The sequence below is a fragment of the Eublepharis macularius genome, chromosome 1, assembly GCF_028583425.1.
Source record: "Eublepharis macularius isolate TG4126 chromosome 1, MPM_Emac_v1.0, whole genome shotgun sequence".
Taxonomy (NCBI): domain Eukaryota; kingdom Metazoa; phylum Chordata; class Lepidosauria; order Squamata; family Eublepharidae; genus Eublepharis; species Eublepharis macularius.
Genome location: NC_072790.1, coordinates 237500923 through 237571584, shown reverse-complemented (window position 1 = coordinate 237571584; position 70662 = coordinate 237500923). Strand labels below are relative to the sequence as shown.

Sequence of the window (70662 nt, the reverse complement as noted above, 5' to 3'; positions counted from 1 at the left end):
CTGGTGGGAAGGCAGGGGGCTGGGCAGGGAGAGTGAGGACCCCCAGGAGGGGAGTAGACCCGATGGAAGAGACACAGGAAGCAAAGGCAGTCAGCCAGCAGCCTTACCAGACAGGGAGAAGAGGCAGTCAAGGCAGCACAGAGTCACGCCCCAGCTTGCAGGCCAGCTAAAAGGCAGTAGCCTGGTCCAGCAGAAGCCGGAGCAGAACAATCCCAGGTGAAACCGCTTGAGGCAATCTGCAAGAAAAGCTTGGCAGCCAGCCAAGGAGGCACAGGTGTACCTGCCCCAATCAGCCAGCAGAGCAAGCCCAGGTGCAACTGCCTGAGTAGGCCAGGGCTGTGGATAGAGTGCAGGAGGGAGGCGTGGCTGGCAGGTGGAGCAGGGAAGAGATGAAAGAATAAAAGAGAAGTCCACCCACAGGGTGTGGTGGGTTGTGTAGGGGCATGGTGGAGTTTGGGGAGGGGAAGGACCCTGTCAGGTTGAGCAGACCTGTGAGTGGACTGAGAGGGAGCGAGAGTGATTTATGCCCCCCCTCCTTCCACAGAGCAAGAGCCTGCACTGTTCCTGATGGCTTCCCAGAATCAATATCAGGTGTGCCGGTGCCCAGCATAGTGGTGCTCATGGCGGAGGCTGACAATGAGTATTTCGTATACCTTCCACAGAACCTCAATCGGTTGAGACTTCTAAGCCGTGTTTTGACAGGAGCCATCCTTCTCACCAGACTGAGTGAGGTGGCCATATCTTTTTCTATGCTATTCCCCAGCCAGTCTTTAGAAGAGCATGTGTGTTATCTCTCTTGTGCTAGATTTGTGGTGCTACTATATTATCCTATATCTTGGAGTGCCAAATTTTCAGTTGTTGATTGGTTTATTTTTGACTGAGGTTGGGGATGATTTAGATTTTCCACCTCAGACCGGAAATGTCTTGGGACAATCCAGTACCATTTATGTGGAGCTTCTCTAGTTCCCAAATTGAAATATACCCTATGGCATTTTTATTGAAATGTCCTTGATATTGACTGTACTAATCTCACACTATGTAAGTCTCAGTGAGAAAGACAGGCAATTGATAGATAGATAGATAGATAGATAGATAGATAGATAGATAGATAGATAGATAGATAGATAGATAGATAGATAGATAGATAGATATGGTGAGCAGGTAGTTTAGAATTGCTCTTATTTATTTATTTATTTATTTATAGTCTGCCTTTCTCACTGAGACACAATTTAATTTATTACATTTATATTCCGCCCTCCCTGCTGCAGTGGGCTCAGGTGGATTACATAGTGGAGATTAGTACAATCAGTCGCAACTTGGGCAGGCATTTCCATACAGTGAAGGACGTGTCCATAAACAATATCATAGAGTAAATGCATAAAAGTTTACAAAGACATAGCATTAGCAAGGATCCAATATGAGGCTGAAGAATTGCTGAAACGGAACATAATCAATTCGAGGACTGACATTAGACAACATGAAGCTCAGGTAGTATATAGGAGTACATATTTAAAGCAACAGATAATACATAAGGCAACATAATGGTGAAGTCTATGTTTCCTAACGCATTAGTGAAACTTTGGAGACCCCAGTTCTACCATGCCGTCCACTTATCTGAGTAAAAGCCTTTTTAAATACTTTTTAAAATACTTTAAATACTTTAAAGAAGACGCTATCTCAGACGCCAACCAGTGGATCTCTCCGTCGTGTCTGTATCTCCCAATGTTCACATTTGTACCTACAGGAGTTGGCTGCATAGGAGCACGCTGCATAGGATCAAGCAGAGATCTATTCACCTGCCAGTCTCTTTCAGAGTTCAATAGTTGGAGAGGGCTAGAAAATGTTTCTGCATTTTGCTGGCGTTTTCCTACTGTCTCTGCACAGTAAGTATTACAGGATAATCTCTTGATTGCTTATCTTCTGTAAAGCCTTGAGAAGCGTCTTCACATCAAAGAGAAGATCGAATCTGACTTTCAGGATATTAAAGTGAATTGTGATGTACTTTTAGAAAACTGCCAAATAAATGAGAAAACTGTGTAGCATTTGGGACAGTACATTAGAGGGATCAAAGAGGCCGAGATGCTTAATCTTGGTAATGTCAATTGAGATCTCAGTACTGTAAATGAATTCATATCTTGGAGCCACGTTCTCGCTTTGGATGATGCCAAAGATTATAGTGAGTAGATCTCAGTATCCATCTTTCTTTCCCCCGACAATAGTTTAATAAAGTTGATTCCTCTCTATGGAAAATTTCCCACAATCGGTATTGATCTGTTTATCTGTTAAACATTTGGAAAGTCAGATTGTTTGACTCTTGCTTTTATTGTTAATTTTGTTAACTATACTGAATTAGATCCTAACAAGCTGCTTGGCTTACTGAAATACGAGCCTTCCCCAAGCGTAAAGAAGTCTTCTTCAAGGCTTTGTCCTTAGCTGAACGGAGTGGTAAGAACAGGTCCCCTTTTAGTTTCATATGTTCACAGCCCCGCTCCCCACTCGCATACAAACATTTCACCTTGCCGAAGTCTCTTTTCAACCCGTTGCATTTTAAACCGATCATCAGTGTTTCTCTTTATTTCAAAAAAAGCATTTTAATAGAATGTTGTGTCTCCACAGTGGATCTGGTTGTATTTTCTCTACAACAGCGGTGGCTTGAATCAGTATAAAAACTGCAGGTTTAGGATTGCTGTGTCAGTTTCTGGAGAGTTGATTACAGAATATATGTTTGTGTAAGGGAGCCCGTGGGCTGGCATTTTGTGTCCGTGGACATACCTTTTGCCTGCTGGCCCAGATGATAGTTCTTCCTTACTTAGCTTCCAGAGACCCAACTTTTCCCTACAGGAGCAGAATCAGAAAACAGGGACTGCCCAGGAGACATAGGAATAAATGTAGATCTCACAACCTTTGTACTGATCATGCAGCTATCCATCAGCTATCTCAATGGTTTTGAGAACACTGCATGTTAAAACTCTGAGAGCCCTGCTACAAGTGTCATTTTACACGTGAAGGATAAAGGATCATTTTCGCAAGTCTTTCTGGGAACTGAAGTTCCTCTCCCCCACCCCTTTTCCTTTTGTTCCTTCCCCTCGCTGCCAGTCACAAGCCTGCTCTCAATGATCTTTGGGGCAGGCAGCTGCAACTTTCTCAGCTTTTTCCGGAGCATCCCCCCCCACCCGCAGCAAGATGATTTGATGTTGCCGTACACTCTCTCTGTCTCTTCAGGCAGCGAGGGGAAGGAACAGAAGGAAAAGGGGTGTGGGAGAGGAACTTCAGTTCCCAGAAAGACTTGCAAAAATGATCCTTTATCCTTCACGTGTAAAACTTCACTTGTAGCAAGGCTCTGAGAGTCTCTCTACATGTTACTAAGTACCTAGGGATGCTCAAGTGCAGGAATATATTCTAGTCCTCATTTCATGGGCAGGCTGTTCTTACTCATCAGTGTACGTGAATGCTTTCACGGGTGCTCCCTTTTTGAATCTGCCTCTGCAAGTGAGGGCCAAGCTACACATTACGAATGACACTTGAACGACAAGTGGATTGAGTGGAGGGCAAGTGAACAGGGAGAAATACACTTGCCGTTCAAGTGTCATTCGTCGTGTGTAGCTTGGCCCTGATTCCGGAGGGCAAAGCACCAATTCGCTCTGTTTTTGCTGCGAGAAATTTGCATTTCTCTAAGGTGTGAGAAAGTGTCGAGATCTGCATTTCAATGAATGGATGTGGGGGAAACTGGGATTCTTTTAGCAGTTGAGGAGGAACTGATAAGAAATGTGAATGTATTCACATGGAGCAAACTGAAGTGTTGACTGTGCATGGAAAGTTGGAGGGGGGAACACGTGGAATGAAGTTCATATGAGCATCCCTAGGTACCTAGCAACACCGAGAGCCAAGCTACAAGTGATGAATTACACTTGCATGGCAAGTGAACACTCACGTGTATTCCTCCCTGTTCACTTGCCATTCACTTGCGCTTCCCTTGATCAAGTGGAGTGCAAGTGAACGGCAAGTGAACAGGGAGGAATACACGTGAGTCTGTTCACTTGCCGTGCAAGTGTAAATCGTCACTTGTAGCTTGGCTCGTAGAGAGACTCATGGCGTATGTGGGATGCAGAGACAGGATGCCCTGCGCATGTGTAATTCTTCCTTATGGTTACTGATATACCAGCCCATTAAGATTTCTTTTGGCTTTCCTGTGCAGCTGCTGAATCACAAGGGAACAGAAAAATCATGCCATATGTGGAGGAGATCTTGGTGTCTCCTGGAAGAGATGTAAGGATCCCCTGCAGCCTTCCGGCTGAGCAATCTACCTTACTGCCTGCGGTGCCGTGGTACAAGGAGGAACACAACCAAAGCCTGCGCTTGATATACCAGAGGACTTCATATTCGGAGCCAGGTGGAAAGTACTCAAGCCTGTCAGACTCTCCGACAGATCGTTCTCTGACCATCAGCAATGTGCAAAGAAATGACTCGGGAATGTACTGCTGTGGCTGTCTCATCTACGCATCTTTTGAAATCTATCAAAGGACCAGGCTAATTGTTACAAGTGAGTACCCCAAATATATTTATTTTACTCCATAAAGTCTCAGGAACACCACAGATTATAATCTACGCCATCATTATCTGGGTTATCCTATTTTGTACTCCACTTGCTGATTGACTGAGGGCCAAGCTACAAGTGATGAATGGCACTTGCCTGGCAAGTGAACCGACTCACGTGTATTCCTCCCTGTTCACTTGCGCTCCACTTGATCAAGTAGAGCGCAAGTGAATGGCAAGTGAACAGGGAGGAACACACGCGAGTCTGTTCACTTGCCAAGCAAGTGTCATTCATCACTTGTAGCTTGGCTCTGAATGATCTTTGCCCAGCTCCACCACATTATTTACCAGGAATGCCGATTCTGTGAACCTAGGCAGATCATGAGAGGGAGCGAGGGCAGCAAGGGTTATATCAGTGCTTAGTTCTCACAGGCCCTTCTTACATGCCCAGGGTAAGGCCAATTGCCACCTTGGGGTCAGGTAGCCATTTTCCCCAGGTCAGTTTGGCTAGGGATCCTGATGGTGTTTTGCCATCTTCTGGGCATGGAGTAAGGTGCGTGTGTGTGGGTGGGGGGGAAGTATTTGTGAACTTCCTGCTTTGTGCAGGGGGGGTTGGACTAGGTGACCCTAGAGATCCCTTCCAACCCTATGATTCTATGATACTATTCTATGATTCTGTACCCATCCAGTGGCCTTCTGCTGCTGCTGTCCTTCCCTTAGGTGCCATGACGCCAGGGCCACTCACTGCGACTTCAGAAGTTCTCCAAAGATAGCGAGTGGGCCAAGGAACACCAGGAGGAATTTCATCTTCCCCAGAAAGCCTTCTGGCTTTGGGGGCTTCTCTGATTAAAAAGGCTAACCCAGAGTTAAATGACCAGGAGGTAGCGGGTGTGTTTAGCACGCTCGCGCTTGCACATGCAAAGTCTTTCCAGATAAGTACTCCATGTGGAAGGATCGATCTGGGGGGCTCGTTTAGTTCTGCTCACCATTTTTTCTTCTTCGTTCAACTCTTGTGTTAATAAAGGGAGGACAACAACCTGTCCAGTCTTCCACTTTTACCATTAAAAATAAGGTGGGGGCGCTGCCATTTCCCCTCTACTTCCCTTCCCGTGAAGGAAAAGCCATCATCTACCCTGCCTTTCTGTGTGCTTTTACACACAGCACAAGGACAGACTCACAGCTGGTGGGTTTTAACAGTAGGCCCCAGAGCCAAGCTACAAGTGATGAATGACACTTGCCTGGCAAGTGAGCAGGCTCACATGTATTCCTCCCTGTTCACTTGCCATTGACTTGCGTTGCAAGTGTCATTTGTCACTTGTAGCTTGGCTCCCTGACTGCTGCAAAGCAGATTAGGGTGAGGAGGATTCACCCACCCCTCAACATGGAAACAAAACTATAAGGCACAGGGAAATATGGCATAACAACAGGGCTTAAAGGTAATTTATCAGTTTTTGATATCATAAAGAAACAATGTTTTTAAACAATTCTGCGTAGGGTTGCCAGGCCCCCTCAATCTGGCCTGGCTCTTACCGGGGGGGGGGGGTGCACACGCGCTCCTCCAAGCATGATGATGTCATGCAGCCCCCTGGCTTGTGCCATTGGGGGCTGCTGCGGAGCGCGGGAACGCTCCTGCACTTCGCAGCAGCCTAAAACGGGCCTGATCCGCGCCAAAATGTGTGCGAATTAGGCCCGTTTTGGTGTGGATCGGGCCCGTTTTGGGCTCCTGCGGAGTGCGGGAGCATTCCTGCGCTCCGCAGCAGCCCCCAACGGGTCCGATCCGCGCCAAAACAGGCCCAATCCGCGCCCATTTTGGCGCAGATCGGGTCCATTGTGGGCCCCTGCAGAGCACAGGAAAGCTCCCGCACTCCGCAGTGGCCCCGATCCAGGCCAAAACAGGCATCCTGGTGCCGGCTTTGCACGGGGGGGGCGCAGCACCACAGGGGGGCACACATGGAAGGTGCGCCCCCCCCACTGGCCAGGTAAGTAGGGGCAGGGGTGGGAGGGTGGGGGCAGGGGATCCCCCTCCCCCACCCCCACCAGGGGTCTGGCAGCCCTAATTCTGCTGCAGGCTTTCAATAAAGGGCCTTTATAATAACAACAACAACATTCGATTTATATACAGCCCTTCAGGACAATTTAATGCCCACTCAGAATGATTGACAAGGTATGTCATTATGAGCCCCACAACAAAAACCCTGTGAGGTGGGTGGGGCTGAGAGAGCTTCAAAGAGCTGTGACTGACCCAAGGTCACCAATGGGCTTCAAGCGGAGGAGTGGGGAATCAAACCCGGCTCTCCAGATTAGTGTCCTGCCGCTCCTAACTACTAAACTGGCTCTCTGCTTCCATCCCAAGGAAATCAGTACATTATTTTTAGGCTGCTCAGTCTGTATTTTATGCTTCTTATGCCCTGACTTCTTTTAATGCAGCAAAAAGACCAGCGATGTACTAATTAAGGACATTAAAGATAGAAATTAATACAATTTATTACAAACTGATGTAGCGAATAATACAATATGACCCTTCTCTATAATGTATATAAATATACCCAACAGTTCTCCGCACCATAAGAGAAGGAATTCTAAGAGTGCTTCAAAAAGAAGTACATACAGGATATCAAAGTGCAAGTGCTAAAGTGCTAATTACCGAAAGGTAAATATATTGCACATAAGATATATATATTGCACATAAAATATATAAAGTGCATAGAGAGCAACATTTAACAATGAAAATCCTCAGAACATATTTCAATATCATCCAAGAGTCATAAATAATGAAACACAGAAAAGTTCAAAAGCACTCTTTCTCAAATGGTATCGAGGAGAACGTGAAGCTTGTGGGAACTTCTCAAGTGGCTGTGGAAAGTCGTAGATTAACGGGATATCTAGATCCTTATTGGCCCGTTTCTCTCCTTGGTTTTGTGCTTTTAATGTCATTGTCCGTGTTTTTATGGTTTTGTTTATTTTTTCACTGTCAGCCGCCTCGAACAGCTGTCTAGAGAGGCAGCATATAAATTTTCTAAATAAGTAAATCACCCTAAATGAAGCAGGACATCATTAGAGTCCGTACAGGTTAAAAATATGATCCATTGGAGGAGGCAGTCTTTACATGTTTTCCTCATGCCATCTCATGAAGTGTATGTTAAGTGTCGGAGTACCTCATATTGTTCTGGTTTGGTCTGGCTTTCACTGACCTATGATAATCTGAGCTAGTTATAGTTTTAAGTGTGTAGTATTTAATTTCTCAAATTAAATACTTTACTATTTGATTTGCAGTTGGGTTTGTTTCACCCACACTAAATAACTATTGATTTTCCTTCCAGTAAGCAACTTGTGGTTCAATTCCAACCTTAAATATTCTTTTAGACATTTCTCAGCCAACCTTTTCTGTCCTGGTTCCTTCTGTCTCGATGGAGGATCAGCTTAACTACAGCCTCCCCCTCCTCTGCCTCATCTTTGACCCAAACCCTGCTTGGGAAACTGTCTCCTGGGATATTGATGGAGAAACATCTCGGGTCCAGAAGGACGTTGACGTCATAGAGGAGAACGGAGTTTTCAGCATCTGGAGTTTAAAGATGGTTCCTGCCAAGACATGGGCCCAGCGGACAGCTGGTAGCTGCTCAGTCCAGCAGGACAGAGCCACAAACACAGGTAGGCTGCAATGGCGAAGTGAAGTGGATCCATCTACTGGTGAATGTTATATATCTATTTATTTAGAACATTTTTATGTTGCCTTCCCCCCGACTTAGGGCCTTCAAGACAGCGAATAATCAAAACCATTATAAGAGATTTTTAAAACAACAATTACATAAAGCAAATTGTTCCAGGGTGTGAGCTTTTGAGAATCAAAGCTTCCTTCATCAGATATGAAGAGCAGAAAACAGTTATCCTACTACATAATTCTGTAAATGGGTTTCCGACGACTCACTGGGATTCAACAGTGCAGGTGCATTAGTGCGCCTTTAGCGAGAGAAGAGGGGAGTCACTCTGTGGGCCAATGGGGCCGGAACGAATCACTGCCAGGTGCAGGAGCTGGAGCCGACCCCCTCACGCGCTCTCTGCCCACCATGCCCTTCCCTCACCCCAGATCAGGACACTGGGTCAATGCCCAGCCCCACCACCCCGCCTTTCTTCCCCCACCCCAGATCAAGCCTCTGGGGAGGGGGCAATCCCCAGCCTGGCCACTTTACCCTCCTCCCCACCCCCAGATAGGGGCTCTGGGGAGAGGGCAACGGCCAGCTAGGCCGTTTCCATGCGGCTTACAGCTGCTCGTAACAACATGGAAGATCACGCAAAAACGCAGAAGATCGCATTTTCTCACGCGAGATTTGCGTGATGGCACATGACGTCGCGCAAATCTCGTGTGAGAAAACGCGATCTTCAGCGGATTTTGCGCAATCTTCTGGGTTGTTACGAGCAGCAGTATGCCGTGTGGAAATGGTCCTGGGCTCCCCTGCCCTCCTTTCCCCAACCCAGATCGGGTTGGTGGGGAGGCAGTAATGGCCATCCTGGCCCCTCCGGCCCTTTCTAGAGCCCGTTGCCATCACTGGAAGTGTGTCGTTAGCATAACTTGATTTGCATATGCCACACCTCCTGACATCACCTATCCTGGCTGTTTTGGACCCAATCCTGGCCATTCAGGGCCAAAATTGAGCCCAAAATGGCAAAAACGGGCTGAAAATGGCCGAAAAGTGGTCTAAAATGATCATGATCGGGCCACTGCTGAGCGGGAGAGTGATCCACCACCCGTCGGAGGCCTGATCCAGGCTGTTTCAGCCCCAATCCAGGCCGAAACAGGCCCAAAATGGCCGAGAGTCAGGTGGGCGGGGCCACCTGACATGTGACCTCTTTGGGGAACTGCCGGAAAAACAGGGTTTCTCACCTGTAACTGTTGATCGTCGAGTCTCTTCTGTGCAGACACACATTGGGACTGCGCAGGCGCAGGCCAGCCGCGGAAAAGATTTTTCTAGCTCTAAGAGATGTGAGGGGGACGTTCGGATCCACCGCGCATGCGCGCCGGTGTTCCCGCCAATTTTGAATGCATATATATCCGAACGTCCCCGGCATTCCCTCAGTTCACCTGAGCCGCCGGAGAAACAATGGAAGAAACCAAGCACTCACAGCGGGGCAGGCGGGAGGGAATGTGTGTCTGCACAGAAGAGACTCGACGATCAACAGTTACAGGTGAGAAACCCTGTTTATCGTCTTCGTCCTTCTGTGCAGCCCCACATTGGGAGAGTAACTAGCATCTCACCAATGGGGGCGGGTGTGAGTGTCTACTTGAACAAGGACTGCAGGACAGCTGTGCCCACAGCCGAGTCACGTCGTGCATGCACATCCACAGAATAGTGCTTGATGAAAGTGTCTGCAGTGGACCATGTCGCAGCTTGGCAGACGTCCCGGAGCGGCACTCCTCGTAGGAAGGCAGCAGAAGCAGCTTGCGCTCGAGTGGAATGAGCGGTAACCAACAAGGGACACTGGACTCCAGCATGCTGATAGCAAAGTTTAATCGTAGACACAATCCAGCGAGAGATGGACTGGGCAGAAGCAGGTGAGCCCTTGCGAGGGCCAGAGTAACACACAAACAGGGCAGGAGACTTCCTGAAACATTTGGTGCGGTGCAAATAAAACAATAAAGCACGCTTTACATCCAATGTGTGTAGTGCTCGTTCCCCTGGGGATGAAGGTGTTGGAAAAAAGGAAGGGAGGAACACCTTTTGCTGTAGGTGAAACCTTGAGACTACCTTGGGCAGAAACTCCATGCTAGTGTGGAGCATGACAGTACCAGGGAAAAACTGCAGGAAGGGAGGGTCACACCGCAGGGCAGACAGCTCCCCAACACGCCTAGAGGACGTGATTGCTACCAGGAAAGCCACCTTCTGAGTGAGCAAAGGTAGGGGACAAGAAGATAGAGGCTCAAAGGGCTGGAGCATCAGCCGGGAGAGAACCAGGGAGAGACTCCATTGCGGAATGGGATGGGCCCTAGGAGGGAAGGTCTTGAACAGGCCCTTCAGGAACTGCTTGGAAAGCCAGTGAGTAAAAACTGTCTTCCCATCAATCTGCTCATGGAAGGCAGAGATTGCAGCCATGTGGACCTTAACACTGGAAAACGCAAGGCCCTGGGAGCAGAGTTCCAGGAGGTAGTCCAGGATGACAGGAAGCGGGCAACTAAAGGGAGAAACCCCCTTCAGGGCCAACCACCGGGAAAAACGTGACCACTTCCTCTGATAGGACAACCTGGTGGACGGTTTCCGGGCATTCAAGATCACCCCAAGCACTCCAGAAGAGAGGCTCACTCCCGGGTGCCCAGAAGCCAGGCAGTCAGATTCAGTACAGCCACATCGTGATGCCACACCCCGTCCCTGGTTAAGAGGTCCGGGGCGTGAGGCAGGGAGAGGCATCGCCCCTGGGACAGGGAAAGTAAAAGGGGGAACCAATCCTGGCGAGGCCACCGAGGGGCAACGAGGATACAGTGGGTTCGGAAGGCCCTGACCCTGGAAAGAACCTTGTACAGGAGCGGGAAGGGCGGGAAGGCATAAAAGAGCCCTGGGGACCAAGGTATTTGGAAGGCATCCCCTAGGGAGTGGCGGCCAATGCCGGCCCGGGAGCAGAACAGCGGGGCCTGTTTGTTGCGGGCAGTGGCGAAGAGGTCGACCAACGGCGTGCCCCATGTGCGGAAAACCTGGTCGAGGTAAACCCTGTTTAGGGACCACTCGTGCTGAGGCAAAAACACCCTGCTCAGCGCATCCGCCGAGGTGTTGAGATCCCCGGCAATGTGCACGGCTCTGGGAAGGACGTTGTTGACCATGGCCCAATTCCATAGAGTCGTTGCCTCCTTGCAGAGCTTGAGCGAGACCGTCCCTCCCTGCTTGTTGAGGTAGTAGCAGGCCGTGGTATTGTCCGACAGGACCTGAACCCTCCTGTTCCGAATGGCATCTGCAAAAGAAGCGAGGGAGTAACGGATCGCCCTAAGCTCAAGAAGGTTGATATGCATGGATGCCTCAGATGGGGACCAGATGCCCTGAGCCGAAAGCTGTCCACAGCGCCCCCCCCATCCCAAGTTGGAGGCATCGGTATAAACCGTGACCTCAGGTAGGAAGGGGCCGAAAGGACAACCTTCAGACAGGTTCCCAGGGACAGTCCACCAGGCCAGAGAGCGCAGCACCACCCTGGGGATGGAAAACCTCTGGTGCTGACCCATGGTGAGGGGGTTGTACCTCCGGACAAACCAGTTTTGCAGAGGCCTCATACGCAGGCGCGCAAAGAAAACCACCCCTGTGGTGGAGGCCATAAGGCCCAACAGAGTCTGAACCAAAAGGGCAGTCTGATACCGGCAATGCATAAAATGCCGGGCCAAAGCGGAAAGCCTGGCCAACCGGTCTGGGGGCAGGTAGGCTCTACCCAGCAGGGAATTGAAATGGACCCCAATAAACCTAATGGCCATGCCTGGGGTCAGGATAGACTTATCCCCATTAACCACCAAGCCCAGCCTAGCCAGCACGGACAAAGTGAGGGCAATATGGGCCTGGAGAGAGTCAGGCGAGGGTCCCACCAGGAGCCAGTCATCCAGGTACGGGTAGATAAAGCAACCCTGGGACCGCAGGTATGCCACTACGGTGGCCATGCACTTTGTGAACACTCTGGGTGCAGAGGCTAGCCCGAAGGGCAACACTGTATATTCATACACAGAATTCCCATACACAAACCGCAGGTATTTCCTGTGGCCCTCAAATATAGAAATGTGGAAGTAGGCATCCTTCAGGTCTAGAATGGCCAGCCAGACGCCCACTTCCAGGAGTTCCATGACTCGCGCCAGGGTCAGCATGCGAAACTTCTCAGCCTTCAAATAACCATTGAGGCCTCGAAGGTCTAAGATAGGCCGGGAACCTCCACCCTTCTTATCCACAAGGAAGTATCTGGAATAAAATCCCCATGGGGAAGTAGAGACATTGACCACCCGGACAGCACCTTTGGTAACCAACTCCATAACATTATTGTGTAACACAACATCACAACATGGAGAACAACGGGGAGGGAGAGAGAGAGGGGGTGCATCCGTAAACATTAACTTGTAACCATGGGCCACAATGGACAGGACCCAAGCGTCAGAAGTAACACGTTGCCAACAGGGCAAAAAAGGTCGAAGCCTGTCCAGAAACTGGGCAGCAGAGGAAGCACCCTCGAAGGCCAACGGGGGAGCGTCCAGGCGTAGTCAGAAGACCGAGGGCTTCTGCGCCGAGGTCGAAGGCTTGGGCGAAGAGGGCTGTTGCCTGCCCTTGGACCGGCCGGAGCGCCTGGAAGGGTGACGCTGCTGGGCAGAGTAGGATCGGTGACCGTAGGACTGGCCCGAGAAGAAGCGCCCTTGACGCTGCTGGTAAGGCTGGTAAGGGGTCTGGTAGGATCGGAACCGACCATAGCGATACCTCGGACCCGACGACTGGGCTGAGGGGGCGACCCCGAGGGACTTGGCCGTCTGCTGATTCTTCTTCATCAGGGAGAGGGACTCATCCGTCTTCTCCGAGAAGAGCTGGGGCCCCTCGAACGGGAAGTCCTCCACCTTCGCCTTCTTCTCTGGAGGCAGGGCCGTGGACCGGAGCCAGGCGTGCCGACGCAGGACCACCGAAGTTGCCATCGCTCGCGCTGCAGAGTCGGCGGCGTCCTTGCCAGCTGTCATTTGCTGTTTTGACAGCTTCACGGCCTCGGCTTGGAGGGCCTTAACCAGGTGGCGGCGATCCTCCGGGAGGTCGGAGAGGTAAGAGGACAGCCTCTTCCACAGGAATAGATTATAGGATCCCATTATGGCCTGGAAGTTGGCAATACGGAATCCCAGAGACGCGGATGAGTAGAGTTTCCTGCCCACGCCATCCAGCTTTCTGCCTTCTCGGTCCGCCGGGGCCGACGAGGAACCGGAACGGAACCGAGCCTGACCCTCCTCAGCCACGATCGACGAGGGTTTCGGGTGATTGAAGAGGTACGGGCAATCATCTTGCTTTAAACGGTAGTACCGTTCCACCTTCTTTGCCGTCGCGGACAGGGACGCCGGCGTCTGCCAGAGCGCGAGAGCGTTATCAACAAAATCCTCCACAGGGGGAAACGCCACCGACGCGGGGGACCCGGAATACAGCGCCTCCAGCAGCTTACTCTTGGGCTTGGAGGTCGTGGAGGAGACGTCTATCTCCAGCGCGGCGGCCATCCGCACCATTTGTTCGGAGAATAGCCTGTAATCGTCATTCGGGGACGATGAGCGGGGCCCACCCACGGTGTCATCCGGGGAAGGATCCGAGGCCGCGTCTGAAGAGCACTCCGACGGTGACGCCAGACCTTCATCATCCTCGGAATCCGAAAACTCCGGCGAGGTTTGCGTCGGAACCGAAGACCGGTGAGCGGTCGGGGCCGACGGATAAGTTGCAGGAACCGGCGGTCGCAGAGGCAAGCCCGGAGGTGGAGGAGCGGGTGCTGGGAGCCCGACTGGCTGAGCCGGAACGGAGACCATCGGAACCGACGGATGTTGCAGGAAGGGCAGCGACTGCTGGAACCACGCCACAAAATCCTGCCAGGAGGTCATGTTCCCAACCCCCGCGACCGGTTGGCAAGGGGGCAGAGGAGCAGGCACCGGGGCAGGCCAGCGAAGAGGCATCGGAACCGACGAGGTAGACGGCAGTGGAACGGAGGCCTCTGAAGGCGCCGGGGCGGACGGCAGGGAGCGCTCAAAAGATTGGAACGGTTCCGGGAAAGGCGGAAACGGCATAAATTCCTCGGGAACCGACGGAGGAGGCGTGCAAGGAGGCGACGGGGTGTGGAGACTCACCACATCGTCGGGTATCAGGACTGGTTCGGCCGGAGAACCAGGCAGCACAGTCGGAGCTGGGGACAATGCACGGCCCTTGGCCCTCGACTTCGCCTTGGCCTTCTTGGACGGGGGCTCCGAAACAGCCTCCGGAACCGAAGGCTTGGAGGAGGACTTCGGCTTGGGAGCGGAACGCTTCTTGGCCTTCCGGCTCGAAGGACGATCCCCGGAACCGGAATCAGGTCGGGCCTCCGGAACGGTTTGCCCCGTCGGTTCCGAGGGGAGCGGCTCTGGCGACTTACGAGACGGCGCCGGTGACGGAGCGGCGGAGCGCGGCCTATCTCCCGAAGAGCCCGATGGCTTGGGGGGGAGAAGGTTGGCATCCCACAAGAAGGCACGGAGCCTGGCCTTCCGATCACTCCTTGCCTTCGGAGTGAAGGACATACAAATGGAGCAGCGCTCGACAACATGCCCCTCGCCCAGGCAGATGAGGCAGAGCTCATGGCCGTCCGAATGGGTCATCTTAGTGCCGCATTCATGACACTTTTTAAACAAAGATGTCTGCGACATAATGAACGGTATCTCCCGACAGATGACAAGGGGAAAATACCGACCAGCAGAAGAAACGATCCAAAACTCCGAAGAGACGCTGGAAACGAACGCTAGACAATAAGAACCTTTTCGACGGCGGCGAAAAAGGAACTGAGGGAATGCCGGGGACGTTCGGATATATATGCATTCAAAATTGGCGGGAACACCGGCGCGCATGCGCGGTGGATCCGAACGTCCCCCTCACATCTCTTAGAGCTAGAAAAATCTTTTCCGCGGCTGGCCTGCGCCTGCGCAGTCCCAATGTGGGGCTGCACAGAAGGACGAAGACGATCTGCACGTTCCCCCTCGAAATGAGCCCTGGCCATTGGCTCTGTGGAGGATGGAGTCCTGAATCAGGAGTCAGGACTGTAAAGGTATGGACATTTCTCACTAAGCTGGAACCTTCTAAGTTCGAGAGCCTGCCTGCCTGCCTGCAGAAGGTCAACCTCGGGCATGTACAGAGGGAGGGACGGAGGAATTGCGCTTTTACACATTTCTCCTGGGATGCCTTGCTCAACTCTGTCACAGTGCTTAAATGTATGAGTGTGAACATCTTTTCCCACCAGCTTGTGTTGTCAACAGAAATGGAGCAAGGGAAGGGCTGTGGCTGAGTGGAAGAGCCTCTGTTTTGTACGCAGAAGGTCTCAGGTTCAATCCCCGGCATTTCCAGTTAAAAGGACTGGGCCGTAGGTGATGGGAAAGATGACAACCTGAGACCCTGTAGAGCTGCTGCCAGCCTGAGTAAACAATGCTGACCTTGATGGACCAATGGGCTGATTCAGTATAAGGCAGCTTCATGTATGTTCACGTGTGGTCATAGAGTGGATTTAAGGAGGAGTGTTAAGTGTTTTGGAAGATGAGAGAGAGTAATGATTTTAATAACAGCATTCTGGATAAAAGTCAGATGGCTAAGATTCAGGGTTGCCAGGCCCCTGACAGAGACAGATGATTCCCTATCGCCTGCTCCCATGTCCCATTACTGCAGCCAGCAGGAGACAATTAAGCTTTAAAAAAAAAATCATCATTGGGTGATGGCATGACATCATTTCCGGGAAAAACGCAGCTGTGACATTAGTCCTCACTAGGAATCAATGGAAACTCTGTAGTTTTACCTAGTTTTTACCTAGAGTTTCTAGCAATTCCTAGAGAGGCGTGATGTCACTTCTGTGTTTTTCCTAGAAGTGATGTCATGCAACCAGTGCCCCCCTGTCCCTGCCTCCAATGTATCCCACTGGTTTCCAGGCTGTACTGAATTGTGGCATTAGAAGGCTAGAAGGGAGATGGTATCACCTTTATGCTTTCTGCATTCTCCCCCTCTTTGCAGAAACTTATAGCACATCAACTGGGAGCGTTCGGCCAGGACCTACCGAGAGTTCAGAGAGCACTGACTCCCTGCCACTCTGTTCTTCTCTAGATTAGTCCATCAGCGAATCCAGTTGCCCGCAGCAGTTCCTCACTCTCTTTTCCCTCTTTTACAGGAAACTGTCTTCTTCTCGAGGTACATTATTATCGTATCCCCTGTATTCTCATCCTCCTTTTCATCCCACTACTGGTCCTGTTCTGCCAAAAGCATCTTGCCCGAGGTGAAGTATTATTATTTGCAAGACCTTTGTGTGTTTTACTCCACTATGACCAAGATCTAGCTGAGTTCCCCCCCCCCTCTGTTTTCTTGCTTTTCTCTTTACAGGGAATGTGGATCAATCAGAAAACCCCTGAGGGAGATCCCTCAAGTTCTTGGCATCCTTGGAACCTGACATTTCAAAAAAGCGTGTCATCTTTTGTTTTGCTAAACGGCAATATCCAAGAAGGAGGGGGCAACGCATTAAACCTGAGCACTTCCTGGCTCAACGCCTTTTCAGACTTCACGATCAAGTGTACTAGGAACCTACCAAGCATGCCTAATGGGAGCGCATGTTATCAACGATCCTTCCATTATGCGCAGTCACCATGCTGCATCAACAGGGGTAATATGAATATTTACCATGTTTACCAAATTGCTCATCCTGGTGGATAACCTCCTGCCCCTACTGATTCTCCCCCACACTTAACCCAGTCTTAAAGCAGGACAAAAGTATACATGGGGGCGGGGGAAACACTGTTAACAAGATGACTTCACTTCCGGCTGCTGCAGCTGCATCCTCTATGATCTTTACCATAGAGATTGAAAGAATTCCTAGAGCGTTGCAGGAGAGGAGGTGACATCACATCCACGTGATCATCTGGACGTGACTTGCTGTGTCAGTCATGCTGGCCCTTCCCATGCTCCATCCCCCAACCCTAACGCACAGCCTCAAAACACATGAATGTAAACCCTGGAAAATCCAGTACTTTGTTCGTGAATGTCAAAGCTGTCTGAATGCAGGTGATGTTTTTTGGATCAATATTATCCTGTGTCCACATCTCCCTATTACATATAATAAAGACTAATTTGCGCCTCCCATTTTTTGTGCGTGAGTCACTGTGAAGGGGATAGCTATGAACGGGACCCCTCCCCCTCAGAATTTAAGAAGCAGCATTCCAGTTGATGTAGCCGTTCATTTTCATGGAACAAGCAGTTCTGGGAGGGTCCGATTCTCCCCACTGTGGTTCTAAAGATATTGTGAAACCAGTTCAGACGACCGTAAGCAAATGTGCTACACATGTGACCAAACGCTTCCGTGGCCTCCTGTTTTCTGCTGTCTCCAAATGTGGCCAGACTGAAGCAGCCCTTTCAATCCCTGAAAACCATTTTGAAGGCCCCACCCCATTTGTCACAACTTCCTTTCGAAAGGCAAAAAGCCATTAGAATTTCCATTAGGGTCTCATTTCCCCCACCCCCCCCACCCCTCTGTATTTGTCACAGGGAACTCTCTGTTGCTTTCCCAAATGGATGACTAAGAGCCAAGCTACAAGTGAGGAATGACACTTGCCTGGCAAGTGAACAGACTCGCATGTATTCCTCCCTGTTCACTTGCCATTCACTTGCGCGCCACTGGATCAAGTGAAGAACAAGTGAATGGTAAGTGAACAGGGAGGAATACACGTGAGTCTCTTCACTTGCCAGGTGAGTGTCATTCATCACTTATAGCTTGGCTGTCATTCAACCCAGTCTGGCAGATAGAAATGCCAGAGGTCTTCTCACCTAAAGCAACATTAAAAGTGCATTTTGAGCTTCCTTCTCAGGTGAAACAATCTGGGGAATTCTGCAGGAAATCAGAAGAGTTTTATTAAGACTCACAAAATATATTGGGCCTGGAAGAGCCCTACATTCTCTACCTTGACAGCAGGGGTCTTATAAAGCAAAATTCAGAACATATTTGGGAGATCCTTCAGTAGAATATGTGCAGGATTTACAGAAAAGCTCACAGATGTCACTTTGCAAGACAAATAAGACCTCTTGCAAGTTTTTTGTGTTTTTTGCACTACCCGTTTTGTGTCAGGTCACCCAGCCCAGGTGATTCCTCCTGCGATGGACGCCTACTGTTTTTCTGGGAAGGCTCCTGTGCTTTAAACAGCTTGATGACAAACAGAATTGTATCAGGTAAATTAGCCCCTGCAGGATGTCTGCCTCTCACGAAGCTGTTAAGGGCAGAAAAATCCTGACAGAAAAAAAGATAGCAATTTGTTTGCTAAGTAATAGGAATCGTGGCAATATGGACATATTTGGAAAGCATTTTCGGTCACCCAGCCCCCCTATCAAACGTCTTGTTCACCACAAAACTTTCCTCCTGTGGCTCAGAAAGTTATAAATATCATTATGAGCACACTTCTTTCTCTCTCTCTGTGGTTTTGCTCTCCTGTGTGAGAGAGACACAAGCTCACAAAAACTGGCAACGCTTTTGTCAGAAATGCCCAAACGCCTCAGTGACCTCTGGTTCCGGCCTTTGCAAACTGTGGCAGGCTGCTTCAGTCCTTTCATCCTCTAAAATGTATTAAATATGCTGTCGGGGAAAGAAAACAGAGTGGGTTTGTTTCTTCACTATGCAGTTTGCGATCAGTAACATCATATTTCTTCTGCCCCCAAATTTATCACCCCATCCAGCAAACACCTTTTTAAAAAGTGTTCTAGTTTGCATTCATTTCTCTCTTTCTGTCCGGAAACGTCTTCATTGGGTATTTAAACTTCACCAGAAGAGAAATCTCAAGAGCCTTTGGGGCATCTCTTTTCCGACGAAACATCTGAGGCATTCTGAGACAAGTCTAAAAATGCTTTTTCTACTGTTTTATTTACTAGTACCCTATTATATATTTGAGTATTACTTTTTATGGTTTTATTTACCTGTATAAAGAGCTTTACCATCAGGATAGTTAAAACACATCAATATTTGGTACAATCTGAATTAGTGTTTAGTATGACATAGCATTTAGTACAAACTCATTCCATGCAACTATACAAAATCTCTAACTAGTTTCCATCTTTTGAATGAAAAGGGTTTAGAGTTCCTTCCCCCTTCTTACATGTATTTCTTCCATATACACAGTCAGCCTAATCAGTTTATATAGATCTTTCAGTCTTTTTGTGCTGGCGGTTTCTTTTCCAGTATTGCGTGTGGACCAATTGATGGAGTGAAGTTTCTCTAGTAACGGGATTCACACATCTGTAGCACCAGATAAGGTCGTCAGATCTATCTACCTAGTGCCATTTTATCTCGTCCTTCCCCTACAAGGAACTCAGGGTGGCACACATGGTCCTCCCCCCCCCAACCCATTTCACAGTACATTTCACAGCTGAGAGCCAAGCTACAAGTGACGAATTACAACTGAACGGCAAGTGAACAGACTGACGTGTATTCCTCCCTGTTCACTTGCCATTCACTTGCGCTCCACTTGACCACATATTGATCAAGTGGAGCGCAAGTGAATGGCAAGTGAACAGGGAGGGATACACGTCAGTCTGTTCACTTGGCAGGCAAGTAAAATTTGTTACTTGTAGCTTGGCTCTGAGTGGAGAGCGTTAAACCTGGGTCTTCCTAGACCTAGTAACACTAACCAATAAACCACAGAGATGGAAAAGAAGGGAGGGCTTTGTTTGCTTTTAACAGCTGTGCGCATGTAGCTTAACTCTCTTCTGCGAGCCAAACAGCATCTGTTACAATTCCCCTTCCAGCACAACTTTTAAAAGGTACATGAAGCCAGTGCTTCTTTATACCCAGATACTCAAAGTCAGGACTCAAATCCAGAGCAAGTCCTGAATGTTACGGGTGGGGCTTTCACGTAAGGATTTAACACCCTCCTGAATCTATCGATTTGGCTTCAGTGGGGTTAGAAGAGTGTAAATCTGCTCAGGATGGTATTGTTTGCCAGTACCAAACACTGGCCAGAGTAGGAAATTCTCCGTGCAGTCCTGAACATGGCAACAGCCGTCAACATCCATTGACAGCAAGGCAGCCCCACTGTACATAAGGAGTGCCCTGGAAAGAAAAAAATGGACAGAGAAAAAGGCCCCCCGCCCTCAGCCTGCATTGGCCCCATCCTGCCCCGCCTCAACCCATCAGAGGAAGGAGGCGGAGCCTACCCAGCCTGCCCTGTGCCATGTGGCTTGCCCAGGTGTCTTTTCTCCTGCGCCAAGCACTTCCTTCGCCACACAGCATGGTGTGGAGGAGAGCTGGGCACATCCTTCACCAGATGAGACAATGCCATGCTGGGCACGTCCTTGGCAGCACTGGGCAAGGCAAGGCCAGGCACGCACTGTGCTGGCTGTGTCCTTCACCATCCTGGGCGAGGGGCCAGCCACAGTCTTCACTGGATGGAGTGAGGCCAGGTGCCTTCTTACACGTGCCTGGAGGTGACGGCTGCTGGCTCAGGATGGATGTGGGGCATGCCTGCCCCTTGCTTGAGAGAGGCCAGTGTTGCCCCAGTGGGAGGTGCAGGCACCAAAGCCACCAGCCCACCAGGGCTTTTCCGGGTGGATTTACTGGCCGATCTGCTGGTAGTGCATCACCTCACATCTAAAGAAGACAATCCCTCTTCGTAGTTTAAGTGGATAGCCATGTTGGTCGGCACTCTGCAGCAGAACATCAAGATTTGAGTCCAGTGGCACCTTAGAGACCACCAAGATTTTCGGGAGCTAAACTTTCGAGAGTCAAAGTTCCCTTCTTCTGATACCTGAAGAAGGGAAGTATCTTCAGCATCTGAAGAAGGGAGCTCTGACTCTCAAAAGCCTACACTCTGAAAATCTTTTGAGTCTCTAAGGTGCCACTGGACTCAAATTCTGCTGTCTTTCTCCCTAGGCAACCAGGGCTCTAGGGGAAAATGTGTAGTCCTCTCATCTACCTACAGTTCCCAAGGTTCTTTGGGCAAACCATGATGGGTATCAATAGAAATCTTCAGTATCAAAACTTTCAGCAGGCTATGCCTGGTAACCAACGGCTGCGTCTACTTCGGCTTCGCCAGCTGCACAAGCCCTCCTGATTTCTGTGGCAGGAGCTTGGGGTTGTTATGGATCACTCTGAGACTTAACAGAGACCAAATGAGTCCTTTGTACATCTCATTAAATCAGGAAAACTGCAGCCGTAAGTTCGCATTTGGGGCTCAGCTCTGGGCAAAAGGAAGGAAAGAAGAAGGAGCTCTTCCATCGTAAAAAGTACTTCATGATGCTTACCATTTATTTTCCACATTACAGAAGCGAGGTGGTGGCCTTTATTCCATCATTACAATAGGAAGATTGAGGCTGGGAAACTGAATGTTGTCTGGAGGCAGCACTGGGGGCTGGATCTGAGGGCCAAGCTAGAAGTGACGACTTGAATGGCAAGTGAACAGACTCACGTGTATTCCTCCCTGTTCACTTGCACTGCACTCGATCACTCCACTTGAGTGGAGTGCAAGTGGAGCGTAAGTGAACAGGGAGGAATACACGTGAGTCTGTTCACTTGCCATTCAAGTGTAATCCGTCACTTCTAGCTTGGCCCTGAGCCTCCCAACCAGGGGCCATTTTGTAAAAAAAGAGCTGGAGGGACTCATTAGCATAACTCATTAGCATATGCCACACCCCTTGCCATCACCGGAAGTGTGTTGTTAGCATAACTGATTTGCATATGCCACACCCCCTGACATCACCTATCCTGGCTGTTTTGGACCCAATCCTGGCCGTTCAGGGCTGAAAGTGGGCCCAAAATGGCAAAAAGGGGCTGAAAATGGCTGAAAAGGGGCCCAAAATGGTCAGGATCGGGCTGCTGCTGAGTGGGAGACTGATTCACCACCCGCCAGAGGCCCGATCCAGGCCGTTTCGGCCCCAATCCAGGATGAAACAGGCCCCAAATGGCCGAGAGTCAGATGAGTGGGGCCACCTCACATGTGACCTCTTTGGGGAACTGCCAGAACTGCATTCTTGCTCGTTCCCCCTCGAAATGAGCCCTGCTTGCAACACTTACTGGTCCAACAATTACTGGGCAGTAGTTTGTTGTAGATTCTTCACATCTTTAAATCACGCTGTTCTGATGCCGCCTTCCTCCCCTGTTCCCATCTCGAGTCCTGGAAGGAAAATCCAGCTGGGCGTAGCAAATGCTTTCCTGCTTCAAAAAACGGGGAAGGGGGGAAATTCAGATTACTTATATTGGCAACTTGTCCTGTACTAGAAGTGTGGGTTGGATGGCAATCGGCCTAAATATAAAATGTAAGTATACAGCAATATACAGAATATACTTAAAATCAAGGCTCCACCTAGCATATGTTGGTTTGATGCTGGCCATGAATACATTCTACATTTCCTTCAAAATGCATGGAGTACTGTACAATTATTTATTATTTAATTTTATTTATGTCACTTATAGTCCGCTTTTCTCACTGAGACTCAAGGCGGATTACATAGTGTGAGATTAATAAGTCAATATCAAGGACATTTCCATAAACAATGCCATCGTTTACAAAGACATAGCATTAGCAAAAATCCAATACAGAGCTGAAGAAACAGAGCATAAGCAATTCTAAGACTGACATTAGATAACATAGGACTACCCAGTAGGATCGTACTTGAAGCACAGAAAGCGCGTAGGAGCACATGCTTAAAACAACAGATAGGAGGTAAGGCAACATAGTGGTGAAGTCTTTGGTCCCTAATTCGTTAGAGAAGCATCTCTTTGAGACCCCCACCCTACAATACAGCCCTCCTATCTGAGTAAAAAGCCCTTTTGAATAATTCAGTTTTACATCATTTGTGGAAGGTCAGTTGGGGCTCTTCTGATCTCCTCGGGCAGGCCGTTCCACAGGGCAGGGGCCACCACAGAAAAAGCCATGTACAGGCTGCTGTTGATTTCGCCCATGCGCAGGGTGGCACCTGAAGGAGACCCTGTTCAGATCCCAACGAATACATATGATTTTTTCCATTTTATCCTCACGTTAATTTTTTGATACAGACTACACTGAGAGATAGTAACCAGGTCGAAGCCGTTTCATGGCTGAGTAGAAGTTCAAATCCTGATCTCGCCAAACTGTCCACCATTATCCTCAAGAGCTTTAAATTAGTTTTCTTTTTTTAAAATGAAAAAATAATGCACCCAGGTTTACAGAAAGATGGGATTTTGTATTCTAATGCCCTGTGAATAAGAGCTCTAATTTCATACAAATCTGTTTGATTTAGGCCTTCCCGTTTTTCTGTAATTGACTCTGGGAATTCAAAGGCAGCAAAGGAGCAGGATTAGAGTATCAGATTAGGACTGGAAAGATCCGGGTTTGAATCTCCACTCCACCATGGAAACTGGATGCGTGACCTTGGACCTGTCACCCACTTTCAGCCTAACCTACCTTGCAGGGTTGTTCTGAGACTCAAATGGGAGAATATTGTAAACTGGGCCATTTCCACACGGCTCCCCGCTGCTCGTAACAACCCGGAATATTGCGAAAAAAAGCGGAAGGTTGCGTTTTCTCGCGCGAGATTTGCGCGACATTACGTGACATCATGCAAATCTCGCATGAGAACATGCGATCTTCCACGGTTTTTTTGCAATATTCCGGGTTGTTACGAGCAGCGGGGAGCCGTGTGGAAACGGCCCTGCGTTGGGTCTCCAAGGGAAAGGAAAGTGGGGTATAAATAAGTAATTTCTTTCTCATACAAGAGGATAGTGTGATAATATCTGATAGTGTAGAGTCTGCTATAAAACATCATACATCAAACATACAGTGCTTTCCCCCATAGCTATTGTTTTTTTTCCTTATAAGCGAGTTTCATATAGAAATTCACCAGTTAAAATTCAGAGGCTAACAGTGCGATCCTAAGGAGAATTACTCAAGTCTAAGCTCATTGATTTTAATGGGCTTAGACTGGAGTAACTCTGCTCAGGACTGCACTGTTCACCAACTAAGATTTCTTTAGTCGGGGAATAGAGATAGCTGGGCCGCCCATTTAAATCCACCATCTGCTATTTTTAATGGAATCCTGTGCAGAGAAAGCATTATCTTTCCACATGCACCCAAACAGCACACAAAAATATCCCTTGAAAGAGCGCCCTTAATAGCTAGAGATGTTTTCCAAAAAGGGGTGGGGCAGGGAAGAATCGTACCTGCAGCCCCTTGGAAGACGGATGTTCAGAGACGTCGGGCGGGTTTCCTTGAGAAGCAGAGAACAGCAAAGAGAACAAAATGTAAATAAGAGGGGTACTCTCTTTCTTCCAGTTTCCACCCCTTAGCTGAACATGATGGTGAAGAAGTGTACAATCTGCTCCGCAGACCCATGTTGTTGAGCATCCTCTTGATAAGTCCACAGATGTGGATCACAGGAGTCCATCTCAGGGACCCTACAGAGTTGATTCAAGGGAAAGTGATGTCCTCTCAACAGCCCGACTCTGACCTTGAGGCTGAGGGCTCAAGACCAGAAACGAAAGCTTACTGGCTGCCCCCAGTTACTTCTGGTCCTTTGGTGTGCCCCACTTTGGAACACTTAGTACCTAAACCAGATTATGAGCCAGGGAGCAGCATACATCCCCCTTGCAGGGCAGATATCCCAGAGTCTGTATGTGTGTGTAGGGTTGCCAACTCTGGGTTGGAAAATTCCTGGAGATTTGGGGGAAGCAGGCTTTGGGTAGAGGAAGGATCTCAGTGGGCTATACTGCCATGGAGTCCGCCCTCCAAAGCAGCCATTTCCTCCAGGGGAACTGATCTTCGGGACATCAGTTGTCATTCCAGGAGATCTCCAGGTCCTATCTAAAGATTGGCAACCCTAGATGTGAGGCTTGGGATGATCCAAAGTTTATTTTGGAAAGCAGAACTGTATAAGTATCATCAGTATTTCTTTCAGATGGGTAGCCATGTTGGTCTGTAGTAGAAGAGCAATATTTGAGTCCAGTGGCTCCTTAAAGACCAACTAGATTTCCAGAGCATGAGCTTTCAGGAGTCAGAGCTGAAGTTAGATGGATGGCAACCTGAGAAAAGGCCTTCTTGGGCCCTTTTAACACTTACGGTTTAAACTGCCATTTATGACCATTCGCCCTGATCACAGGGGCTTCGGCATTTCATCTCTTCATTTCACACTGTCCACTGCAGTTTCGATTTGGCATCTGTGCTTCAATTCAGACCCACTTTGAAGCCTCGGTGCAGTTTTGGGCTTTCGAGGCTTTGTGATTCATGTCACACTTTTTTCTTTTTAACCTTGAGCATGCTTAATAACGTTGCAATGTTGGGACCCATCCCCCCCCCTTTTGCTGATTGGGCTGTCCCCTGCCCACTGGAGAGGCAATTGGTGGTAGAGTTCTGGGAGAAAACATGTACCACTCTCATTTATTTATTTAAGCCAAGCCAGGAAAGGGTTAAAATGCTGCTGCTTCATCCCCTCCCGGCAAGCTATGGCTTTGTTTCCAAAAGGCTGTGCAAAATGCTTGGGGTTTTTTTCTCTTTGGCAAAGCCTGAAACATGCCTGGGAGTGATGGGAAAAGCAGCCATTTAACCCTTTCCTAGCTTTTAAACCCAGCGGGAAAGTACAGTAACGTTACAATGTTAAAATGTTACAATCCATTCTTGTCTTTGAAAAAAGAAGAGCGTGTGTGCATACGCCAAGGGAGGAAGGGAAAAGCAGCCATTTAACCCTTTCCTGGCTTGTAAAGTCAGAAGGGAATTAGCAGCAAGCTTAGGAATCATTCCTGGCTTTGGAAAAAAAGAGTGTGGGTGCATCCCCGGGAGGAAGGAAACCAACGGAGAAGCAGCCTTATGACTCTTACCTCACTTCACTAAAAAAAATGGTGGACAAGGAGTTCAGACAGTTGAGGAGGTTGGGAGTAGTTAATTATGCACAAACCGATCAGCTCCCAGAGAAAAGGAGAGGGGGGAAGACGAGAAGCAGAAGGGGAATATAGAGTTCACACCGACATTAATTGGGCCAGACGCGACTTGGCAGCAGCTTCAAAACAACACTGTGGTATGTCTGCAAGGGGCAAAATCAGGGATGCTGCAGACAAACATCAGTTCTGCATCCCATGACTACCTCGCAAGTGTGAACATCCCACAAACCTAGGAAGCCGAAAAGGGGCTGAAAGTCCCAGCGTGAAAGGTATGTTGGTTGTGACACCCAAATTATGGAATTCCATCCTCAGGGACTTTTGTCTATGCCCCTCAATCATTGTCTTCTGCCCCATGGTGAAGACTTACCTGTTTTGTTGGGCGTTCCCTCACCAACCCTCTTTCTCATTTATGAGGTATAATTTTTTGCTGCTCCTCATGCCTGTCAATGCTCGTATCTCGAAAGCTCAGACCATGGGAATCTAGTTGCTCTTTAAGGTGCTACTGGACCCAAGTCTCGGTCATCAACATTTGTTGTTGTCTTGGAGGTCAGTAACAGAGAACAGGAAACCATCTTTATCCCCAGTGGCACCTTTCCCAATTCTCCAGGCCCCAGGATACCTACGGCCTGCAGAGTTTTGTCTTCCTGGCCTCCCAATCTGGGCCAGCAGGACCAATGGTGGGGTCCCTTCTGCCCCTCCCTGGTGTTTCACTGTTGTGATTAAAAGTATTAAAAGGAGAAGCATTCTGTGCGCGAGTGACCTCTGCATAAAGAGACACAGAGAAAGGAATTGGCATCATATCTTTCTTATGGGGTAATTTAATTTAATTTAATTTAATTTAATTTAATTTAATTTAATTTAATTTAATTTATTATATTTATATTCCGCCCTCCCCGCTTTCGCAGGCTCAGGGCGGATAACAAATACAAACATGTTTAAAAACATTTAAAAACATTAAATAATACATTTAAAAACATTTAAAAACATTAAATATAATTATGGGTTACCTGGATTGGAAGAGGACAGGCGACTCCAGAGGATGCTCGGGAAGAGTGCCAGCAGCGCCACCAGGCCCAGGACAACCACAGGCAGCTTGTAGTTCAAGCACGTCTGCTGCTTAAGCTCTGCTGCTGCAGGAGGCAAAGAACCCGAGAATCTGCATCTTGGCTAAATTCCCTTTCTCTTTGTAACCACCCCAGATGGCAGGCATCCGTGCTTTATACACTCGTGCCAGGACTTATGGTTGCCACCCTCTGGATGGGGCCTGGAGTTCTCCTGGAATTTCAGCTTGTCTCCAGACTACAGAGATCAGTCCTCCTGGAGACAACGGCTGATTCGTAGGGCGGACTCTGTGGCGTCACATCCCGGCTGAGTTCCCTTCCCAAACTCTGACAGGCACATGGTGGTTGAGGTGGGCGAGCCACCCAAGCGGCCTCCTGCCATAGGGGACCGTACGCCCACCTGGTTTTGCTGTTTATTTGTCAGCTGGCCACCCTGCCCCAAGCTGGAGGGTTGTGCAATTTGTGTGCTTCTGTTTTTTAAAACAAATTGGATATTGGTGTTTTTATACTGTTCTATGCTACCATGTTTTTTATTTACATGATACATATGGTTGTAATCCAGATAATCCAAACTATGTTATTCCCCATTGCTGTGTAGGGAGGTAAACGCTGGACAGAGAAGAAAGCTGATGGGAAGAAAATTGATTCATTTGAAATGTGGTGCTGGAGGAGAATGTTGTGGATACCAAAGACCAATAAGTGGGTTCTAGATCAAATAAAGCCTGAATTCTCCCTAGAAGCTAAAATGACAAAACTGAGGCTATCGTACTTTGGCCACGTTATGAGAAGACAAGATTCTCATGAAAAGTCAATAATGCTAGGAAAAGTGGAAGGCAGTAGGAAAAGAGGAAAACCCAAAATGAGATGGCTGGACTCAGTAAAAGGAGCCAAATCCTCCAGTTTGCAGGATCTGAGCAAGTCTGTTAATGAGAGGACGTTTTGGAGGTCTTTCATTCATAGGGTCGCCATAGGTCAGAGGCGACTTGACAGCACATAACACACCCAATCTGCTCTGAGCCAGCTTGCGGGGTGAGTGGACTATAAATCTAATTAAATAAATATGAAGGGTGAAAATAATAACCACCGGATATAGATGCAACAATCACTCACTTGTGGGGAATGTGGCATTCTTTTTTACGCTGGAGCCAGAAGCGTTGAACCTGACTTCGCATGTGAAGAGCTCCTCTCTCTGTGAGTTCATTGGGATGTGAAGGAGACTGACGAAGGTTAGGGAGCCACTGCTGTTTTGCACCAAAAGAGTCAGGCCCTCTTGCCGGAGACCTCCAGGGACGTGCCAGGACACCTGGACCCAGTTCGAAACTTCCTGGACCACACAAGCAAGCTGGATGCTTTGCAGAGATGGGGGCGCTCGAGGTGCAGGCGGTAGCAGAAGCATCACCCGGCTGCTTGGGGTATAACCATCTGAGAAGAATGAAGCAGAGCTTTATTTAATTATTAAAAGAAATTATTTCCCAGCCTTCCTTGAACTCAAAGCAGTTTTCAATAACAAACTTTAAAAATGCAGTAAATAATCAGAGGGGAAAATGACAGCAATACAAAATCGCAAAGGGTTGCTCTTTACTTACCGAGATTCCCTGATTCTAACAAAACTCCCTCTGAAAGAGGACTGTCTTGCAGGGCTCCCCAAAGGCCTGGTGCATGTCCACTGGCCAGCTGTTCCAAAAATGTGGGGCAATACATGAAAAAGCCCGTTTTCCAGAGGACGTGTTGCTCGCTGCAATGGGGGAAACAGGCAGGACGTGGGCTCTAGCAGAGCCAAGAAAATCTGAACCAGAGGGGCCGTCCTTCAAAACTGAGGGTCCCTCCCTGGCAGGATTCCATCACGGTGACTATTTGATAGCACATATTCCTGTGTGCCCTCATGGCAACTCCGTATTCTGGGCTTAATATCCAGGCAGGGTTGGCCAAAACCTTCAGCCCATCTCTTGCTAATGAAGACATGCTCCAGATGTCACAAAGAGGAGGAAGATAAGAGTGCTTTGGGTCCTTTTTAATTAGAGGACTCCAGGTTCTTCAATCTTCTAAGGATGTGAATACTAACAAGCAGGTGGAGAGCGGATAGCCAAGAGCTAAGTAAGTCTTGTATATTTTATCTTGTCTTGTATATTTTATCTTCTGTTGTAACCCACCCTGAGCCCGCTTGCGGGGAGGGCGGGATATAAATATAATAAATAGTATTAATAATGATGATAAGTCAACCCTTGGAACATTTGTTTATATTTTTGCCTGGAATTTATTTGAGGCTCTATATAGACTCTTCTCCCTCTTCTAAGAAATCCTGATCAAAATTAAAAGTGAGGGTCCTTGATCATGAAGGGCTTTGGTAGATAGAACAATTCATAGGTTTCTAGAACAGCCATTCAGACTTGAATCAGCAGTCTATTCATATCAAAACGCTGGAAAACTTTGGCCAGGCACAGAGTACTTCTCAGGCTCAAAAAGTCTGAGGACCCCATCTTAGACTGTCTTCTTTCCTGATTATAGATTTCTCTAACAATGAAGATTATCCATTTATTTCCAGAAGCCATGAGTAGACTTTATCCTAAAGTCGCTTCCCTGTTTTCAATAGCACACAGCCAGTTCATGCTAACATTTAAAACTCATTCCAGGAATGCTGGTGTTTTTCAGAGACTTACCAAGATTACCTTAATAAGAAAATTAGTAAGAGCAGATAAACTTTCACCAAAAATCAGGGCTGGGTCCAGACAAAGTTGGCAATCTCTACCTATCCCCCCTTCCTGCTGCAGACCCCAGAAGAAGGAAAGTTCCACTCTACCACTCGAAAATTTTAGCCTGGATGCAACCCACATTTTTCACACTGCTACCAATCACCCTGGCAATTTATTTACTTCTTTGAAAGATCTTTATCCCACCTTCCTGCTACAATTGCTTTCCGGGTGGCTTACAAATCACCTTTTTACATGATACAGGGCGTCAACAGTAGTACAATGAAACACAAGCAAATTGAGAACAACATAGACTAGCAAAGCAGCTCTTGCCTTTAACATCTGAAAGAGAACGAAATCTGGAAAAGAATGATTAGAGCGCCGGATAGATATGCTCAGGGAAGGATTTCCTCAACACGGGGGCCACCACAGAAAAGTCCCTCTCTCTTTTAGTAACTTACCCAAGCCCCAGTTGGGGAGGGAATACCCAGAGAAGGGCTTTGGATGAAGATCTCAGCTGAGGACAGGTTGACATGGGAGGAGATGGCTGTTCCATGTGCAGCAGGCTGTTCCATGTGCAGCAGGCTGTTCCCTGTGCAGCTGCAGAGGGGGTCCTGGATGTTTTTAGGAGGTACATTCTTTGTTCATGTGGGATATTGGGGTAAATGTTGCATGTGCCCAGGCCGCACCCTAGAACTTCCTGCAATGTGCAGAGCTTCTGTAGCACATGTGCACAAGCTTCTTGGCAGACCGACTGATGTGTAAAAGGTTTCCCTGAAGGGAGATGACATTAATAACAACAATATTTGATTTATATACCGCCCTTCAGGACAACTTAACACCCACTCAGAGTGGTTTACAAAGTGTGTTGTTATTATTATTATCCTCACAAGAATCATCCTGTGAGGTGGGTGGGGCTGAGGGAGCTCTGAGAGAGCCGTGACTGACCCAAGGTCACCCAGCTGGCTTCAAGTGGAGGAGTGGAGAATCAAACCCGATTGTCCAGATTAGAGTCCTGCCGCTCTTCATCACTACATCAAACTGGCTCCAGTTAAAATGTTGGTTTAACTCAAGAGGGAAAGTAATGAAATATCCTCCCACCAAGTTTGCCTATAGCCTCAAATTCAAGGGTAATATCGACACAAGAACCTGAAAACTAGTTTTGTACCAAGCAGGTGATCTACAAACAGTGAACACATGGCAAAACTGTGGGCGTGTTGACGTTTAGCACGCAGCTCCGTCCACTTGTACATGACCACTTGCCAGACTGCAACCTCCTGAGTTCTCCAGCCATCTATTTGATCGTCTTCCCAATCACAGCATTCTGGGATCCCAGAAAAGAGAGAGAGCACCTGATTGAGACTTGACTTGATTTCCTACTTTCCAAGGTGCTTTCAAACCTTTCTGCTTTGAGAGTGATACAGTGCAATCTACCACGGTCAATCATGCTTTCTGATGCACACCTCTGCCCTGCTTCCTTACCTCCAACAATCAGGGAAGAAGACACCCCAATGATGAAAGACCAGTTGACAAGTCTTCGACCACAAAAATAAAGGCCAGAGTCGTAAATCTGAGCCTGGGAGATTTCTAATACAAAACTTTGTCCTTCGGCCTTGCATGCAAATCTCCCTACAGCTTCATTAACTACGCAATTCTTGATTAAAAGAGGAGTTTCATTCTCTCTTCTTTTGTACCAATGGATCAGAAATCCTCTGAGTTCAGTTTTTTCTTTAGAAACACATGGTATCTGGGCCGTGTCCCCAACATTCACAAACTGGAAGCGCTGGGTCTGATCCTGGAATAACTCTGCTTGTGTCACTGTGGAAACAAAACACACAACGTTTGTAGCTGCGGTTTTTCACCTTTCCCCCTGTCAGTTCTAAGGATGGCAGTCCATGGTAGATAGACCCCCAAACCCCTCACAGCAAGTTCATGGGTACATCCATAGATGGGAAAGGTTGGCAGGAATGATTATACAGGCAAAGGCACTATTGATATAGGGAGTACTATTCCCCCCTCCCTTGGAGCAGATTGCATTTAGGCGCAAAAGTCTAAGAAGGTGCGTGAGAACACAATAGCTTAGTCTGGAGAGAAACGGCAGAAAATTACAAGGAAGTCAAAGTCTTTCTCTCTCCCCTGGGAAACAGTTACATTTCTGAGTCCAGCTGCAAGGCCAGCACCATATAGTTTCAGAGATAACAGGCTGGTTACTTTCCCTGTGAAATTAGCATTAGTACTTTCGTTTTCAGGCAGGCCAAGAATGGCCTGACTACGTGGCTATGTTCCAAAGCACAGCTATGTGAGCATGGCATGAAATCATACAGTAAATCAATACAGTGAACAGATCAGATCAATACATTAGATCAGAGAACACATCAATGGCATGGGTGTGTGCACACATGACACTCCCTTCCGGCCAGTAGCTCACTCAGGTGATGTGCAGAGACCTGCTATTTTGTAAAGAACCCAGGCCCAAGTGGGTCTGTTTGAGACACAGACTTGCACAAAGGTTTGAGAAACAGGCTTTAGAAGCTGCCATTTTACTGAAAAACCACAAATTATTGGCTTTGGAAGGATATAAAAAATTTTTTGGATGGCATGCATATTTGTGGTATGATAAGATTAAAATGGATGCTATGTTTTTGCATCATTTTGTGAGACGGAGTTTATTTAGAGTGTGGCAAAAATATAAAAGATATTTCGAGGAAGAGACTCCATTGTGGATTATACCAGCTGAAGTCGTAAACCCGAATGTGGAACATGGTGGAGAGGAGTGCATGACGTATAAAGAAATTTTAAGAGTGGAACAAAATACATATATTATGAAAACTAACAAAGTTTTATCATTTCAGTATGGTTGGTTTCAGTATAGACAAATTAAAGACATATGATGCAGATCGAAGGAAAGTAGGATTTAGGGTTAAAAATTCAGAGTTAGAGGAGTGTTTACTTCAAGAAGGGGAAAAGTTGATATCTAAAATATATAAGATTTTGTTGAGATGGTATACAGAAGATGAGGTGGTTAAATTGTAATAAAGATATTATGATGGAAGCTTGGGAACGATTGTGGAAAAATACAGTAAAAATTTCAACATGTACCACTATAAAAGAAAATGTTTATAAAATGATTTACAGATGGTATCTTACACCAAAAAAGCTAGCTAATGGTAATAGCCAAATGTCAGATAAATGTTGGAAATGTAAGAAACATGAAGGTTCCTTCTATCATACGTGGTGGACGTGTGAAAAGGCAAAGCAGTTTTGGGGGAATATTGTGGATGTTATGTCAGATATTTTGCAGAAAAATGTTGTTAAAAACCCAGAACTGTTACTGTTATGTATGAACTTACAAGAATTTGATAGTATGGACAGAACAATGGTGTTTTATATGGTGACAGCAGCTAGGATGTTATATGCACAACTTTGGAAGACACAAGAGATACCATCAGTGGAAGATTGGATCCAGAAGTTATTGAACATGGCAGAAATGGACAAATTAACAAGGAAACTTAAAGAACAAGATATAGAAGAATTTATTATGAACTGAGCAAATCTTAAGAACTATATGGAAAGAAAAGGGGACATGAAGGGGAAAATCTGGTCTTTGGATAACTTGTAAAGGGGGAAGGTAATTCTTTGCCGGTAGTTGAAATATTTAAACAATAGATAATGATAGATAAGGGATTTTTATTGTTAAATATAGTTTAATAGAAGAGATAGCAGATAGACTGCAATTTAAATAGGGGGGGTTGGAAAACTGTTGGAAGTCTATTATAAAAAGGGGGGGAATGGGTGGGGGAACCAAAATGGGATGGAGATGTTAATTGAATGTTATGAGTGATATATGTTAACCCATCCAATAAAAACTTTTTTAAAAAATAGAAGCTACCATTGAAAGACTGAGAGCTTCTTTTTAAAAGTGGGAAATCTCTGTTTAAAAAATAACAGCGGCCATTGGTGGCCCCCTAAAGTGGTAGTGCTCCAAAGTCCCATTCATTTTGCCTTCCCTGAAAGATAAGAAGGAAGGCAAAAGAGAGAGCTTCCTCCAACGAGCTTCACAGCTAAGCAAAACTTTGAATGTGAATCTCCCAGGTCAGCCCTTGTGACATCACAGTCGCTCGCTCACAGCACAATCCATAAAAGAGTCACACCATTTGATGTGCTTTGAAATCAACAGGCTTGTGGAATGAGTATTTTCTTACATGTATCTGTTTCCATTATGGTCACCTAATAATAGTGGGGACTGATGGGATACATTGCTGACGTAGAATATTCCAGTAAGCATTTCAATAACCTTAGCTATCTTCACTTAGTATATTTACATATTATTCATGCTTGCATATTAATCACATGTGTCCTGAGACTGTTACAATAAGCACATATATGTACATACATACATATATGTACATACACCTATATGTAGTAGAGCCAGGATTTTTCTTCTGGGAAAAGAGGCAGCAGAACTCGCAAGAGGGAAATGAGGGAGAAACACACGGAATTGTATTGTCGAAGGCTTTCACGGCCGGAGAACGATGGTTGTTGTGGGTTTTCCGGGCTGTATTGCCGTGGTCTTGGCATTGTAGTTCCTGACGTTTCGCCAGCAGCTGTGGCTGGCATCTTCAGAGGTGTAGCACCAAAAGACAGAGATCTCTCAGTTGTCCCACAGCAACCAACACACGGAATTCTTTGAAATAATATTATTTCCATGCGCTATTGCCGAGCATTTTCAAGAGCTGCTGGAACTCTGTTCCACCGAGTTCCCTCTGAAAAAAAAAGCCCTGAGTAGATCCAAAGTGTATAAGCATCTGATTCTAGCTTTCAGCATGCACGTCTCTCTACCCCTCACTCATGCAGAGGGGTCGTTGTTAGAGACCCTCCCCGACATTCCTCTAAAACTGTTGATCTGACATGAGAAAGTCAAAGCAGTTTTGCGGTTTGGATTCTGGCTATAGCTAACTGATAATGGGAAGCTGGAAGGAGCAAATTGTAACTTCATATTACCCAGGCCAGCAATAGATTAGGGAAAACATGCTCAGCAAAACATCCTCAGTAATTCAAAGCAAGTTATGGCCATGGGAGAACCCGTCCCTCTTTCTACACAAACAGGTTTATGGTGGGTAAGCAAAATTGATTGTTTTGAGAAACGCTCCGCCCTGCCCTTGAGAAACTGACAGTCTTCCAAAGAACAGATATTAGAGGTGCCGGTGAAGATGGGAACGTTCTTTGAAACAGTAAATAACTACTAATGTGTGAATGGACAGCCCCAAGGTTTAATTGACCAACTGAATTCTGCTAGCCTATTGATATGTTTAAATTTTTCAACCAATTATCTATCTTTCATTGAGAAAATCGCTAATGAATCCAAAGGTCTAAAATTTCATGTATTTGCTTTAGAAGTCAAGAAGAGCGGGTTTCTGCGTACCTTTTAGCCTTACCTGATTCTTCTTCTATTGCTTGTACAAACAATATACTATCTCCTTTATTAGACTTCATTCTCTGTGTGTATTCATTTCTTTTAATTGGCTAGGATACACAGATACACACATCTTTGTGTACAACAGGCTTAGAAGGGTATAACTTTGGGTAGGATCGTACTGTCTGTTACTTTCAGATTTGCTAGTTGTTGTTGTTTTTTCATTTCAATTGCAGCCCCTTTCTCCTAAAATGTCAGAGCGCACCACCCGCCGAACTTCTACAAAGCGTTAAAATTTCAGATGAAGAAGAACAGATATTACCTGAGGACCATAAAAGAAGGTACTGGACCAACAGCATTGCTGAAAGAATCGGTGCCCAGAAGAAGCAGTACTAGCCCAAAGCACGGATGTGGTGCGACGCTTCAAGGAAAGGGCCAGCAATGACACCGCTACCGTGTGGGCGGTGCAAAGCAACGCTGGGTGCCACCAAGAAAGGTCACAGAGACATTTACGCAAAGGAAGCCACCAAACAGACATCTTGCAGCTCTCCCACTAACAGCTGGAACTTCAGTCAGTTGAGACTTCGAAGCCAGAGCGGCTTTATTGGTCACTTTGCTTGCTTTGGCACACTTCTGATTCCCAGTAGGTCTGGGTTAGCTGTTCCTTTCCAGGACGTCGACATTTCTGCTTTTCCTGTCCAGTGCGTGCTTCCACAGGGACTGGCCCTCCCAATAGACAAAGTGAGGCAGATATCGGGAGGAGCAGATTTTCTGATCCATTTGAGGTCAGACCTTAGATCAGAAAAAGGGTCACCACCCCTCCAGCAGCAGGCAAACGACTGAAGGTCAGTTATTTCGGAAACTAAATGTTTAGTTATTGATTAGGATAGAGACAGTCAGTCTTCTTGGTTTTAACCTTTCCTCAAATATTAAAAGCAGGCTTAGTTAGAGAGACATTTAAAGTCGACATTGGTGGTTAAGAAGGCACCATGCAATTTATGCCGCTGTTGTTGGTGGTGGGGTTTCGAAGGTGGTACCGATGCTACTTCCATCATTGCCGAGCTTTAAGTTTTTAAGGCTGCCTACGTTCTCATTGTTATGCTTGTGGCTGTGTTTTCTCTTGCCTTTGTTAAGATATTATTTTGTATGTAACAATGTTAGTTTTGAGCTTTCTTTGTAGGCTGCTTTGGGTAAGTGTTTGCAGAAATGAGAGGTTTACATCAAAGGAATGGAATGTATATTTTTACCAAGATTCGGGGAAGATTTGGATTTTCCATCTCAGTCAGCAAATCCACTGAGACATCAGCATAGGAATACAATCTACTGGCTGCTTCCTGAGTCCCAGAACTTGCCACTGAAGACAAATGAGCCACTAATTCAGGCTAGATTCAAGCCGAGTGACACATTAAAGTCCAAAAGGAATTCAGGGTATTATCTTTTGAGAGTCACAGCTCCCTTCTTCAGATACAAGTGGGAATGGAGGATCAATGGTATAATGCAGCTTGATTAGAGCAGAAATCGGCATCTGTAAATGCTAATCTGTAGATGGCCAAAGAATCCTGCGTCTCTGTTCAGCCCCAGGGGTGCCCATTGTTCTGAATTTGTGAATGAACTCAAGGTCAGCAACCTAATCTCTAATCAACCTCTACTCTGTATTCAGCTCTAATCAAGCTGCATTGTACCATTATATGAATCCTGATTTCTTTCTTTGCCCTTTGTTCTGAGTGGGACATAAAGGCTCAGGTATCTCTATTCCTACTTGTATCTGAAGAAGGGAGCTTTGAAAACGTATACCCTGAATATCTTGTTTTTTAAGGTGTCACTGGGCTTGAATCTTGCTGTTCTGTGGCAAACCAACACAGCTAACCACCTGAAACTAGTTCAGGCTAGCTCATCTTCTGCCTGCTTGCATGATTTAGGGGGGAAATGGCTACCTACCCCAAAGCCATCCAAAGGTCCTCTTTATTGTGTGTATCGATGCAAGAAAATGGTGGGTTGCATCTCCCGACTTTCATCGTTGAATCCACAGAAACTGGCAGGATACAGAAAGGCATCGTAGAGCACGAGATCGAGGAGAGATCTATTCACCGCTGGCAGGTCTGTTCAGTGGCTGAAATGTTACTGCATTTGGCTGGGACGATTCTACTGTCTCTGCTCAGTAAGTCTGTTTCATTATTCCTGATTCTTTATCTTCGTTAAAGCTTTGAGAATGACTGAGACGTCTTCAGAGAAAAGAGGACAAATGTTACTTTCATAAATAACACAAAAGTTACTTCTTTTTAGAGATGCTTGTTAGGTGCTTTTATAAAATAGTAAAAGAAACAATCATTGTATTTAGCAGTTGGACTGCACGTTCTGCACGTTCCAGTGTTCAAAGAGCTTCGGATACTTTCCCTTTGAAATGTGATCTCAGTTCCAAGAATGAATTAAAGTATCTTGAAGTCAAATTCTTGCTTTAGATGATGGCAGAAATGAAAGTGAATGGAACTGGCTATCGCTCTTCCCCTTCCCTCCTTTTTGGCCCATGATAATTTACACCTGACTGATATATTTGGAGAATTTCCAAGGCTGATTGAGACATATTTCTTCTGCCAGGGCTGTAATCTGGACAGGCCCGATCACAATAACGCATGCAGAAACCCACAGTTTATGGGGGATGGATAGAGAGGACGGAAACTGAGAATGCTTTTCATTTTCCTGTGCAGCTGCTGAATTGCAAAGGAACAGAAAAATCCAGACAAATGGGGAGGCGATCTTGGGGTCTCCTGGAAGAGATGTAAGAATCCCTTGCAGGCTTCCAGCTGGGCTGCTTACATCACAGGCCGTGGTGACATGGTACAAGGAGAAACAAGACCGAAGTCTGCGCATGATACACCAAGGTTTTTCGTATTCAGACCCAGGTGGAAAGTATTCAGGTCCATCAAATAATTTAGGAGATTGTTCTCTGACCATCAGCAATGTGCAAAAAAATGACTCGGGAGTGTACTACTGTTTCATTCCCACCTATGCATCTTTTAATATCCACCAAAAGACCAGGCTGATTATTACAAGTGAGTATCCCAAATATATTTATCTTACATTGTGGCACATGGAATACCTGCTTACAACTGCCAAAATTTTTCATAAAGTCTCAGTAATACCACAGATTTTAATCTATGCCATCATCATTTTGGTTTATCTTATTTTATACTCCACTTGCTGATTGACTAAATAGTCCTTCTTGTAATCTGCCCAGCTCTACTGCATTATTCGGTTTTACCAGGAATCTTTACTGTTACATTCAAATGTTTCTTGTCATCCTGTGTAAATCACTTGCTGATCGACTGGATAGTTTGTATCAGAGTTGTAATCTGTCTTGAGTCCCAGTAAGAAATGCAGACTATAAATGAAGATCAGTAGGACCCTCTCTGTTACAGTTGTTCCTAATATTCATTAATAACATATATGACGTGGTGCAGAAATCCAATAACATTGAAGGCCCTGAGCTAAATTTAGAAATCTTGATCAATGATTTTAATTAATCTCGTTGTGTGTGTGTTATGTGCCATTGTCTCCTACCTATGGCGACCCTATGAAGGAAAGACCTCCAAAACGTCCTATCATTAACAGACTTGCTCAGATCGGGCAAACTGGAGGACGTGGAAAAGAGGAAGACCTAAAACAAGCTATCTTGTTTTAGGTCTTCCTCTTTTCCTCCTGCCTTCCACTTTTCCTAGCATTATTGACTTTCCCAGAGAATCTTGTCTTCTCATGATGTAACCAAAGTATGATAGCTTTAGTCTTATCATTTTAGCTTTTAAGGAGAATTCAGGCTTGATTTGATCTAGTTAATCTTGTTACTTAATGTTAATTAGCTAAAATTCAGAAACCAATTGATCAAATTAATCTATTCATCTCATCTAATTAGAACAAATATATCCATCAGAGTGATCAGAATCCATAGACTTTAACAGATTTATATATTAACTAGAAACAAAGCCTGTTGTGCAAATAAATACAACAGGCGCTAGAGAGCTGGGGCTGAGGAGGGCTGGTGGGGGTCTAGGAAGGGCTCAGAGGCAGAAGGAGTCTGGGGAGGGCTGGCAGGTAGGAGGCAAGGGGGGTCTGGGGAGGGCTGAGAGGCAGGAGAGATCTAGGGAGGACTGGAGGGTAGAGAGGGCAAGGGGGTTTGGGGAGGGCAGAGAGGAAGGAGGGGTCTGGGGAGGGCTGGCAGGTAGGGGAGCAAAGAGGGTTCTGGGGAGGGCTGAGAGGCAGGAGGGGTCTGGGGAGAACTGGCAGATAGAAAGGGGAAGGGGGTTTGGGGAGGGTGGAGAGGCAGGAGGGGTGTGGGGAGGGGTGGCAGGTGGGGAGGGCAAGGGGGGTTTGGGGAGGGTGGAGAGGCAGGAGGGGTGTGGGGAGGGGTGGCAGGTGGGGAGGGCAAGGGGGTTTGGGGAGGGTGGAGAGGCAGGAGGGGTGTAGGGACAGCTGGCAGGCAGGGTGTGGAGCCAGGGATGGCAGGCAGAGTGGGCTCGCTGTTCCCGCTGCATTCCCGGCTCCAATGGGACTCCCATGGTGGCAGGCACGTCGCTCACGCCCTGTCGCCCGGCTCCGTGGAGAGCAGCACGCCATGGCTCCAGCGGGCCTCACAGGGCAGCGGGCGCGTCGCTTGCACCCCGTCGCCCCGTCCCCACCGAGAGCAGCGTACTGTGGCTCTGGTGGGGCTCAGACGGTTACGGGTGCTTCGCCTCCGCCCCGTCCCCACCAAGATCGGCGCAGCACTGCTCCGGTGGGGCTCAGAGGGAAGTGGGCACTTCACCTCTGCCCCGTCACCCCAGCCCTGTCGAGAGTGGTGCGGCGTGGCTCCGGTGGGGCTGAGACGGCACTGGGCACTTCTCCCCATCGCCCGGGCTCCACCAGGGCTTGCAGGTGCATCACTTTTCCCGCGCCGCCCTCCTCCAGCTGGGCTATGTAGCCTGGCGGCAGGGGGCTGGGCAAACTTGCCCAGCCATCCGCCACCAGCAGCACCCTGCAGATGCGGTGTTCCATGGTGCACTTTTATCCTGGTGCACCCGCGCAGGCGCACCAGGATCAATGTGCGTCGTCGGAACGATGCTAAGGGAATTATATAGTAGGATAAGGCGTGCTAATATCTCAATATTCACATTTCGCCAATGACCAACAATCAAATTTGGTAAAGTAAGAAATTGACTTGAATGCATTGATCTTGACAAGCGCTAAGCTATTTTGCATATATATAAAAAGGCTGGTGAAGAAACAAGGAACAGCGAAACGGGGTACAACCAATGCCGGCGCACCCGTTGCCAACCCCCCTCCGGGAGCTTCCATTGGCAGCGGCTCGGTCATCAGGAAAACCCTGGACTGCTTATTAGCATCTTAAGCGGCTACAATGGTTCTTTCCCTGCAAAAAGAAAAAGAAAGGACATTGGATTAACTGACTATAGAAGGTTTTTGGTGGACTAATAATTATGACTATATATTGAATGGACTTTGTGTACCATTTTGATTGTTGGTCATTGGTGAAATGTGAATATTGAGATATTAGCATGCCTTATTATATATAGCCTCTTTGAACTGTTTGTTCTTTTTGGCTTTGTATTTTGGAGACTGTCCCTTTTACTGGTAGATTACCCTTGGAGAAAATGGCTGCTTTGAAGGGTGAACTCTATGGCATTATACCCCACTGAGGCCCCTCCCCTCCACAAACCCCGCCCTCTCCAGGCTCCACCCCCCCCAAATCTCCAAGAATTTCTCAAGGTGGATCTGGCAACCTTCGAACCGGGGAGATACCCCCACATACACGCCCCCCATGAAATATACATGCAGAGTGGAAATTGTATTCTTGTTTAGTATGTTTTCTTGGTGCAATTAATAGCCCTGTTTCTAGATTTTATTGTAGCATTTAATTTCTAAGGGTTCATTTTATTTGGTTCATATTTCATTTGTTTTCAATGCCTGGCTACCCCTAGGCCCATACTGAGCCTAAAAGATGGACTAGGTGAAAGTCCGGCCAGTTAAAGACGTATTAGTGGCTTCTAGCCATAGTGACTAAAGGGAACCTTCACTCGGTAAACCTCTGAATACCAGTGCTGAGAGGCAACTTCAGGGGAAGACGTAGGGTTGCCAGCCTCTAGGTAGCGGCTGGAGATCTCCTGGAATTACAACTGGTCTCCAGGCCACAGAGATCAGTTCACCTGGAGAAAATGGCTACTTTGGGGGGGGGGGGTGGACTCTATGGAATTATGCCATGCCAAGGTCCTTTCCCTCCCCAAACCCCACTTTCTCCAGGTTTCTCCAGGCTTCACCCCCCTCCCCCAGATCTCCAGAAATTTCCCAACTTGGAGTTGGCAACCCTAGGAAGACCTCAGCCTGCCCTGTTGTTGGCCTTCCAAAGTTACCGGTTGGCCACTGCGTGAGACAGGATGTTGGCTAGATAGACCACTGGTTTGATTCAGCAGGGCTCTTCTTATGCTCTTACGACCTCATAAACAACTATTGATTTTCCTTCCAGTAAACAACTTGTGATTCAATTCCACCTTAAATATTCTTTTAGATATTTCTAGGCCAACCTTTTCTGTCCTGGTTCCTTCTGTCTCGATGGAGGATCAGCTTAACCACAGCCTCCCGCTCCTCTGCCTCATCTTTGACCCAAACCCTGCTTGGGAAACTGTCTCCTGGGATATTGATGGAGAAACATCTCGGGTCCAGAAGGACGTTGACATCATAGAGGAGAATGGAGTTTTCAGCATCTGGAGTTTAAAGATGGTTCCTGCCAAGACATGGGCCCAGCGGACAGCTGGTAGCTGCTCAGTCCAACAGGACAGAAACACAGGTAAGATGTGATGGTGGCTCAGCTAAGCAAATCCATCTCCTAGGGAATTGATCTTACAACAACACTATTCCTCTTCCATGGCTTGAGGGTAACATTATCCCAGCTGAGCTTCAGTTACGCACTGCTAACCTACAGCAGAGTTTTCTAGAAGAGGTAGCAAGTATCCCTTTTGTTCAGTTATATTTTTTCAGCAGTCTGTTGTTCATTTTGCTAAGCATGTTCCATGGTTTTTATACAAGGCTGTTCTGCATTTACATGACTTAAAAAGCATACATTTTGTTGGAAGGAACGGACTGTGCGATGTCACTTAGGACTAGCACAGATATCAGAGTCTGGGGGAGGGCAATAGAAAGTCAGTAAAGGGCCGTTTCCTGACGGCTTACCTTCTGCCGCTCCATGCCGCTACGTCGCGGCTCGTGCCGGAGAAAACGCAAAATATCGCGTTTTCTCACGTGAGTTTTGCACAACATAGCGCAAAACTCGCGCGAGAAAACGCGGTATTTCGCGTTCGCCCCAGCACGAGATGGGCGGCATGGAGCGGCAGAAGGTAAGCCGTCTGGAAACGGCTGGTTTCCTTCCTTCTAGTCATTTCCCTTCTCTCTCTCTTTCTCTGTTCACCATGCTTTCTACAATCTCTCTACAGCCTAGTTTAAATTAGGGTTACCTCCCAGAGATTCCTGCCTCTGCTGATTGGTAGGAGGAGGCAGGTCTGGGAGAAGTGCCAGTGTGGGAGGAGGTAGCCAGCAAAATGGACCCATGCACCCAGGGCCGCTGCCAATGACATCATTTTCAGCATGACCAGGCTTGTCATATAACCCCCACTCGGGGAGGGGGAGTCCCCCTCCCACCTACTGGATCAGCCAATTCACAATGCTGCAGCCCTTGAGTCCCAGCTCCTGTGTGCCAGACCCTGCCAAGTGATAGTCTATAGAATAAGTCCTGGCTGTCAAGGAGACTGGTGAAGCAGGAAGCCTGATGCTAAAATAGTGCACATACAAGAAAGGAAGAGAGAGAAAAACTAACTAACTAACTAACTAACTAACTAACTAACTAACTAACTAACTAACTAACTAACTAACTAACTAACTAACTGAAGAGGGCCCCTGGCTCAGTAGCAAAGAATTACTTTGTATGCAGATTATAGGTTTGCCAACTCCAGGTTGGGATATTCCTGAGGATTTGGGGGGTGGATCCTGAAGAGGGTGGGCTTTGGGGAGAAGAGGGACTTCAGCAGAGTATAATGCCATAGCCTACCTTATAAAATAGCCATTATCCGCAGGGAAACTGATCTCTAGGGCCTGGAGATCCATTGTAATTCTGGGAGATCTCCAGCCACCACCTGGGGGTTGGCAACCCTAAGGACCCAGGTTTAATTCCCCGACATCATCAGTTAAAAGGGTCAGGAAAGAGGTGATGCAGAAGGCCTCTGCCTGCGACCCTGGAGAGCTGCAGCCGGTCAGAACAGAAACTTCCTTGTTGATTTCTAGGCATATTACCATTTCCAAGGTACAGGATGTTCAAAACATTCCAGTATCGAAAACGGCTTCCTGCAACCTCTCAGCCTTCCCAAAGACATGAGCTGCACCAGCCCGGGGCTTTCAGCAGAGCCAGCATGGTATTGTGGTTACAGTGTTGGACTAGGATCTGGAAGACCCAAGTTCGAATCCCCCACTCTGCCATGGAAGCTGGCTGGCTCACTTTGGGCCAATCACATCTTCTCAGCCAGACCTTCCTCAAAGAGTTGTTGTGAGGATAAAATGGAGAAGGAGATAAACTTGTAAGCCACTTCAGGTCCCCATTGGTGGGGAAAGCATTGTACAAATGAAATAAATAAATATGCCTTACCTAAACCAGATGACCTTGGCCAGATGCCCCTTTTGTCTGCCCCTTGTGGCCCACTGGAAGAGTCAGTAGTCCACCCCCAATTCTTTCTCTCTTTCTGATTTTACAGGGAACTGCAATCTTGTGTTATATCTCGGAGTACCCTGTATTGTCATCCTCCTAGTCATTCTTTCCTTCATCCTTCATTTCAGAAAACATCTTGCCAGAGGTAAAGCGTTTGTAAGCTCTTTGTATGGTAACAGCCATTCTTGAAGCGCAGCTAAGTTTTCTCTCTATTGATTTTGCCTTCCTTCTCCCAGGGAAGGCAGGACAACCAGCAAATCAAGTACGCATGAGGGAGATCCCACAGGTAATTCTTGGAAACCGATGTGTCTAAAAGACGGAATATTTCTAATTTTGCAGAACTCAAAGCAGGGCTAGTTCCAGTTTTTGGGGTGCCCTGGGCAGAAAGTGCCCAGGGGCCCTGTATGCCCACTGGTAACCTCCCCTTCTTGCCCTCCCACCTACCTGCCTCCACCTGCCTGTGCATCCTTCCTTTACATACACAAGCTCTCCCACCACCTGCAATCCCAGCTGCCCACACTGCCTGCCTGCCCTTTCCCTGATGGGGCTGGGTGCTGGATGCAGCTAGGAGCGCCACTGCCACAGGCGCCAGGAATGCTGATGCTTTGTGCGCCACCCACACACCTTTATCAGCAGTACTAGACTAGGCAGCATGTGTAGCTGGGAGCAGAGGTGGCAAAGCACCCACAAGCAGGCAGTGGAAGGGTGTGAGTGTAGGAATCAGAGGAGATGTGTGACTAGGGAGTCAGCAGCAGCAGGCCCTGCCAGAAGCCACAGGTCCTGGCAGCTGCCACACCTTGCAGTGTGTTGAGGCTAGGGTTCACAGGTGCCCACCAGTGGCGGGATTTGCCCCCTCACCTAGCGATTGGCAGGAGGTAGCAAGCCCCTGGAGATTGCCCATCACTGGCAGGCACACAGGGAATGTACGCTGTGCATGTACTCCCTGGGGGCTCAGGAGCGTTCCCGTGCTTTGTTTGGGGCCAATTTGGGCCCCAAGCGGGCTGAATCAGCCCTGTACAGAGCACAGGAGCGCTTGTGCGGCTGGCACAGTGACATCACTTTTGGAAGTGACATCACTGCATCAGCCCTGAGGCCCGCATGCACAAAGAATAACCTCGTGCCCAACACGAGGTAAAGGCCAGGTAGGTACCCTGCCTTCCCAGTGGGAGGGGAGAGGGGCCTGGCAACCCTAAACTGAGGCCGGAAGTCCTGTTCACATTGGACTAAAGAAGGGAACGTACAGTGTGTGGAGTGGGTACTAATGAATGAATCTTTAAGCCACTCACCTTGTATTTTATGGCGGGGAGAAAATTGCCTCTAGGTCACTGGATAATGATGTTTTTGTAACCTAGAAATGTGTTCCTTATTGTTATTGTTCCCCTTTTTTTGGCCTTTGATTGTTCCACAAATGACAAAGATATCTGTTGGTGGGCAAAAGGTTATGGTGAAAAAGTTTGGGGGCTAGTAAACTTCTACTATTGTATTTGCAAGATTTTTGCTTTGCAGCATCTGAATATTTTATTTGTAAATTGCCTCTCCAGAGCAAATTGCCCAAATAACCGTTTTTCTGCAGACCCGGGGAATCTCCTGGGAATATGTGGCAATCCTGTTACACGGTTCCACTGCCCTACAGGGGCATGGGATTAGAAGGAAAGATTCTAGGGGTATTTTTAAGCAGGTTTTTAAGCATTTGATTTACAGACAAGAGATTTTTTAAAAATTAAGTGTCTCTCATGAACTGGTCTTTAAGCTTTCCGATTTTGTTGCAGACGGATTATGCAGAATTGCGTTACAACAGCTGAAATGTGCTTCAAATGGACTACTATGGTAAAAACTGACATCATTTTCTGAAGAAGAGAAGAGAGAAGCAGAAGGAAAGCTAAAACTCCAGAGTTTACGGTCATTTAACTTGCTAGATGTAGAGGCTGGTATTAAACACCACCTTGTTTTCTATATAGATGTCATTCCTGTCATTTTCAAACATATTGTCAAATTGTACCTGACAGGTAGTGTGGATACATCTGTATATGGGGAAACTGCCTTCTCCTGACTATTTAATGGAGCCAGTTCCAAGTGACTTAAAGTGCATTTAGACGGGTCATTTCATAGAAAAAGAGCTGGAGAAACTCATTAGCATAACTCATTAGCATATGCCATGCCCCTTGACATCACCAGACGTGTGTTATTAGCATAACTGATCTGCATATGCCACACCCCCTGACATCATCTATCCTGGCTGTTTTGGACCCAATCCTGGCCATTCAGGGCTGAAATTGGGCCCAAAATGGCAAAAAAGGGCTGAAAATGGTCGAAAAGGGGCCCAAAATTGCCAGGATAGGGCCACTGCTGAGTGGGAGAGTGATCCACCACCCGTCAGAGGCCTGATCTGGGCCATTTTGGCCCCAATCCAGGCCGAAATGGGTCCAAATGGCCGAGAGTCAGGTGGGTGGGCCCACCTGACATGTGACCTCTTTGGGGAACTGCTGGAACTGCGTTCCTGCACGTTCCCCCTCGAAACGAGCCCTGCATTTAGACATTATACCAAGTTGCAGTACTTAAACTCTGTTTTAGTGTGATGTCAGAACGCTGGCCACATCACAAAACCTGTTTATTAGGAGGGGCTCAAATCAAGATTCTTAACCGGAGTTACATTCCTGATTTCGAATACCCCTAGTTAGTTGTTGGGTCTGAATGCAGGAATCCCATATTAATCCCCTCGGGGAACAGATTCATGCCTTCAGAGCAGCAAAACAGAGCGGTGTAGAGGCTAGAGTCTCAGACTAGACTTTGCAAAAGCCAAGTTCAAATTCCCAGTCTGCCACGGAAGCTTGCTGGGTGATGACGGGCCAGTCATCTCAGCCTAACTGACCACAGAGGGTTGTGTTCTGTTTCAGGCAGGTGCCTGCGTCTGTGGTGTAATGCCAGCCAATAATGAGAGCTGGCTGCCTGGGCAGGGTGCCAGAGGTGAGTAACCGGAGGAGCCCCTACTCCACGAGAGTTGTTGAGAGGCCAAGGTCAGTAGTCAGAGAAACAGTCAGCTAGTAGTGCACAGAGAATTGTCGAGAGTAAGTCAAATCGGAGAAGCAGTCTGATAGTAGCGAGCAGAGAGTCAGTATTCCGGAGAACACCTTGAAGCCACACTGAAGGGCCCCTCCCTCACGCTCTTATGTGCTACCAGACTTGCATCACGCTTGCAACAGCTGTTTCAACTCTCCTCTGATGAAGTCCTTCCTCCCTCTGGGACAGCTGGCCGGTACTGGGCTCTGAGGTGTGCGGCGGATCTGCGTCGGGCCCGTAAGTCCCCTCGACACCTGCGCCGACATCACTCTCTTGGGTCTGGGGATCTTGGAGGGGGCCAGGCAGCTGGCTGATCCTAACCTGTCAGCTCCGTATGGGGAAGAGAAGCCTCATGGCTTTCAGTGCTTAGTTCTCGTGGCCCCTTCTTACATGCCCAGGGTAATGCCAATAGCCATTTTGGGGTTAGGAAGCAATTTTCCCCAGGCCAGATTGGCTAGGGGTCCTGGCAAGTTTTGCCATCTTCTGGGCAAGGAGTGTGGGTCACGGGGTGTGTGGGGGGGAGGTAGTTGTGAATTTCCTGCATTGTGCAGGGGGTTGGACTAGATGACCCTGGAGGCCCCTTCCAACCCTGTGATTCTGAGTGAGACCCCTCATCTGACTGCTTAGCTGCAGTGGACTGGTTGTTGACAGGCATGAAATCCAGCTACTGTCCATCAGAGAAATCAAAATAGTCTCCAGGCCCTGGCTGTTCCACGACAAGTTGTTAAAAATCCTGCACTTGAACATACCCAGCAAACTGCGAGCCAGTTTGGTGTCGTGGTTAAGAGTGACAGCACTCTAATCTGGAGAACCGGGTTTCATTCCCCACTTCTCCGCTAGAAGCCAGCTGGGTGACCCTGGGTCCATCACAGCTCTCTCAGAACTCTCTCAGCCCCACCCACCTCACAGGGTGATTGTTGTGGGGATAATAAGAACACACTTTGTAAACCGCTCTGACTGGGTATTAAGTTGTCCTAAAGGGCGGAATATAAATCGAATGGTGTTGTTGTTATATTAATTCGCAACATGTATTTCCACTCTGAGAAGCACACTCTTATATCCAGTGCTTTTTTTTCTTTAAAAAAAAAAAGAGGTGTCGAGTTTTGTGACGTTTGCTTGGGGGTCCAAGCCTCCCCACTGAAAGAGGAGCCAGTACTGCAGAAAGAGATGTCGGTACTGCATAGTGATGCGTATCGCCAGAAAAAAAATCCCTGCTCACACCCTGAATCAGTACCCATCAGGGCTAGGGTTGCCAACCTCCAGGTAGTGGCTGGAGATCTCCTGGAATCACAGCTGGTCTCCAGGCCACAGAGATCAGTTCACCTGGAGAAAATGGCTACTTTTGGGGTGGGCTCTATGGAATTATGCCATGCCAAGGTCCTCTCCCTCCCCAAACCCCACTTTCTCTAGGTTTCTCCAGGTTTCACCCCCCCCCCCCCCAGATCTCCAGGAATTTCCCAACTTGGAGCTGGCAACCCTAGACAGGGCTGGGAGTACAGAGAAAGAGTTGGAGGCCCTAGCAACAGCAGCAGTGTGGCCAGAGCACCATCACCACATCACCACGAACCCTCCATGGACAACGCAGTCTCTCCTGACCCAAAACAAACAGGGATAACAAAAAACGTTTGATATGGATTAAAAGCCTACTTTAAAAAAAATAAAACAGGCCATGCAGAGACTTCTGACAGAGGGTATGATGTCCGCTGTTGATCCTGGTTGTCCAGGTAACAGTGACAGGCCTCCTTCGTGAGGTCGCCCCCTGGTGGTTCGGGTCAGTTGGTCAGTTGTGGCAGAGTAGGTGGTTATATTTTGTTAAGAGTTTCTTTGTACGTTTTTAAACTTTCATGGGTAGATACAGAGCAAGACTGGAATCCAGTAGCACCTTAGAGAACAAGTAGATACAGGTTTGTGTTATTTTACAATTTCATAGATGGATACAGAGGCCTTTTTTCCCTGCGTTCTTGGTATTTCATATGGTTTGTTTGAACTTTTTTACAGTTATAGGTTTAGTTTGTATTTTCTTAGTGTTTGAGGATATTAGGGATAGATTATTTTTTACAGTTTGAAAGTTAAAGGTAGGGTTTTTTCCAAGTGAAAAGACCACAAAGGGCAGTACAAGATGTAAGTGGGATTTCTGCATTTGATTTCTATAGCTGTTTAACTCTGCCCTCCCTTCTGTACCGAGCCAGAGGAGGGTTATCTGAAATCTTATGAAATTTTATGTTTAGGATCGTTTTTCATGCTCCAAAACAAAACAGTTGGCCCTTTCCTTTGTGGGCTTCTAAATTTTCCAGCAGATCTTATGTGATGGAAGGGGTGACTCGTTCCCTGTCAAACTTTCACCTCCCTAGACTGTCCCGAAATCTCTTGTCCAATGGATGCTGTTTCCTGCCTAAGGAGAGATTTGCTCAATACCGTGCATTGCCCTGATGTCATATCACCATCCAGACAGTTTCAAAACAGTCAGGTAGTCTTTCTTCCCGGATTCCTCTTTGGCCCTAAGCACTTAGCACCTGCAGATCTGTACTTGTTTTGCACTGTTTCGAGTTACTAAGAACACTGAGGTGTTCGTGGGAATGGGCTGAGTTATGTTCCAGGAGGCTGAAGGTTCAAATCTCACAACAGATACAAATTCACCTCTGGAAAGCCGTTCTCAAACATTCTCCTTCAGCAGTGCGTGGGGGGGAGGGGTTGAGAATACTAGCCTACCACACAAGACTGTTGTTAGGATGAATGTGATTGTGAAGCACTTGGAACAAGGAAAGAGCTGTCAACTCTCCATATTGTCATTCTACGCAACAATAATTTAGAATCCCAACTAGACTTGGTGTTTCATTAGTATGCAGCAAAATGCACAATATACAGGGATTAGGCAAGACAGCCTAATCCCTGTATACAGCTAGAGTGGAGACAGCATAGTCTGTACCAGGGCTTTTTTTCAGCTGGAACGTGGTGGAACGGAGTTCCGGAACCTCCTGAAAATGGTCACATGGCTGGTGGCCCCGCCCCCTGACCTCCAGACACAGGGGAGTTTAGATTGCCCTCTGCGCCACTGAGGGCAATCTCAACTCCCCTCTGTCTGGAGATCAGGAGGTGGGGCCACCAGCCATATGACCATTTTTTCCAAGGGCAACTCACTGAGTTCCACCACCTCTTTTCCCAGAAAAAAAGCCCTGGTCTGTACTGAGACTAGACAACAGGGTTCCCATTTCTGCCGTGTGAGAAGTTGCCCCTCCTCAGTGCAGACAGAGAGAAAGAGAAAACCTAAAGAAACTAACAATTTTTGCTTAAATCCAGGGTCCCCAATTTTTTTGCGCCTGCGGTAGGCTTGCTAGGTCCCCTTACCCTCCCGATGGGAAGGGGAACCTGGCACTTATCTGGAGTTATTCTTCACATGCGTAAAGCACGCACACACTCACAATGGCAGCTTCCAGGAGTGATGTCATTGTGCAGGCAACAGGAGTGCTCCCACACTTCACATCAGGCCAATTCCAAAAAAATCAGTCTGTTTGGGACTCAAATTAGCTTGGGAGCACTCCTGCGGCCTGCACGATGACGTCACTCCTGGAAGTAATGCTGTCACGCTGCGCTGAGAGCACACCCTGGGAGGCCTGTTCCCCCACCTTTTCCCTCGCCAGATAGGTGAGTGGTGGTGAGGGACAGAGGCTAAAAGCAAGGGACCCCCCGCCCCACCAGGGGACCAACCCTAGCCTGTGGACACCTTTACTATTCTGATATAGTACAGTGGGCACAGCCACAAAATACCTGGCGCATAGTGGCTTATGCAGGAAGTGGAACCAGCTATAAAAATGGCTGCCCTGGTTTACTTTCAGTTACACAATGAAGATCCTTGTGCTGTGATTACAGCTGCAGCCAAAGCAAAGTTTTTTTTAAAAAAAATCTGAACCATCAAATCTCCAGGGGCCAATCAAATCTCCAGGGGCCAGGTAGGGCTTTTTGCCCTTGCTGGGCAAAAGCGCTACTTGGCCACGCCCACTTGCTAAAAATGCTTGGCAGGCAGCAGGAAAGGTGTTAGAGGAGCCATGTCATTCATGAGGTCCCTTGGGTAAAAAACCAAAAAGCCACTAATCTAGGAGTTCAAGCCATTTTCCCACCAGATGCCTCTCCTAACTGATCGAGAGGACAGCAAATTCCGTCAGTCCTGGAGTCTTCCCAAAGCTCAAGCGCAAAGCAAGCAGAGAAAAAAGCTAGTGGCAAAGCTCATTTCTTACTGCCTACAGTAGGGGAAACAGTACACTTACCAGAGTTGCCAGCCCCCTGCCACACGTAAGGCACCCCCTGCCCTCAGCTGCTCCCAGCTCCCTGCCACCACTTACCTGGTCAACAGGGGTAAAGGTACCAACACGGGGGAGGCGTGTTCTTGCTTTCCTGTCATGTTGGAAAACAGAAGTAATGGGTCGTTCCAGGGGCCGATTCACTAAGTATCACCCCAACATTAAGTCTGGGGCCAATTTTTAGCAAATCAGCTCTTGGTGCAACCCATCGTTCACGTTGCACTAGAAAGTAACATCATTTTCTGATGCGATGGGTGGGCGCAGGAGAGCTTGCTTTGTGTGCATACCAGGGCGATAAAATGCTTCCCCCTACACACCCTGCCCTTCCCTAACCCTGTTTGGACCCTGGCAACCTTGACAGTTACCCCAGAGGTCCCTCAGTGCAACCCTCAGGAGGCTGCAGGTGAATAGCCTACATAACCCTGTCATGAGAAATGACATCTTTTGTAATGCACTCACCATGTTTCAGGGCATCAGGTGTCAACAGCCAGCTGTATTTCAGCTGCCTCCCTTAGCAGCTTCCAAAACCTTCTCCTCTCCCTAACTGCCTTCCAACGGATTTTCAACTGTCACTGGCACAGCATTCCACCAGCTCTCATTGGCTGTTTCCCAGGAGAGGCAGGGTTGGAACCAGTCCTGTCCATCACAACCAGTTTTCAAAAACAGAAAGAATAACATTCAGACAACAGAGCCTCATTGCAGAAACGCTCCAAGAACGATGTTGATGCAATGGCTGCTAGGAAAAGTTGTTTATGTTCTGGTACCTCAACCTCACACGTCCCAGAAAATGGTAAAAGTATCCTCTGTCATTACCTTCTGATCTATATGGGGCAAAAGGAAGTGAAATCACTGGATGCCTAAAGGGACTGGCAGAAACTTATTTTCTCTGTTGACTTCCAGGTGTGCCTCATCCATTGGGCCACTGAAACAGCCTTTTGACTCTGATCATGAGTCAAAAGGCTGTTTCAGTGGCCCAATGGATGAGGCACTGACCGAAAGGGTTAGAAACCACCAAAGATGAATCTCTCTCGATATATTCCCTGTGTCCTTTTCTCTCCAATTTCAACAGGATGCAGCAAAAAAAACCATTCCAAGCATATACTGCTATCATGGCTAGCTACCTGAGTTGCACCCTTTGGGTAAACCCTCTCACCACAGTTACCTCTGCACAGAGTCCAGGGCCATCTCCTTGGCAAGCCCCAGGGATCCCAGAGCAGCACTTCTTCCATTCCTTTCCAGAGGAGCTCAATAGCCGCGGCAGGCCAGGCACAGCGAGGCCCCTGCCTGAGTTGACAGCCCGACAGAGGGGATTTGTTAGCGCACAATGAGAGTTCCTCTGCTTAAGAAAGCTTCATCATTGGCCCTTGAGCAAAATTTCAAGGGAGACTGATTTCCAGACCCCCTCCGCATGACCCCATTTGCTCTGGGTGTCATTCTTGGAAGTACAGACAGGACACTGAGGCCCAGTTGGATGCTCAGTCAGAGAGCAATCCTGACTGGGTCAGGCAAGGCTGCCATCTAGGGCCAGAGAGGCTGTGACTGTTTTTAGGTTTGCTGGCAACCAGGATAGGGGGCTTACTGGGTCACGGAAGGGCTCTGCCGGCCAGCAGATGGGAAAATGGCAGGAATGGGAATGAACGTTATCAGCATCCCAATGGGCTCCCAAATGTGCCTGGAAGTGACATCAGTGCACGGATAAGGAAGGCTGCTCTAGCCTTAGGGGGAAACTCTATGGTTAAACTGTAGAGTTTTCTCCAAATGCTGTTTCCCCACTCACTTCTTGGTGACATGCTGACATCACTTCCAGGCACACAGGATGTGATGTCAGCCCATTAGGACGCTGACAATGTTCACCCCCCATTTCTGCAATCCCCCCCCCCATCAGCCAGCTGAGCAGGGGCAAGAAGCCCCCAACCGTGGGAAATGGGCAAGTGAGATTGACTCCATCTTAATATTTATCGAAACATATATCCTCTCCCTGCCCTCTCCCCATCAGGAGGAGCTCAGGACTGGCTAACACCTCGAATCTTGCAACTTCTAGAGCACCCTGTTGGAGCAACCTTGCAGAGTTGGAATTTATATGCAGGTCTGATAGGAGCTAACATGGTGAGCGCATTACAAAAGTCATTGTTTCTTCTGACATGTTTACATGAGTAATTCATCCTACTTTTCCCATTCATCAGCAGGGGGGCGTGGCCCACACCCACTCTTCTGAGTGAATGGTTTGCTCTGAGGCCTGGTTCTTGTAACACTTCAGGTACCGTCTTTCTAGTTAGTTTAAAAATGCACTGACAAACTGGTCATAAATAAATAAAAATGGGTTGAAATCTGATGAAGTGGGAGCTGGTGTAGTGAAATTACTAAATAAAATAGCATTCTTAAATTCAAGAAGACCTTTTTAAAAATGAGCACGATCAGCAATCAGAAAGCGCTTTAACGTCTGCCTGAGAAAGAACTCTGCGAGATTCGAAAGCCGGCATCTTTCTTTTCCCTTTCAAAAACTACTGAGCCCCAGCCCTGCTATGGAATTCTTTCCCCACGTTATTGGGTTAACAAGCTCCGAGGGTTTCTCTCACGTCACTCCAGCCTCTTTCCTTCTTAGCCAATCTTCAACTCTCCTGGGCTTCGAGCCCCTCCTTCCGTTCATCCTCATTGGAGGGCAGCCCCATGGCCCGTCCTCATACGATGGAGAGAGCCAATCCAGGCGGTGGCGCTTCCGTGGTCCTGTTTTCACTAAGCGCGTGGGCACGCTCTCTTTCCGCAGTTCCTTTCGGGAATTGTAGTCTTTTGGAGTGCAATCGTGCGCTTTCCCTGCGGGCCTCTGAAAGCAAGAGAACTACAAAGCCCAGAATGCATGTGGTCACCCAGGGGATTTTTTTCTCTGTAGTCGCGCAGCTGGCAATGCAGAATAGTGCTAAAGTCGAGCTTGGAGTAGCAGGAACAGGTGAGAGCTGAGAGGGACTGTGGGCCCTTCGTATCGCATTTTTGTATCCCTCCTTTCCTTTTGCACCTCCTGAAATCTTTGCATTTGCCAGCATTGCAAGGTCTGTATGGGGGCAAAGGGAGAGCTTGCTGTGGTATAGTGGTTAGAGGATCTGGGAAATCAAGGCTCAATCCCCGTTCGGCTATGTCACACCCTCTCAGACTAGCCTACCTCAAAGGGTTGTTGTGAGGATAAAATGCAGAATGTTGGAAACTGCTTTAGGTCCCCCTTGGGAAGAAAAAGTGGGGCATAAATTAAGTCCATATATGAATTGCTCTTTTGACAAAAGAGTAAGATGCTGTCCAAAAGCAAACAAAAGTTTATCAGAGGTTCTGTGGCAACTGGTAGGTTTGGCCTGGCAACGAAATCTATGCACATTGCTGCCCCACAACAAATTCCAGGAGAGTTGCAGCAAAAAATATCACACTTCTGCAATACTTTAAAGCTGATGAAGGTGTTGTGGCTTGGTTTGGTGTTTGGCAGCCCTTTTCCAGGAGACTTGAACCCTGGCAGTAGACAATTTTTTAGAACTCCCAAGACTCTTGTTTTAAATCACAGGAATGTAAGCTCAAGATGGGTAGCCGTGTTAGTCTGTCTGTAGCAGTAGAAAAGAGCAAGAGTTCAGTAGCACCTATAAAAATTTGTGGTTGGGTATGAGCTTTCATGAGTCACAGCTCACTTCTTCAGAATGTAAGCATATAATATCTGTGCTGGACTGTCCCAATGGGCCATCGAGGCAGGGCATCTTCTTTCATAGGTCAGCCAGTCAGGTGCCCCTGGTAGGAGGGCATGTAGGTGAAAGGGTTTTTTTCCTCAGCCATTGTCCTAAGCACTGGATTTGGGGTTGACTGCCTCAGAACATGGAGGTTCTATTTAGTCATTGTGGCTAATAAGAGAGTTGTTGTAGCATGGTGGTTAAGCGGTTGGGCTGCAAATTAGCCCTCTGCTGGTTCAAATTCTACTGCTTGCATGAGCTCAGCAGGTGGCCTTGGGTAAGCCCCTCCTCTCAGCCCCCCAGTTGTATTATGGGGGTAATAATAACACTGACTTTGTACACCGCTCTGAGTGGTGCACTAATCTGTCCAGAAGAGCAGTATATAAGATAGTTGTTATTATTTATACCCATTGATGGCCTGCTCTTCTCAAAGTTTGTCTAATCCCCTTTTAAAGCCATATTTGGGAGAGCGTGTTCCACAGGTGAGTTACTCTTAGAGCGAAGAAGTATTTTCGCAACTTCTCTGCCTCGCTCCGCAAAGCTATGATAACTATATGTAGGTAGGAAGGTATTTATTGTCGTTCTGTAAACATAGTTTTAAATAGTTATGTAGCAGTTGTTATCTGTTAATGGTATGTTGCATTGTGAATATTCAAAGTGCTTCACAATAGTTGTCTTGTAATTCCCAAAACAACCCTATAAAGTAGGTTAGAATTGTTCTGATCCTATGGCAGATGGGGAACTGAAAAAGTGAGCGAAGTTTACTGAAGCCACTTCAAGATATGATATGGAAATATCCGTGCCAGTTCTTAAAGTGATATTATCTGTGGCATGTTGATATCTTGATGTGTTGAAAGGGGGGGGGGTACTTTTTTCAGTCTATAATATTACCTAAAAGAGACTATTAACTAGTCATAAGTGACTGAGTGTCTGGGGTTAGAACAAAGGGGCTGAAAAGGAGTGGGATTTTTTTCTTACATTTTTTTTACATTATTATTATTAATCCTAATACATTATTATTAATCCTTTTCATTATTAATCCTAAAATGGAGCTACTAAAGAATTGGGGGAAATCTAATCAAAACTTCTAAGCTCTCTAGAACTTTTAACATGCTCAGCTCCAGGACTCATTTCGAGGGGAAACGCGCAGGAACGCAGTTCCGGTAGTTCCCCAAAGAGGTCACATGACAAGTGGCCCCACCCACCTGACTCTTGGCCATTTGGGGCCCGTTTCTGCCTGGATTGGGGCCGAAATGGCCTGGATCGGGCCTCTGACGGGTGGTGGATCACTCTCCTACTCAGCAGCGGTCCGATTTTGATCATTTTGGGCCCCTTTCCAGCCATTTCCAGTCCATTTTTGCCATTTTGGGCCCAATTTCAGCCCTGAATGGCCAGGATTGGGTCCAAAACAGCCAGGATAGATGATGTCAGGAGGTGTGGCACATGCAAATCAGTCATGCTAATGATACACTTCCGATGATGTCAAGGGGCATGGCATATGCTAATGAGTTATGCTAATGAGTTCTTCCAGCCCTTTTTCTACAAAATGACCTCTGCTCAGCTCAAGTTGTGCAAGACCCCTCTTTGATTCTTTAACGGTTTTGGCAGCCATCCGTCATCCAGGCCTCTGCAATTCTGGTCACCTGAGGGTGTGACTAATCGGTCTCGGTCTGCTGCTTTGCATAACTCTGTCACTCCATGTTTCTCTAGGGAAAATGAGCAGGAACGGAAAACAGGAGGCCTCGGCAGCCGCCAAGGAGGAGTTTGTGGGCTTCTTCCCCCAAATTGTCAGGGATCTGACCGAAGACGAGCTCCATAGCCCAGAAGTGGCTGACGCAGTTGCCAGACTAAAAGAAGTGAGTATTGAAGATGACGGGTTAACATACCTGAATGAGCAGCTGCGGTGTGGTGGTTCCTGAGTCAGGCTGGGCCTGCGAGGCCTGGAGTGCTTATGGGGAAGATTCCCTGGGAGATCCATTCTGTGTCATCCTACCTCACAGGGTTGTTGTGAGGCCAAAATGCGGGAGGGGATAACCATGTTTGCTGCCCTGAGCTTGCAGGATGGGTGGAATGAAAAGGCAATAAGTAAATGTAGCATGTTAGGATTTATGCCGTTGGGTGCTATCTAAATCTTTGGCCCTTCGGATTTTGTTCTGGCTAAAGCTTGAGGTTGGACATCTTTGGAAGTGTGTGAGAATGCCAGAGAACGCCATTGAGTCTAGAATCATCTTTCAAACGTTGGCCAATTGGTCACCTTTCAGATTTCCTCACGGGGAGCGTGAGCTAAAAGTTACCGAAGTGGCCTTGATCTGTGATAAATGGTTTTTTTTTTAAGACACCACAATACTGTACAAGAGCGTACCTCCTTTTACCTTGAGGTGGGTTTTTTATCTGGAAGGGTCTTGTTATCAAATGTGTCTCTGTCTCCCCCCCCCCCCTTCCCCATAGGTGATAGAGTACAATGCTGTAGGTGGGAAATACAATCGGGGTCTGACTGTCGTGTCTGCCTTCCGTGAGCTGGCCGGGCCGGGCCAACAGGATCAGAAAAGTTTCCAGAGGGCTTTGGTTGTTGGCTGGTGCGTTGAGCTGGTAAGTCTTTTTTCCCCAGTGTTTTCTTTTTTTTAATATAGGCTTCCTGGCAAACTCATGTGTGCAGTGCTGAGAAACTGAAAGTAGCCCTAGGCCGGAAACAGGTCTGTGCATAATGTAGGTTTCTGAAGGGGAAAGGAGAAGTTATATTCTGCAGAGTAAGCAGACTATCATAGTTTTGGTTTATGTTGCTTCTATAAGCTGCAGGGACGAAAGAAAAGTGTCGCACAAAACATTCCCTTTTTTGGGGGGGTTAAACCATCACCCCTATGCAAACACAGAGGCATGTATGAACCACTGGGCAGCATGAATTGTTATATTTAATGTTTTTAAATGTTTTTAAATGTATTATTTAATGTTTTTAAATGTTTTTAAACATGTTTGTATTTGTTATCCGCCCTGAGCCTGCGAAAGCAGGGAGGGCGGAATATAAATATAATAAATTAAATTAAATTTAAATTAAATTGGCATTTAAACAGTGAGATACGGGCAATTTGTAATACACGTTCTGCAAATAAGTCTACAAAAGCCACTACCCTGCCCAGCCCAGGTGTTCCTGTGTCAGTTGTTAGTGGCGGTTTGAGTTTGAGAGAGAGAGAGAGAAAAGCCACTCTCTAATTGTTTTCCCAAAGGTTTTTTTCCACCTGAAAGTGATTCTTAACTTGTCCTAAGTATAGATCTAATTTCCAACCTGCCTCAGCACCACATTACGTGCCCTTCTTCCTGAGATCTTGCAAAGATTGACCACATATATCCGCTTTTAACTTTCAGATGGTAAGGAATAGAAACTTGTTTTTCTTTGAGAGGAAGTGAACGCCGTACATCCTGGGGTGCATTTACAGGAGCGGGGAAGAGCGTGCCATCTTTATTGTTAGACCACTTAAGGCAGACTGGAATAATGCTTTCCTTCTGATACAGTACATTCCTCCTCTGAGTGTGTGCATGTGCGCATGCATGCGTGTGCCATCAAGTCACAGCTGACATATGCTTGTTCTGTGAATCTAGGCTGGTCATGAGAGGGAGGGCAGGAAGGGTTACATCAGTGCTTACTTCCCGTGTCCCCTTCTTACATGCCCAGGGTAAGGCCGATTGCCACCTTGGGGTCAGGTAGCAATTTTCCCAAGGTTAGTTTGGGTAGGGATCCTGACAGTGTTTTGCCATCTTCTGGGCTTGCAGTAAAGGTCACTGGGTGTGTGTGTGGAGGGGGGAGATTCCTGAGAAGTTCCTGCATTGTGCAGGGGGGTTGGACTAGATGACCCTAGAAGGACCTTCCAACCCTATGATTCTATATGGTCACCCTGTAGGACTTTCAAGGCAAGAAACATTCAGAGGTGGTTTGCCATTGCCTGCCTCTGCATAGGAACCCTGGACTGCCTTGGTGGTCTCCCATCCAAGTACTGACCAGGGTCGATGCTGCTTAGCTTCCAAGATCTGACGAGATTGGGCTACCTGAACCACTCAGATCAGGGGAATCCAGGAGATATTGAGGATAAAATCTGCCTGGAGTGCTGCAGAATCGTGGTGAAACTCTTCCTATGTTGTACCAATTCAGACTGGGCTATACCACTTCAGGCGGAATGGGCTTATATGCTCTGCTCTGTGTTTTTCCCCAGCATGCTATTATTGTATGGATGTCGAGTTTTTTTCCAAGCTGCATGCTTATAAAATAGTAGCATGCCAGTGGAATCCTACACTGATACCTTCTCACTGAGAGGCTAGCTTTCTATTTGCAGGGCAGTAGGAAGTATCTTTTTCTGACAATGGTGCATCCAGACATGCAGACTTTTGCCTGAAGTGGTACAGCCCAACTTTATTTAATGGTTGTATGTACTCTTCTGTTCCGTGCCATCCTCCACCCCCATTTGATTCCCAAAATGGATTCCAAATAACGATCAGATGAAATAGAATTAAAATCACTCAGGTTTACACATACATGCAAACTGGGCTTTAGTCCTTTAATATCAGATGCCTTTGAGGTGGCCATAATCACTGAGCAGTGAAGGAGACAGCACTCTGCGTATGGTCAGAGGTGGCTATTCCCATTCGCCAGGATTTTGCCTTGGCATTGGAAATGGAACCCAGAGCTCAGCAGGCTCATCTAAGCCCTTGGTGCTGTATCTGTTCTGCATGGTGCAGTGGTTAGGAAATATGCCTACTTGATTAGAGGGTTGTGGGACCTGGGAGAATTTACCTTTCAGGTAAATCCGCGGGTGCGGATTAGATTCAGTATATGCCTTCTTGCAATTGTGTGTTGCATATTTCTAACCCAGCTCCCTGAGAATCTCTAGCAGAATAGACCTAAATTATGTGTCTGGGGCCTGGGAGGCAGTTCACAGGAGGCTGATCCAGGCTGAGTCTATTGCTAATTTCTTTATTTGTTTAAACCCCTAACATGCATTGAAAATGCATGCAATGGCTCACAGAAATATAATGACCAACCTAGACAGGAAATAGCAGCCATGTCCATCTGTAGCAGCAAAAATAAATGGGAGTCTTTTGGCATCTTAAACTCACATGTTTTTATCCCGGTGTGAGCTTTGGTGGATCTGAACAGTTCACAGGAGGCTGATCCAGGCTGAGTCTATTGCTAATTTCTTTATTTGTTTAAACCCCTAGCATGCATTGAAAATGCATGCAATGGTTCACAGAAATATAATGACCAACCTAGACAGGAAATAGCAGCCATGTCCATCTGTAGCAGCAAAAATAAATGGGAGTCTTTTGGCATCTTAAACTCACATGTTTTTATCCCGGTGTGAGCTTTGGTGGATCTGAACAGTTCACAGGAGGCTGATCCAGGCTGAGTCTATTGCTAATTTCTTTATTTGTTTAAACCCCTAGCATGCATTGAAAATGCATGCAATGGCTCACAGAAATATAATGACCAACCTAGACAGGAAATAGCAGCCATGTCCATCTGTAGCAGCAAAAATAAATGGGAGTCTTTTGGCATCTTAAACTCACATGTTTTTATCCCGGTGTGAGCTTTGGTGGATCTGAACTCTAACGCGTGCATGACCCGAGGAATGAGCTGACTGTTAAAGCACCCAAGGCAATGGGCTCTGTGTGTTATGTGCTGTCAAGTCACCTCTGGCCTCTATAATAATAATAACAATAATAATAACATTCAATTTATATACTGCCCTTCAGGACAATTTAATGCCCACTCAGAGCAGTTTACAAAGTATGCCATTATTACCCCCACAACAAAACACCCTGTGAGGTGGGTGGGGCTGAGAGAGCTCCAAAGAACTGTGAGCCAAGCTACAAGTGATGAATTACACACTTGTAGCTTGGCTCTGTGACTAGCCCAAGGTCACCCAGCTGGCTTCAAGTGGAGGAGCGGGGAATCAAACCCAGCTCTCCAGATTAGAGTCCCGCGCTCTTAACCACTACACCAAACTGGCTCTCTGGTGACCCTATGAATGAAAGACCTCCAAAACGTCCTCTCATTAACAGACTTGCTCAGATTAGGACGTGGCTTCTTCTTTTGGGTCTTCCTCTTTTCCTACTGCCTTCCACTTTTCCAAGCATTATTGTCTTTTCCTGAGAATCTTGTCTTCTCGTGATGTGACCAAAGTACGATAGCCTCAGTTTGGTCATTTTAACTTCTAGGGAGAATTCAGGCTTGATTTGCTCTAGAACCTACTTATTTGTCTTTTTGGCCATGATCTCTAGGCAAGGAATAAAAAGCATACTAGTCTTCAAGGTTCAAATGGCTCCTGTTCATAAAAACAATTTTATAATAACCATGTGCTTATATACCAACCTTCTGGACAGATCAGTGCCAATCTCAGAGCGGAGAACAAAGTCAGTGTTATTATCCCACAATAGGGACTGAGAGGTGTGGCTTACCCAAGGCCACTTGCTGAGCTCATGGCAGTTGTGGGAGTTGAACCAGCAGAGTGCTGGCTCAAAGCCCAGCCTCTTAACCACTATGCTACAGCAGCTCTTTGCAGGCCTACCCCATGTTACAAGCAGCAAGAAGGTACTTCTATGGATGTACACTCCATGCACTTGCAGAAGTGTGTTCTGACTCACTAAAAGGGATGCTGGAATAAGTTTTGTTCCTGTTTAAGGTGCTGCTGGACTCCTTTTTAAATTTGCTGTCACAGACTTAACATAGCTACCCCTTTGGAACGACTATTGCCCTAGCAATTCCAGAGTGGTAGTTGTGTTAAGCTTGTTGCAGCCAAATTAATCTGTACATTGCAACAGATAACTGGGCTTATATAGATGACCCTTCGCCCACTAACCCTCATTGCTTCTTCCAGTCCTGTTGCAGTTTAGTTTGTAGGTTTCTTGAGGGCAGAGATTATTTCTCTCTTGCAAAACTGCAGAGCACCTTGTTTTGTGGATTAGCCTTATTTTCATATAGCGCTGAAACTGGACCTGTTGTCTGATTTGGCTGCAGCTGCAGGCGTTTTTCCTGGTGGCAGATGACATCATGGACTCCTCACTCACACGCCGGGGCCACCCCTGCTGGTACAAAAAGGTAAATAGGCTGGGGGGCAAGGGAAGGTGAATTGGCACGATAGAGCTGGAAAAACATCTTAAGGCACCAGCTACGAATCTGGATTTCTCCAACTTTGGGAACGGTTCTTATGGGGGATGGCTTCATTTTATTTTTGATCGTTGCTGATAGGGCTCCAAAGAAGCTTGTGCCTCTGTATTTAAAGCATATGATCCTACAGAGAACACCCAAATAATCAGCAATTTTAAAAAGTGTTAAGGATGGGACGGAAGGAAGTCCTGTTCCACGCAAAGCACGATTGGCTGGTGGAATTTGCTGTTGTGGGAGGTGGCGGCGGCTGTTAGTTTAGTTGGGTTTAAAGAGGGGATTAGACTAATCAGTGGAGGGTAATCAGCCAAAGACTGTTGGCCACAATGGCTAAGTGGAACCTCTGTGTTCAGAGGCAGTATATCTGTGAATACCAGTGTGGGGGGGGCAATGTCAGGGGGAGGCCTTGTATAGGTCAACTATAATCAACGTAAATCCCCAACAAACCGTGAGCCAGCAGAATAACTGCACAACTCAGTTATTCCCTTGTCTGTTTTCACCTGAGCATTTGGGGTCTTTGTTTTTTGCGTGTCTTCAGTCTGTGCGTCAGGGGAGGAGGAGGGAATGTAGGAGCCCCCATTTAAATACGTTTGCTCTAAGAAACAAACCCCAGTTTGTTCAAGATGTCTGAACAGAGAGCTAATACGGGTACTATAAGTAGTTTTAGCTGCTCAGCGATTTTCCTGTCACTGTGGTAGTAACTCTTCCGATCTGTTCTTTTGGAGTAACATGTGAGGGCCTTTTTCCGACGAGATGCGTTCAGCCATCTTGCAGACACCAGACTGAGTCTTTACAGAGAAGCAGTGGCAGGTGGGCCCATTGAGATCAGATATGTCACGAGTCCAGGGCGTTAGAACGTGAAGCTTCAGGTTGTGCTGTACAGCAAAGGACCCCTGCCGTTGCTCTTATGCTGGTTGTCCTCTCTTCCTCCTCAGGAAGGAATTGGCTTGGATGCCGTGAACGATTCTTTCTTGATCGAGTCCAGCGTCTACCGGCTGCTGAAGCGGTACTGCCGGGGCCAGCCCTTCTACCTCAACCTGCTGGAACTGTTTCTCCAGGTGGGTTCGGGTCGGATATCCTTTCTTTCATGCTCTCTTCCGTGGGAAGATGGAAGCAACTGGAAGGGATGGTGAGGGTTAACGAGGAATGTCGTTTCTTCTCACTTCCTTGTGTTTTCTCCACCACCCTTCAGACTTCATACCAGACTGAGTTAGGCCAGGCTTTGGACCTTATTACTGCGCCCCAGTCCCAGGTGGATCTGAACCGCTTCACAGAACAAAGGTGAGAAGCAACTTGTCGGTGGAAGAGAGAGGAGAAAACTGCCTCTGTTGTGTGGCAAAGTGGGAACGGCTGGACTCCAAAAAGTGCTATTGAAAACGATCTTTATGCTGATTTTTAAATCCCTACAGCCCATACCCTGTTGTATTTGTCCATTGAATGTCCCAGCTGTTGATCTTATTGACTTGCCCTGTGTAATCTGCCTTGAGTCTCAATGAGAAAGGTGGACTATCAATTAATTAAATAAAAAATAAATCTAAAGGTGCAAGGATCTACGCAAATAGTTATTATTAAAAACATCAAGGTATTTGCTTGTAAGCGATCAGTTTTCACCTGGGCCCTTTTCACACTACTTACTTCGTTCCGAAACATCGCGAAATGTAGCGCAAAAACCACAGAAGATAGTGTCTTCTCGCAAGAGTTTTGCACAACATCGCACAAAACTCACGAGAAGACGCTATTTTCCGCGATTTTTGTGCTACATTTCGCGATGTTTCGGAACCAAGTAAGTAGTGTGAAAAGGGCCCAGCTTGAAAAGGTGGTCCAATTAACTGGTCCTCAGGTTTAAAACTAAAATAATTGATACAAGGACTTAATTTTCAGATAGCAAACATTATCTTAGGAGATGCATCTGTCCTTTTCTCTTATGCACTGGAGGGAATGCCTCTTCTAAGGCGCTCATACTTATTAGAGAAGGCTCCAACTCAGAAAAGGTATTCTCTCTAGAGAAAAGAGGGATTGCCTCTTATAAGAGAATGTCCATTCAGTCAGAATCCTTCACCCAGGAGGGAATGCCTCAGAAGAAACTTGTTACAACTTGTAAGTGCGTTATCTAAAAGTAAAATAGTTTGGTGGAGGCGTTAAGAACTATTGTGTTTTCTCACACAGTTTCCTCACACACGCACATTTAATTGATTAATCAACATCATTAAACAACAAAGACTTCCTTTGCCATAAGAAAAGAAAAAAAATCACCTCGCAAACACTTTTGAGTTTTTCCCAGACAAATTACTTCCTTCTCGAAGTGAAGAGATAAAGCCCCTTTTTGTTGCTGACTGAGAATGTGTGGGAGGTCTGAAATATTATCCTGCATTGAAAGGACAGAAATTTAGGACCGAGAGCACTAAAATAAAATACCTTTTTAAATATGCTCTTTTTATCCGAAAATTAAACACCCCCTCTGCTTTCCAATTCAAAGCCAGATGGAATTGAATGGGGACCAGCGAGAAGCCAAGCTAGCCCCGATCCTCAGAGCTCTGGGGTATTTTCCATTTCTTGGTCATGATGGAATGGTTGGCTTGTTCTGTCCAGATGTGTGCAACTAGAATAAATAAATGATTCCAAGCTAGAAACTGTGCTTGTCATGGTTAGTGCTAACCAGAATCGTGGCTACCCTCCCTGGCAGGTACAAGACGATTGTTAAATACAAGACGGCGTTCTATTCCTTCTACCTTCCAGTAGCTGCTGCTATGTACATGGTGAGTAAGGAGGCCATATTGTAATTTTCTCATTTATATTCTGCCTTTCTCTTCATTGGGGACACAAAGCAGCTTACATCATTCTATTCTCCTCTGTTTTATCCTCCCAACAACCCTGTGAGGTGGGCTAAAATGAGAGGGGGTGACTGGCCCAAGCTCACTCCGCCAGTGAGCCTCCATGGCGGAGTGAAGATTCAGATCTGGATCTTTCAGATCCTAGTCGACTACACCCCATTGGTTCTCTTATTGTGAGGGAAATGGGCTTCAGGGATGTCCTATAGAGGCCTACTAGTTTGTCCTCAGTTAAGAAGAGAATAGTCAACCCTTCACTAAACCATGATTTCGCTCAATGGCTTGGATGAAGTTGCTCTTTATAAAGACTTCCCATGCTGTGATTTTTTTTTCATAGTCATTGCTGGCTTTCCACTTCCCCCAAAGAACCTTGGGAATTGTAGTTTGGTGCATGCTCTGAGAGTCCTTTCATGGCTGCTCTTGTACCAAACCTGTCTGTCTCTCTTTTTCAGGTGGGCATTGATGGTGAAGAAGATCACACTCATGCCAGGGCCATCCTGCTGGAAATGGGGGAGTTCTTTCAGATCCAGGTGTGTTGGTCTTCCCCCTCTTCTTCTCTGTGGCTCCTCTTGGAGGTCTCTGGTTTGCTGGGAAGCTGATCCACCAGGTGGGGTTCTGCGTACAGGGCATCAAAGTTCAGAGGGTTTCAGTTCTTTGAGAGCGGAAACAATGATGAATCTGGGAACATTTCTGCAGATGCTTTCAAATGTTAGCCCTGCAGCCATGAGGGCTAGAAACTTTTTTTTTAATTCAGAAGGTGTTGTGTGTTTCAGAAATAAAACAGAGGTTCTCAGGAATCCTGGACTGGATAAAACAAACTCAACATCAAATTGGTTAAGCAGACAGGAGATGGGTACGGGCGGTTATTTAACAAACCACTGCTGATGAATGCTTCCGCTTAGGAAGGGGAGCAGCTTTGAACTGACGTGCTTTAAAGCAAGGAGTGCAAATGTGGGTTTTGAATTATAATATATTGCCAACAACCCAGTGTCTTTGAATAGAAATTGCATAACTGGAAAAGGACCAGGGGAGGAAATATCACCCCTTCTGCAAAAAAGCATGAATAAAACCCTGAGTTTTGTAGCACCTTGACTCTTAACAAGTTTTTATGGACTAGAACCCAGTGTGTCACATGCATATAGTGTTAAACGATTCAAGGTTTTTTAATCAATAAAATATCATCATAGCATTATAACAATGCCTTTTGTCAGTTTTCTGAATTTCCAGATTTTATTTTTTTAAAGGCAAGTCTCTTTTGTTGTGGAGATAAAGGAGGAAAGCCATATCTCTGCAATGAGATGGCCTATAGACTTACTCTTCTTTCAAAAATGGAATTTGGGAATTCAGGGAACCTGAGAGATGCATTGCTAGCACTTTATAATGATACCCTATTGCCATTTTTTAAAAGCCCTCTGATGGCAACAAGAAGATAACCACCATAGCCGACCGGGGTAGGGAAAATGGCATTGATGTTGGTTGGACCAAGAAGATTGGGTCTTTCCCTTCGGCATGGGTGCCAGCCCAGCTCTGCTGTGATCCTTCCCAAAACATTGTCACAAAACAGTTCAGGAAAGACATAAAAAACGTTGGGTTGAGGGCAGGGTGGATAAAAATCAATGATTTAAAAAAAATCAGATTTTCTAAAATTTAAATTAGATTTTTTTGATTTAAATCAGATTTTTTTTAATAAAATGTTTTTTGAGGAAAAAAATTCTATCTAGTTTTCTATTTAAGATACATTATAGTCCAAAGGTTATTCATCATGAAATAAGGATTAGTTTTTAATTATGTAGCATGAGGCTGTATATTCTTGCAATATTTTGGTAATCAGCGTCAGCCACTCACCTGGATAGGCCAGGTGAGCCTGGTCTCACTGGATCTTAGAGGCTAAGCAGGGTCGGCCTTGGTTAGTAATTGGATGGGAGGCCTCCAAAGAAGACGAGGGTTGCAGAGGCAGGCAAGGGCAGACCACCTCTTTTAGTCTCTTGCCTTGAAAACCAAGAGGGGTCACCATAAGTCAGCTATGACTTGAGGGCATTCTCTACCACCAATCAGGATCCAGGGTTTTTTTCTCAATTCAGGTGTTAGATTAGCACAGCAAAGCTGGGGAGATGGTTGTTGCTAGTTACAGTTGTGAACAGTCACCATTCATACCTGTATCTACCCTTGCACTGAAATGGCACGGGCTGTGCTTCTCGATATTTTATGACTGCTGTTTGATTTGTGTTTTTTCCTCTATATATCTCCATGCATTTGTTTCTACCAGCTGAGGATAAAACTTCATGCATCTGGCAAAGTGGGCTCTAGTCTGCAAGAGCTTCTGCCACGATCAGTTCTATAAAGCCAGAACTGTCCCTAAGAGTGTTCAATCTCTGCCTTTCTGTGCAAATTCTTCTAAGCGCAGGCTCTCTGGGGCTTGGTTTTGCTGTAGCTTTGGCCCCCCTTTTGTAGAGGGCACACCTGACTTTTGCTGCTGGCACTGCCAAGGTAAGTTCATCGTCTTTTTCTCTGCCTGTAGGATGACTTCCTCGATTGCTTCGGTGATCCTGATGTGACTGGCAAGATTGGGACCGACATCCAAGACAACAAGTGCAGTTGGCTGGTAGTCGAGTGTTTGAAACGGGCCTCGCCCGAGCAGAGGCAGCTTCTAGAGGTAAGTGCAGTAGCTAGGGAGGGTGGCGATTCCTCTTCTTTCTTCCCATGACACTGCCTTAAACCAAGTCAAGCCATCGGTCCATCAAGGTCAGTATTGGCAACTCAGGCTGGCAGCCGCTGCCCAGGGTCTCAGATTGAGATCTGTCCTACTGTTTGTTCCTTTTTCACTGGAGATGCCTGGGATTGAACCTGGGACCTTCTGCGTGCAAAGCAGAAGCTCTTCCACTGAGCCACAGGCCCTCCCCTCTTTCTCACATACAGTGAACCACATACCTTTCGAGCAGAGTTGGGAATATTCAGCAGTGGTACTTCACAAAAGCAGAAACAGCTAGTAGGTATACTAGCTTTCATGTGTTTAAAACAAGCAAGCAAGCTTCTAGCCCTTACAGCTGAAGCAATAGATTTGCTTATGCTTGGTGATCCCCACTTGTACACCCCAAAAATACAAGCTTAGATACTACCCATAATGTAAGGGGGGGAAACCCCAGGAAGTTGGTCTGTAACAATTGGTATTTTTGAAACAATTTCATTTTGTCTGTGCTTTTCTTAATTATGTGGACAGTGCCTGGCTCGAACCTCAGAAGCCGGAACTGTTGCAGAGTCTGACTTCAGAGCCTTGGCAACCTTTCTGGGCCCTCTACATGAGCCTGATCTTGTCAGATCTCAGAAGCTAAGCAGGGTCAGGCTTGGTTAGTTACTGGATGGGAGACCTCCAAGGAAGACCAGGGTTGCAGAGGCAGGCAATGGCAAACCACCTCTGGTAGTCTCTTGCCAGGAAAACCTCACCAGGTGTTGCCAGAAGTCAATTCTGACTTGAGGGGTGTCTCCACCACCACACTTCGCAAAATCAGCAATACAAAATCTAAATGTGGAGGGAGGGAGGGTTTGAACCTCAAGAACCCTTTAATTGTGGGACTGGCTTAACTCGGTGAAGAAAGCACCTGTCCTTTTCTCCGAGGAGTTCAAAGTAGTCTACGTGGTTCTCCCCTCCTCTGTTTTTTCACAACAACCCTGTGAAGAGAATTTTTTAATGAAGCATCAGGATTTGAACCTGGGTCTCCTCAGACCTGCCCTGATCTTGGAAGCTGAGCAGGGTCGCACTTTGGATGGGAGACCTCCAAAGACGACCAGGGTTGCTATTCAGAGGCAGTTAGTCTCTTGCCTTGAAAACCCCACCAAGGGTCGCCGTAAGTCAGCTATGACTTGAGAGCACTTCCCAGCTGCTTCTACCCCCAGCCCCCAATACGGGTATCATCATCCGCCCTGAGCCTGCCAATGTGGGGAGGGCAGAATATAAATTAAATATAAATAAAAATAAAATGGCAGCCTACCTTGCAGGGCTGTTGTAAGGATTCCTGAAATAATGCACATGAAATGGTCTGAATTTTCTAAAGCAGCATAGGACTGGCTTGTTCCTTACCTGATACACTTCAGGCAAGCAGTGAACGAAGGGCAGAGAGAAGGCAGAGGTTCATGTGCTTAAGCAACCCGGCTAGCCTCACCTCAATCTCTTGTTTTTTTTAGGAGAATTATGGACAGAAGGACATGGACAAGGTTGCCCGTGTGAAACAGCTCTACGAGGAGCTGGGCCTGCAGTCTGTATACCAGGAATACGAGGAGAGCAGCTACCAGCGCCTGTCAGCCCTCATTAGCCAGCATGCCGTCCGCCTACCCAGCCAAATTTTCCTTGGCCTGGCCCAGAAGATCTACAAGAGGCAGAAGTGAACACCCAATCGGTCAGCGATGAAGCCTCCATATAGCTTCCTGTTTCAGCCAAAGCTTTGGAGCTCAGCTAGTGCAGTGGGGAGGGGAGTTTTAAGCTCTTGGGGTAATCGAGAAGGGGGTGGAGAAAACCCCCAAACGGTGCTTCGTAGTCAGGAGGGGCAACTTTCCGTAGTAGCTCCGGAGCTGCTCTGTAAGCCTGAGACTACCCTGTAACTAGTCTGAGTTTTGTTGAGCTGTTAGAAAATCCTCAGAATGGATCTCTTACGGAGGATTCTCTTTACACTGGGAATATTACTGTTTTGAGAATTCTTGGGAGGGCAGTAGAGGGGGGCGAGGACTTTAAAACTAGTTTTCAATTTTTTTTTCCAAGACCTGACGTGAAAAGTGGCTAAAGGTGCTCCAAACTCCATCTAGTTTTCCTTTGCTGGCCAGTGGGTTGGTCTCCAGTGGCCATGCTGCTATATTCCTGAGCTGTGATGGGTATTTTCCCTGCATTTTTTGCACATTCTTAGAAACGGTAATAACTACCTGGAGCACAGGAGCATGTGTTTTTTACATCATGAATGCCTACTGTCTTTCATAGGAATAAGCTGCCCTCCAGAAAGGGATATTTTCCCTATTTCCTCTGGGAAGGGAAAAAGAGCTGGTGGGTTTCGTTTCTGTTTGCATCTCTGCCTTGATTTCCCGCTAGGTGCCAGCCTCCTTTTCCCCTCCTTTTTTGGGGGGTGCAGAGAGGAGCAGGTATCCCTGAACATAGCAGTCTTCTCCCCTCTTCATTACAAGGTAAGCATTGTTGAGTTGGGGGAGAGACGGCCTGCCCCTTTAATCGCCCATCTTGGCTAAGGAAGTTCCTCTGTCCAAAAACAGCAGATTCTCTTCTCTGGACTTCAGTGGCTGGGCGTGAAATGGATTGTTCTGTGTATGTTGTTCTCTTTGTTAGGCGACTTGACGAAATGGAGCATTCAGGCTGAAGGAAAGTGTTTATAGTAATAAATTATTTTTTAAAACCGGATTGTCCAACAAAGACTGTTTCACATGGTTAAGTGGGAGGGGGTGGTCTGTGGTCTGAATTCTGATTTGCAGGTGGTGAAAGGACAACTCAAGGCTGTTTTTGGAAGAAGCCTAAGTGCAGGTTGGAAAATTCCTGGAGATTTGGGGGGCGGGGCCTGGAGAGGGCGGGGTAACTGATTGCATCTTTTTTTTAGAAGTCCTTTCTCCCATCTCTGTGAACTGTGAAAGGAGAAAAAGAAATTCCCGGCGCAAAAGTA

The 70662-nt window shown here is 47.0% G+C and overlaps 2 protein-coding genes across 7 annotated transcripts; both read left to right on the top strand.

The window, feature by feature from the left end:
- The first annotated feature begins 35789 nt into the window (after positions 1 to 35789).
- On the top strand, positions 35790 to 45939 carry LOC129341589 (immunoglobulin lambda-1 light chain-like). Of its 2 annotated transcripts, none has more exons than XM_054996876.1 (7): positions 35790 to 36097; positions 37282 to 37410; positions 37958 to 38302; positions 41803 to 42081; positions 44115 to 44131; positions 44223 to 44272; positions 45756 to 45939. In XM_054996876.1, the coding sequence occupies exons 2-6, from the start codon at positions 37368 to 37370 to the stop codon at positions 44256 to 44258; spliced, it is 720 nt and encodes a 239-aa protein (XP_054852851.1). In that variant the 5' UTR covers positions 35790 to 36097; positions 37282 to 37367; the 3' UTR covers positions 44259 to 44272; positions 45756 to 45939. The 2 variants fall into 2 exon arrangements, with proteins under 2 accessions (XP_054852851.1, XP_054852842.1); XM_054996867.1 differs by having other exon boundaries at positions 44033 to 44131.
- Positions 45940 to 47019: 1080 nt separating this feature from the next.
- LOC129339582 (farnesyl pyrophosphate synthase-like) lies at positions 47020 to 70404 on the top strand. Of its 5 annotated transcripts, XM_054994187.1 has the most exons (11): positions 47020 to 47280; positions 53335 to 53444; positions 56747 to 56892; positions 57485 to 57625; positions 62040 to 62120; positions 63122 to 63244; positions 63379 to 63467; positions 64870 to 64942; positions 65467 to 65544; positions 67533 to 67667; positions 69194 to 70404. In XM_054994187.1, exons 3-11 carry the CDS (start codon positions 56752 to 56754, stop codon positions 69392 to 69394), a joined length of 1062 nt encoding a protein of 353 aa, XP_054850162.1. In that variant the 5' UTR covers positions 47020 to 47280; positions 53335 to 53444; positions 56747 to 56751; the 3' UTR covers positions 69395 to 70404. The 5 variants fall into 5 exon arrangements, with proteins under 5 accessions (XP_054850162.1, XP_054850149.1, XP_054850168.1 ...); XM_054994174.1 differs by lacking the exon at positions 53335 to 53444; XM_054994193.1 differs by lacking the exons at positions 47020 to 47280; positions 53335 to 53444 and adding an exon at positions 48928 to 48947.
- Positions 70405 to 70662: the final 258 nt, after the last annotated feature.

What these genes read in the sequence shown, in the direction of transcription:
- LOC129341589 (XM_054996867.1), top strand. Translation starts at nt 37,368, where the DNA reads ATGTTACTGCATTTGGCTGGGACGATTCTACTGTCTCTGCTCA. An exon ending in CCAACAGGACAGAAACACAG is followed by an intron (nt 42,082 to 44,032) that starts GTAAGATGTGAT and finishes CTGATTTTACAG; the next exon opens with GGAACTGCAATCTTGTGTTA. An exon ending in CAGAAAACATCTTGCCAGAG is followed by an intron (nt 44,132 to 44,222) that starts GTAAAGCGTTTG and finishes TCCTTCTCCCAG; the next exon opens with GGAAGGCAGGACAACCAGCA.
- LOC129339582 (XM_054994166.1), top strand. Translation starts at nt 54,240, where the DNA reads ATGCAGAATAGTGCTAAAGTCGAGCTTGGAGTAGCAGGAACAG. An exon ending in GCTTGGAGTAGCAGGAACAG is followed by an intron (nt 54,283 to 56,746) that starts GTGAGAGCTGAG and finishes ATGTTTCTCTAG; the next exon opens with GGAAAATGAGCAGGAACGGA. An exon ending in AACCGCTTCACAGAACAAAG is followed by an intron (nt 63,468 to 64,869) that starts GTGAGAAGCAAC and finishes CCTCCCTGGCAG; the next exon opens with GTACAAGACGATTGTTAAAT.